This window comes from Bufo bufo, chromosome 6 (genome assembly GCF_905171765.1).
Source record: "Bufo bufo chromosome 6, aBufBuf1.1, whole genome shotgun sequence".
NCBI classification, from domain to species: Eukaryota; Metazoa; Chordata; class Amphibia; order Anura; family Bufonidae; genus Bufo; species Bufo bufo.
The window spans coordinates 346012791-346084879 of NC_053394.1; the positions used below are offsets into that span (position 1 = coordinate 346012791).

A 72089-nucleotide genomic window follows, 5' to 3' on the forward strand; every position below is an offset into this window, starting at 1 on the left:
AAAAGTTCCTTTAGGGGGTTCTTTGATCAAAAAACAGGATAAAAAGAAACTGAAACGTGTACAGATGAGGAGCAAGAGGTGATGCAGACATAAAAGAACCAAGAACAGAGGGACAATGAGCTAAACTCTGACAATTTAGTAGCATGATACCACTGGAAGGATTTTATGACATAGAAAGGTCCCAGTGGTGGTTACGCTATATGCCTATGACCGCGACTTAGCACTGATGCTGATTCCTTCAAATGCTTAAAAGACTAGATGAAATGAAGTGCTCAAATTCAGCACATTCCTCTTCTCAGGTTGGGAGCTTTGCAAACAATGACCACATTTCTGGAGCTTATAGCAATGCCAGTAGTTGTCAGACACAATGTGCTATACTATTCAAGTTTATGTGTTAGCTTCCCATAATTTAGATACTCAGACGGATTTGGGCAGGGACACTTACAGTAGGAGGAGGCAGTCTGGGTTAGAAGTTCAGCAATGTTAAAGAGTTGATTCATCCCAGGGTAATACATCTGTCGGTGCAGTACATAAGAAGCAGAGACCAGGCAGCAGAAGCTGCTCGCTATGGCTTACCGTAAGTATCTTTACCTTTACTTATAGAAATAATTTGTGGATAGAAATGTCATTTTACATTCTTTCTATCAAGCCATTGGAGAATATTCATACACATTTCTGTCAAACTGGTAAGATGACTTTTTGTCAAAGTAATTGGAGAGATTTACAATATATTTTAATATTAGGAGGTTTATTCTAGATTCATGTGAATGGGATATGCACATTGCTTACTATAGATACATTTTATTTGCACAGATTACAGAATTTCAACATTTTTGAATTTGCGATTTTTTATTTTATGTATTTTTTTGTGTGCACTGAGCAGTCTACCTACAATTAGAACATTACTTAAAGGGGAAATACACTTCTTCTTGTATATAGTTTTTAACATACGTATTAGCTATTTTGTTTGGTCCTGTCCCTGGGTTTGCATATACAGTATGCTGTGTAATATATCCAGCTTTTGGGAGAATGAGGTTCTTAAAACTCACCTGTTTCTAAAGAAGAGACTAGATTGGCTTCTTCTGCTCCATGGGGGAAACAGGACCCTCGTTCTCCCTGAAGGTGGGTGTCCTCTAATTGTGTGTCATGGACATACTCCTTTAAGGAGCTTCTTTCAATAAAGCAGGGAAGGCCAATCTGCGGGTCTCCAGATTTTGTAAAACTACAATTCCCACCATGCCCTGCTGTAGTCTGGCGTAGCGTGGGAGAGCAGGGGAGCCGTTGGCCCGGACGCCAAATTGTAGGGGGCGCCAGGCAGCAGGCAGTATAATGAGGATGATGAAAGCCTATGGCTCCCATCCCCTCCATTCTGCCTCATAAGCTTCCGGCCAGGCCTGAAGCCTATGAACCAGTAGAATAGCGCAGGAGATCGTGATTACATCATCGTGATTAGTGATGGACGAACATCAGCCGGGGCGGTTCGCGAACGCAATCGCGCGAACGCAATCAAATGTTCACGAACTGCAAGTTCGCGGCGGGTCCCATTCATTTTAATGGCAGGCGAACCTGAAAAACCTTCAGCTCATATTTGCAGCCAAGAAATAATTACTAGAAGTGCACAAATAGTCCCACAACACGAACAGTGACATTCCAGATGTATTATTCGAATTTGCGATCTCCATAAATTTTTGTTTTCAATGCGAAATATCGGCAATATAATTTTCGTGTAATAGAAAATGCCTAATCTTCTCTGCAATTGCGGACAAGAATAGGACATGATCTATTTTTTTGCGGAAACGGAAGCACAGATGCGGAAGTGCGGATCCGCGGATGCGGACAGCACATTCCGGCCCCATTGAAAATGAATGGGTCTGCACCAGTTCCGCAAAATTGTGGAACGGATGCGGACCCATTTTGCGGACATGTGAATGGAAAAAATTATTAAAGTTAAGGTGGGTGTCCTTTAATTGTGTGTCATGGACACATATGCTTATGAAGCAGAATGGAGGGGATAGGCTTTCATCACCCTCATTGTGGTAGGCAATAACAAGCGCTCGGCGGCACCAAATCAGAAACCATATGTCCTACCACAATCCGGGGGGTTCCAGTGCACATCCATGAATCCAGGAGGGAAAGCAAAAAACATCCACCCCTGGGCTAGATGATGATGTGGTATTGAAGGACAGGGTGGGCAAAGAACTGTCCCTGATATTGCCCTACAGGGGGGTGCTATTCTGGCCCTGATAGCCTAACCACAGACCACCCGCCCTGATAAGAGTGACCCCGCCCGGAACCTTACCCTATATAAAAATGGCCCTAGTAAGCCCCTAGCCCCTGGGCCCCTGACTTCCAGGTGATCACTATATAGATCTATGTGTTTTTGACTCATTATAAAAGTATATTATAAGTATATCGCACCCCTCTGTGTATCACACCTATCGATAGCACACCTATACTGCTGCTTAAAAGCACTTTTGTGGCCCTATTAGCTAGCGTTTAGTGTCCCTAACAGCCTGTCCCTGCTCCACACAGCAACCTCTCTCTACACTGGCAAAAGACTGAATGTAAAATGGCGGCCAGATCGGGTTTATTTATAAGGTAGGGGGTATGTCCATGTGCTGAAACGTCTCAATTGGCTGTCCTGTACCACCTGATGGATGTGGCATGGGTCAAAGTTCTTCACAATGTAAAAGAATATGGCGGGTCGCGAATTTCTCCATATGTTCTCATGTTCGGCGAATCGCGAACAGGCGAAGTTCACGGCAAAACGACCGCCGGGCGAACCGCAAGGCCATCTCTAATCGTGACCTCCTGCGCCGGGTCTCACGAGATGACATGATGACGTGTCACAGGAGGGCACGGTGATGTGTTCCTGACCGCCTGTGTCGGGACGCCCGAGCAAAGGCTACAAGAGGCGATGAAGAGAGGTGAGTATTTTTTTTTTTTTTATGTAAGTAATAGGGGCCATACTGGGGGAACTATGGAGGTGGGGGAAAGAATTGAGCCATTACATATTATACAGAGGGGCCAATATATATTATAATCAGGGGCCATTATATATTATATATATTATACAGAGGGGCCATTATGTATTATAAAGAGGGCCATTATATATTATAATTATACAAGGGGACCATTATATATTATACAGAGGGGCCATTATATATAATAATTATACAGGGGGCCATTATATATTATACAGAGGGGCCATTATATATTATAATTATACAAGGGGACCATTATATATTATACAGAGGGGCCATTATATATAATAATTATACAGGGGGCCATTATATATTATACAGAGGGGCCATTATATATTATAATTATACAGAGGGCCGCAGGTTGGCCATCCCTGCAATAAAGGATAAAACAAGATGTTGCCCTTATTCTCTTACGGTTCTCCAAAATCCATTTTGAATTCTTGTGATCTGTGCCAGCATTTGCTTTTCCAAAATTAAAAGGGTTCTTACGAGATTTAAATACTGATGACCTATCCGATCAGTTGTTTGAGAAGGCACTGGTGCTCCTGTGACCGTCATGGTCTTCTCCGTGCTCACCAAGTACAATGCCATACATTTAATAGCAGCTGTTCAGCATTCACTTCTATGGGGCTGAGCTGCACCTAGGCAATGTGACCGATAAACATGATACCACATGGCCTAGGGAAAGCTGCGGGAAGGCCTCTGCGCTACTGCGAGTGCTGCTGTCTTCTCAAACAGCTGATCAGCAGGGGTTCCGGATGTCTGACTCCCACAATCACATACTGATGACCTATCTAGAGGATAGATCATCAGTATTTAAGTCTCAGAAAACCTATTTAAGCAATAAAAGGAACTTATATAGTTTTATCTTGGTATTGACAGCTGTAATGATGACAGAATCAACAGTAGCTTCCTACAAGTTTAAATAAGTGTCAAATATGTAGGCATGTGGTGCTGAGTAGTCTGTAGGATAATGAATGTTTAATCTATAGCATGTTGGGCAATGAGAACAAATACAGTGATCCCTCAAGATACAATGGCCTCAGCATACAATATTTTCAACATACAATGGTCTTTCCTGACCCATCGTAAGTTGAAACTAAACTCAACATACAATGTCTCAGACTCAGATCCAACCAATCAAGGCCACTTCTCTGGTAAAATATGTGTATTAGTTGCTAGTTAGCAGCTATTCCTGACTTTTTTATTCTGTCTTAGTTATCTGCTTATTTTTCTTAAATCTTCATTTTCTCTTGAATGACATATTGGGGCTTTGGAACTGATTACTCAACTTACAATGGTTTCAACATAAAATGGTTTTCCCGGAACCAATTAATATTGTAACTTGAGGGACCACTGTACTATCAATTAGCACAACTTATTCAAAGATCTAAAATAGTAAATTAAATGACAACCCATACAGTTTTGTTCTGCTGGCTTATTTTAATTTTTTTTGCTATTTTGTAAAACTAAAAAAAACATGAACAGATACTAATAAATATAACCACTCAGGGGATGGATGATAGGAAAGGATATCAGGTCCCCATTTCCATCTCATGCAGATGAGGAGACTCAAGGAATGCAATATTACTTCCATTTCACTGGTAGTGTTGAGCGCGAATATTTGAATCACAAATTTTAATCGCAAATATGGCCACTTCGATAATTTGCGAATATTTAGAATATAGCTCTATATATTCGTATTCGCCAATAGTTTTGAATATCCTAATCGCGAAATTATCGCAAATATATTACATTGACGATTTTCTCAATCAAGTAAACAATGACTGGAGATCACGAATTCTCGAATTTGCTAATTTATGGCGAATATTTGGCCAAAAATTCGCAAAATAGCGCAAATTCGAATATTGCCTATGCCGCTCATCACTATTCACTGGCAGCTTTCAATACTTGGCTGCATATGGTGATATCATTAACCATAGCCTAGGTGTCCAGGGCAGTCTCCAAGCGACATTGTGCTTACTTAGCATAAGCCATAGGACCCCAGCAATATTTGTACATTATTAGCACAGTCTCAGAGTAGCATGACAGATGAGAATATGGAAAAAGGAGGAAATTTTGGTTGCCACCTGACCAGTAAACCATTGGCATATCTGGATGCCAGTACCTGTATTAATGTCTCACTGCGGGCAAGTGTACATTGCTGCATTGGCAGCATCAGCAGGATGTGTCGATGTCATGTTGCATCAGTCACCGCATTAATGGGACTAGGGAGCAACAGGAGGACAGCATTAGCTTGTTTAGTGGACATGGCAGCTCGTGTAGAAGAGGACCTAGCACTGCAGAGTAAGTCGGTGCCCTTGATGCCCTTAGTTATATGCTCAGAACAATTGCAGAAGCAATTTCTGTTAATTGCTGGGTTAGAAAATTGACCACACTATTATTGTTCTTGAATTCTAGCATGAATAAGCAATATGTGAAGCAAACTCAACCACATGACATAAATTACATACAGGTTAGAAATATGATTAATCAATACTCATCAGTGGGAATACATATTCTAAAATCCATTCAGCAGGACTAAAAACCTGTGTAGATATTAGTCAATCACCTGATTTTGCAACATATTTGAGTGCCGCCTTCCATTATCCATTTTTAGTAGGCATCCTGCTGAAGCTCTAATGTGGTATTATATGCCAGCCATTCCAGTGAATGACTGACCATGTACTAGGTGGTAGGGGTGAGTTTATGAGATTAGAAGCTTATTTTTCTTAGAGACTTTCTGCTCTGCCAAAATCCCTTTAAAGGGTAGGTACCAAGACTGAACATCCCACTGCTTAAATGCCATCAATTAAGAGAATAGGATCCCATGACCTAAGTTTGAGTGGAGAGGTAGTGGAGCATGTGTGCTTTTGCTCCAGTCATAGTCTATATGAGCACAGTCAGCTATCTCTGATGGTTTATCTTTATTTTCTTATTTTTATTTTCTGGCCTAAAAGAAGACTGAAATCTACAGGAGCTCTAAGCTGCCATAGATTTCAGTCTAGGCGCATGGACTGCTGGAGCATCTTCCGGCACCACAGGGGAACAATGCCAGTCTGTGATAAATAACCCCCAAAGTTTCCAAGAAATTAGAAATATCTTGCATTAAAGATTCAGAAACCAAATCTAAAATATGTAAGTGATGATAGGTTTTGCTGGCATCAAGCCACAAATCTCAGCCAACTAGTTTCTTCAAATGTACCTCCCATTACATATACAAAATAATATTTTGAAAGATTTACCTAGTGTGATGATGCCTTTATAATATCCTTCTTCAGAACATGTTCTTCCCAAGTCTATGCTGCAGACTATTAATGAACTGTAAAACTCTCCAAGCTTTCTCAATTTCATATTTATATTACAATTAGTGTTGAGCACGAATATTCGAGAAGCAAATTTTTAGCGCGAATATCGGCACTTCGAGAATTCGCAAATATTTAGAATATAGTGCTATATATTTATAATGATGAATATTCATTTGTTTTTTGTTTTTTATTAACACAGTTCACATCAGGTGATCATCCCTCCTTTCTTCTAGCTTGTGGTCCAATGAGAAGGCTTTGTCACTGCTTAGCAACATCCCTAGCAACCAATAGAAAAGTTGCCTACCTCCCCAGCAGCTATTGTCTAAAGTTTATGGCAGTTATGCTGTGCTCTGTGCTTTGTTGTATATACATTAGACAGTTAACTTATATATATAATTCAGATAGTTAGGGGAGAGATAGTCAGTGCAGGTTAGAATAATCTATAGTGTAACTGATATTGCCGAAAATTCGCAAGCGCAAACATATTGGAGCACTCTATCTGCATATAAAGCTATTCTAATGTTCTGCCTTGCCAACCATTTTCTCCAGTCTCAGGAAACCTATACCAGCTTGAAAAATGTAGCATAAGTGACCCACGCCGGTATTTTGCGCGCATTACGCTAATATTACATTGGCGATTTTTTCGCAATCAAGAATATAATCTCGATTTCTCGAATTCAGGAATATATAACGAATATTCTACAAAATATTCGCGAAATATCGCGAATTTGAATATTGCTCTTGCCGCTCATCACTAATTACAATCAGTAGAAGCTGCAGAGCACACGCTATGGACTCTGTCTATTCACAAGTAGGAGCATGGGAAGTCTATGCTGTTATATCTACAGATGGATAGAAATATATCAAGAGGATGACACACTAAGTGAGCCCTTTATTATTTGCATTTTATATGCATATTTTTGTGTAAACCAGTGGTTAAATAGTGATTGAATTAAGCACCATTTTCTTCTAGTCAATTAACATTCTTCCCTCCTTTAGATTCTGCAGGTATATACTTACCAAATTCCTTTGCCACACACCTGCCTATGTACAATTATCTCCATCAGAAGCTTAGCTGATACACCTTATTTTTCACAGCACCAGAAATCTCTAGGATCGATGCCAACAAACTCAAAAATGATCAAGAGCACAGGACCCAGGGTATACGGGGCAAGGAGCTTTTTCTTCGCAGAGGACAACTCTTTAGCATCACATTGCACTTTTACAAGAGAGGAAGCGAGGAAAAGTTTGACAGCTTGAGGCTTACAGCCCAAACAGGTAAGTAGAGAGACAGCAGCAAACCACATCCCAAGATTTAGTATGAAGTCCTCTAAAAGGGGTTATCCCATTAAATAATTTATCATCAATCAATGGAATCAATGGGGGTCAGACTGCTGGGTCACCTTAAGTTGCAATCCCAAGAAAGGGGGTTCCTATCTGAATAAAGCGGTAGTGCATATGTCTGTCCACCGTTTCAGTCAATTCTATTGGAGTGATGTAGACAGTTCTCCATTAGTCCCATAGAAGAGTGGTGGACCGACCATTGTAGTTGGGCCTACAGTGATCTGACCTATCCATGCAGGAATAGACTAGGACATAGATGTAAGCCTCACTGACTGGCAGCAAGTACTGATCTTGAAAATGGAAATAAATATACATAAAGTATATAAAAAATTGCAAAACTTTATGCTTCATTTACATAAAATTTGAAAATCACTACTACTACATATAACGAACTGAAGATGTTACAGGGTAAAAAAACTGACATTATAGTTGTTGCATTACATATTTTTTAATCACTCTTTCTTCTTGGCTCTACTGCCAGGTCCATACCCATCTCAACAAGCGGGGACCCTGATACAATTCCCAGTGACAAGGCTGCGGGACAATACATGGAGTGCTGAGGTGGAGGGTGACTCGATCAATCCATTAACACTGACCATTTGCACCTCTGTAAAAGCTTCTATTGGGCGATACAGTATGAACTTAGAGGGCATCTACAGAGGAAATACCAAATCTTACTACTTAGGAGATTTCATTCTACTCTTCAATCCGTGGTGCTCAGGTAAAGTTCTAATAATCACTTTCATTGAAATACTACTCCAATCATATCCAAAATCTTGCGCTCATTAATTCCTTAATATATCTTTATAGGGGTCAGAGCTCAAATTTTTGATGCAGAGCTCAAAATCCATAGGACATAGAGTTAAATGATAAATTGCAGCTCTCTCTGTAACCACCACTAGAGGGAGCTTTCTGTATACCATTTATACATTGAACTCAATAATATAAAAAATTTCTCCAATTGCGGTTCATGGCCACCGCTGCCTCTTGCATCTAGATGTTGGTTTCCTGTGTGAATTAGGCCTATTCCTCATTGTACCTCATCTCAGTTCAGGCAAACTAATTGATGGTCCAATTGGACCTAAATACGTCTTTGGATCATGTACTGTTTTTCCCAAAATTAAAAAGTTACTTTTATTTATTTATTTTTAAAACACAGTTTTCATAACTTATCACTATCTATACATAGACACTACATAGACTGATTAAAACTATCAGTGGTGCGGGCAGCTCTATTTTATTATCTGTCACTTATAGTTCACAACTATATTTGCTTGTAACACTTATCTGTTGTCGCCTGCACAGCTATATATTCACTCCTCTGGTGAGATTCCCTCACTGCCACTATATGGAGGATCAGTGGTCCAGACTGCTCTTTATTGTTAATCAGTATTGTCACTGTTTTTGTGCAGCTGCTATTGGTTACCACTATTACTTCTCCCCTATATTTGCATTTTTGCTACATTCTCTTATCACCTATATCGCTATATAGCTGTACATTTACTCCTGTTTAGGGAGCTCCCTCACTACCACTGCCTAAGAATTAACACTCATACACCCTGCATCCCTACATGTTTCTCTGGCTAACCAACATATTCAGGGGATAGTGCAGGTTTTATATAGCTGTGCAGGCGACAACAGATAAGTGTTACAAGCAAATACAGGCCATAACTAAATGTGGCAAGAAACAATAGTTGTGAACTATAAGTGACAGATAATAAAATAGAGCTGCCCGCACCACTGATAGTTTTAATCAGTCTATGTAGTGTCTATGTATAGATAGTGATAAGTTATGAAAACTGTGTTTTAAAAATAAAGAAATAAAAGTAACGTTTTAATTTTGGAAAAAACAGTACATGATCCAAAGACGTATTTAGGTCCAATTGGACCATCAATTAGTTCGCTAAAATAATAAACGTTGACATGTACTGTGAGGTCATTTGAGATATAGTTGATCATCTCAGTTCCAGCGCTTAAGGGGTTGACTTTCTCTTTTTTTGTGTTCTGCAGCAAGGCTCTCTCCTATTTCCAATGAGCCTGGACTATACATTCTGGGGTGTATCATTTAGTCCTAGCCTGAGCAACCTTGCTCTAAGGTCTCTCTAGCCTGGTAGAGCTTGTAGAGAACTATAATCCATTTGTTTGCCAGTGTACCGACTTCTGCATGATTCCCGGAGCCTGACCTTTTTCCACCTGTCCTGACCCATGCCTGTTCACTGTTCTGATTATGTGTTGCCTGACTTGACCTTTGGAATTTTTTTCATGGATTCACATGAACCCTGCCAGTCCTGACCTCTGACTATGAATACTGCCTGATCCCTTGGTGCTTTGCAACGGTGTCTCTGACCCCGTGAGTCAGCTGCCAACTACACTGTGACTATTCCAGAAGGTAGTGCCTTGGTGGCTCACTTGCAGTGGAGACCGGATCCCTGTATAGGATTTAAAGGGTGCACATCAGGGGCCCACCAGGACAATGCCCTCAGGAATAACTTAAAGTCAGACCGGTTGGTTGTCACAGTGGATCCACAACCGTTGTCCATAAAAATTATGCAGTAAGTTCCTAAGCTCCTTATAGTGGCAGCTGCAGAGAGCCAAAATGTAAGCATTTATAGGCTACATACACCCTTTAAGCCATTGTTTTTTTTATTATTTAGATATATTTAGGGCCAACACCTTTTCTATAATAATTTTTTTACTTTGGCTTATGCATCTTCAGTGTTTCATAGTACATAACAAACTACAGAACTATGATACATTTAACAGAGAGCTTGTCTTATGGCTTTGTCTGCAGTCCTCATCTCTCCTCTTCTCATTGAAATTTTAATCCTGTTTAATGAACAAATTAAAGTTGAGTAGTACCCGTGGCATCAGAGGTTAGTCAGATGAAGTGAAAGTGTAGGACTCGATTGGTTGCTAAGGCAGCTTGGGGCCTTGTGCAGGCTTGCAGTCCTGCTTTAGCAAACTGCCTGTTAAGCCGTGCCGGAGACAGGGTTTAATATGAAATACAGAGCATTCCCATAGACTGCAATAGTACACTAGTAAGGTCTAGTGTACTGTTAAATAAGTAAAAAGATTTTTTAAATATATTCAAATCACTTTACCAATTTTACGTGTAAAATAAACAATAAAAAATAAACATATGGTAATTGGTTTCATTGTATCTGAAAATGTCCAAACTATTAAACTATAATGGTATTTAAATGATTGAAAGAAGAATGAATAGCGGCACTCACCGTCAGCTTTGACAAAGCGCAGGTTAGCATGAAACGGCTGTTGCCTGATTTATCTGGGCGGTGCCCCGCATCTACCGTGATTTTACTGACAATAAAGCTGCTAAAAGAAAGTTGATGGTGATTGCCGCTATTCATTCTTATTTCAATTATTTGATTATACGTCTCTTTAGCAGAACACCACCGAACTATTGCATGAAAACAGTGCAGGTGTGAATCCTGTTGGACATTGACCACACTAGGCAGTGCCAACTGCGTTTTTCTTTAGATGGATATAATGGTATTTATCCTGTGTTGCAAACACTATGGCAGATGAAAAAATCTAAATCGGAATGGACAGTCTGGTCACTTTGCTCCTTAAACAATTGGAATAAAACTGTTGGATGTACCAATAAGAGCTACAACTTGCCTTGCAAAAAACAAGCCCTCACAGAGCTCTCTATGGTGATGCAAATAAAAACTTTTTTTTCCAAAGGTTTTTATTTTTTAATGAATGCCGTAAAAAGAAGCCCCAAAAAACCATGGAGGAATTGTGTTTCATCAATTTCATTCCACAAAGATTTTTTCCCATTTTTCATTACAGGATGTGGTAAATGAAATGATGCTATTAAAAACACAACTGGTAACCACAAAGAGTAAAAACTTTATGGCTCTTTGAAGGAAGGGAGAAAAAACTAAAATAAAAAAAATGAAGTGGTTCAATAACAAAAAATTCTGTACAGTACTGTCTAGTTCCCGGACAAATGCAATGAACAGACTCCAGCTTCTGACCCACTTCAGAGTTTGGCAACCAGTCTTACAAAACACTACTGGCTCCCTTTTCCAATTACCTCTGACTAAATATTTAACATAGAAACTATGAGAAAATAGTAATACTAACCCCTTAAGAACAAGGCCAATTTTCATTTTGTGTTTTTGTTTTTTCCTTCTTGTCTTTTAAAACTTTTTTTTTTTACTTTTCTGCATACAGAACTTGCAAGAAAAGTTGGATTTTTAATGGGACCATTTAATTTTTCCATATTTATATTGAAAGGTGTCTTTACAGTGTTCACTATGATATGAGGAGCTTACTGTGATACCAAATGTATACAGTTTTATTATATTTTACTACTTAAAAAAAAAAGTATTTTCTTAGCATCGCCGTTTTGACACCCATAACCTTTTTATATTTTCGTCTACAGAGCTGTGTGAGGGCTTGTTTCTTGTGTGGTGAGCTATAGTTTTTCTTGATACCATTTTGGGGTACAAACAACTTTTTTATCACTCTTTATTCAAATTTTTTGGGGCACGAAATAACAAAAAAACTGCAAATTGTCAATTTGTATTTTTTTTATTTTTGACTAGTCAGCTTAGGAACTACTTAAGGTTTACTATTGCGGTCTATGGGATATTTATTAGCTTCCTATTAATCCCTTCCGCAGGCAGAGCTTTAACTGGCAATTTGCCTTTGTCTGTCTGGGAGGCTTTACAATGCCTTAGCTGACATAGCAACTGATTGGAACTTCACAATTTTGTTGCAGAGGGTCCGAACGGTGGACAGCTGGATCCCCCTTCCTCTGATTAACTTTTTAGATGCAGTGGCTGATATTGACTGTGGCATCTGAGGAGTTAAACGACCAGGATTGGAGTTATCTTCGATCCTGGTCATTGCAGCAGGCGTATGAAATTGTCTCAGCTCGTGAGCCTAATCCGTGTTTTTCTTATATGCAAATTATGTACAGTACATTTACATAATTCTGTGTTAAATGGGTTGTCTAGCAGAGATACCTTTTTGACAAAGCTTTGACTTGAGCTCAGAGAGGGTAAAAAAATAATAATAATTAATACCCACTAATCCCACACTGTGCCTTTTTGGCACTCCCTCAGTCCCCGATGGTCTCTGGCTCCATCTTGACATACAAGAAATGCCCACTTAATCATGTCACCACTGTGGCCAGTGATTGGCTGAGCAGGCATTTCTTGACATTTCCTTTGTGTCAAGATACGAGCAGGAAATATAGACCATTAGACACCTGGCATTAAAAAAGAAGCATCAGGAGATCGGTAAGGTGAGGTACTGTTTGTTTTATGTTTTTAAGCCACTCAGTCATTTGCCAAAGTTTTCTTCTTCAACAGTTCCTTTGATTTTAGCTAATCTGTTTTTTGTAGACTTTTTCAGCCATTATTCCGATTACTTGCAGCATGTATTGCTCTTTATGGAGACAGCTATATTGGGAAATGGTTACATAGCAGTTTTATTAGGAACATTAAGAATCAGCTGGCATTACTAATGAAACCACATAATAAACACATGTGGAAATCAAATCCATTTCACTTTTTAATAAACTTTTATATACTGGTATAATCTCTCTCGTTGTGGGTTTCAAAATCATCAGAAATCTTGGATGTGACCCAAGGTAAAGCCTCATACAAAGGGAGTGGTGGAAGAGAGGTATGGACTCTCTCCAATTACATTATGTCTCTTGTCATTATTTCAAAATAACCAAACTGACATTATAAAAGAATGCCTCATTTATCTCACTGTAGTTTTATTAAATAGAAGTAAAGGTGTTGTCCTACAATGGCAACTTATTAGTGTTGTACTGGGTTATGTTCACAATTCCTATTGATTTTGAATGCAGCAGGAATATACATATGCCTTATTTGTTTGTATAATGTTGCTATGCTGCCTTATCTATGCCTCCACGAGTACAAAAGGGCTGTCATTATATTTTCCATCTCTTATGATAATGAGATGACTCATCTTGCCCCTACATCTTGTCTACACAGCAAAGCTGAGAAGTGCACTTCAAAAAGCAGTGTGCTACAGTGGTTAGTATGGAACCTGTAATATTTCAGGCTTTCTTTTATGCAGAAAGTCATGTGAAAACACCACCACATATAATAAAAACCTGACTGAAATAATACCTTATTTTCTTATGATATATTTCCTTTACATAGGAACCACGACTTCAAATTAATTGAGAAACACCTCCATGAGCCAGCGGCCAATATCCTGCTAATAGTTAGAGTGCTATAAGTCTAATAATAAAGAAAAATAACAAATCTTCTCTATTACAATTTTACCCCTTTCATTTATGTAACCAGTATTCTGCTTGTTACATGACTTCAGTATTTTCCCCTTTAACTTTGACTTCCAAGACTGGCAACTGCAGGCAGCATACAAATTAAGAGGTTAGGGTTAGGAGAAACCAGAGTTCAGGGACAGGGTCTAGCTCTTAGCCTGAGGGTAGACAAACAATAAGTTGGGAGAAAAGATCTTCAAAATGTGACTTGCAAGCAGCCCGACAGGGAATTAATCTACTGTTGACTGCCTTGTTTGCAAAAAGCAACATAGACCTTAGGTTCTAAAACCCTTCTATGCTTTTTAACCCTAAATTTCAAAAGGTTTAATTCTACACCTTTAGGGACATTTTTTGTTTACTCAAATGCCTATATTTTTGACTGAAAAGCATTTTTGAAAAATAATTTTATAAAAATTTTCCACTGTTTATTATGCAACTGGATGCTAACAATTCTTTAACTTTTTGACTCCCAAAAGAGTTGGCAGAGTATCTCAGGGTTCCTGATAATACCCAGGGGGTGCCACATAAACTCCAATATTTGCTATTAAGTTTTAGTAGATATCTCTATTGTAATAACAGAGTGTCGCACTTACTTCACCAGGGAGGAGGGCATAGGATAAAGCTCAAGACACCTATGCCCTCACCTCCCCCGCCGAGATCGCTTTGCAAGATGTAACAGTGGCTTCCTGGTCCCCAAAGAGATTACACCGGGGCTCCAAAGTAAAGATGAAGTCTTTTATTGTTCAGCTCAACGCGTTTAGGGAAAAAATCCCTTTCTCAAGAGCATTTATACATTAGTCCACAAGAGGGTACTGACTTCTTTCTTTTTGGTTTGGGGAGCTACCTAATATTCCCATAATATCTTCACATCTCTGTTTCTTCTTTCCAACAATACTTTTATTCTCCTACACCATTGTTGTGGTTATCCCTTGGCGCCTCATTTTCCATTTTCCCTCTACCTTTCCTTAAATACCCGTGCCGTTTACTCCTTCTTTTTTTCTTCGCATATCACTATTGGGAACTCAGGGCTCATATCTCCCTTTCTTATCATTCTGAAGATCATTTTTACACAATCATATTGCAAAGGGAGATATTATCCTTTGGATTACCTGGATGGAGGATCTCATCTCCCGACCTTGACAGCATTTTTCTATAAAACATTTAGCACACCACCCCTTTACCACCCCAGCTTTAATTAGATTTTGGAAAAGAAAAAGGACCTTTGAAAAATATTTTCTCAGAAAGGGATGGACCTTGTGTTCTTCTCTCCCAACAAGTCCACCAAATGCATGCATGTCAAGTAAAATGGGTATAAAGTGTGGACTCAATTGTATAAAACACCTGATAAGACTTTCTTGTATAGACAGATGTCTATGATACTTGCTGGAGGTGCTCAAGGGAGAAAGGTACCTTTTTCCATATTTGGTGCAATTGTGATGTGATTAATAAAGGGTGGAATGAGATTCTCCAGATAAGCAACTTCATTTCTAATAGTTCTGTTCCTCACAGTAAATTGCCCTATTCATCTGTTTTTCGGAAAAGTCTACCAGAGGTACCTGGTACAGTACCTTTTTTACCAACTGATCATTGCTGCTCGATTCCTTATTCCAAAACTCTGGCTATCCTACTGAACTCCCCTGTTTTGCACACTGGATAGCAAAAGTTCACCATTTTAAAGAAATTTTGCTCTAGGAATCTCATACCAGATTTTTAACCCTTTGGCAGACTTGGAAAGATTTTTGGAAATTTTAGGATTCTTTACACTCCTACTATACTGTATTGTCACCTCCCTTAACTTCAACTACTTTTCATATTTATGATCATGTTTGCTTATTTGGCCTCCTTAAATTTCAAGATCTACTTGTGCAATACTGATGTTTTGCACAGTTTGGACTCTGCCTCTTTTATGTACTGAATAGAAGTACATATATAACTGCCTGCAGACTGCTGTTCAAAGTACAATCCGCCTGAGAACTTGTCTGTAGGCTCGATCTTCAGTCCTTCTCTTTTCTCTTTGGAACAATCCTGGATTTATGACCATGTTGATTAGCACCTTGCAAGATTGGTTAGATGTAAACCTATGATTAGTTTTATGAGACATTGTTACAGTGACCTAATAATGTTTAATACATAATATTTTTTTTTCTAGAGGATGATGTATTTCTAGAAGATGAAGATTTGAGGCAAGAATATGTGATGACTGAACATGGCTTATTGTATCAGGGAAGCAAAGCCTTTATTGTCACCACTCCATGGAACTTTGGTCAGGTACTGTGCTGCCATCATTACATGTGGTGTAACACTGATAACTATTGTGAAGCAGAGACCAACTGAGAGTGGTCTGGATTCCTTACCAACCACTAAAGTCTTGATACATTTGAGCTGGGTTAAATTATTGCATGGAATAATGCACTGCTCAGTTGCCTGGTCTCTACACCTTGCTTTGAATCCAGCCATAAAAGGTGGTGGATTCATAGCCATTAGTTGAAATGGTAGGTATTGTTGGCCAAGTGCTGTGCCGCTTGTTGTCACGGCACTTCTGAAGCCCGTTGTGGCTGCAGAGGAGCATGTGACCAAGTCCTTGCAGCGCTTCATGTAAGCACTGCGCAGGCTCAAACATGGACACAGTGGAGGCAGTGCGAAGGGCCGGTAAGGTAAGTATGAATCTTCTGATTATGGAGGCAGGCTGCAGGCATTAGACAAATATAAATTATTCCCAGAGAAACCCTTTAAAGAGGACCTTTCATTATAAACTAAGTATCAGAATATGTAGGGCATAGTGTAGGGATCTTACTGCACTTACTATTTTTCTGGGCGCTGCTCCGTTCGCCCGCTGTGGCCCTCGTTGTATTCTCCCGCCTGGTATGCTAATTTTAGCATTGGAGCAATTTGGAGGAGACTGAGTCTTTCTCCATGGGCGTCTCCTTCTCCCTGGCTGTAGCGCTGTCCACTCACAGTGGGGAGCGTCACAGCCAGGGAGAAGGTGAGTTTTTTTTTCTCCCTGGCTGTGACGCTCTCCACTGCGATTGGACAGCGCTACAGCCAGGGAGAAGGAGACGCCCATGGACAAAGACTCAGTCTCCTCCTCATTGCTCCAATGCTAAAATTAGCATACCAGGCGGGAGAATACAACGAGGGCCACAGCGGGCGAACAGAGCAGCGCCCAGAAAAATAGTAAGTGCAGTTAGATCCCTGCATTATGCCCTACGTATCTTGATACTTAAATTATAATGTCTGGACCCATGAAAGGTCCTCTTTAAGGACTGTTGCACACAAATTTGCTCTGGTGGGGTTTGTTCGTAAAAAATAGTCATAGAAACAGATAGCATTTTTTTTTATCACATCAGTTTTTTGGTGGCTTTTTTTTTGTGCAAAATTTGTGCATGCAAATTTTTATTTGGGAGTTTTTCCCCCATAGAAAATTGAGTTTTGGGCTATAGAGCTGCGGACATGCACGGCTAGATCGCCGCTAGCATGTCCGCAATATATCTGTCCTATAGGGCTGTGTGCTTTTAATTTCTTTAAAAAAGGATTTTATAGATATGTAAATTAGTCTTGTATGTGTCCAAGGGGCTGTACTAACCTTCCTGGAGCCCAGCCGTGCCCAGCCACGCCCGCCTGTGAAGGAGCCCAGCACCGCCTATGTCCTCCGAATCTCCTTCTTTCATTAACTATAGATTGCCGCAGTGCCGGTATAGTGTTCTTTCCCTGTGCTGGCATCAGCCTAAGGGAAAGAACTGCGCATGCGCGAGGTCGCGCATCGCGAGATTACGGCAATCTATAGTTAATGAAAGGAGGAGATTCGGAGGACATAGGCGGTGCTGGGCTCCTTCACAGGCAGGCGTGGCTGGGCTCCAGGGAGGTTAGTACAGCCCCTTGGGCACCTTACAAGACTAATTTACATATCTATAAAATCCTTTTTTAAAGAAATTAAAAGCACACAGCCCTATAGGACAAATATATTGCGGACATGCTAGCGGCGATCTAGCCGTGCATGTCCGCAGCTCTATAGCCCAAAACTTGGTGACAGAATCCCTTTAAACCTGAAAGTAAACCAAAACATCTTGTTCTCATTGTCTAACCTGATGTCCATAGACAACATGAATGCGGAGTGTGTCACATAATAGCTTGTGTCATGTGTTCACACCCATATGTTCATATGTATTTATTTTTTACTGTAAATAAGGAAATAAATCTGCAACTAATGTTCAGAAACTATTAGAGAATCACCATTTATTCTGCCCTTAAACAACAAATGGCATACAGTCGTGTGCAAGAGGCCTAACAGTGATCCCTACAGAACGCTTATTATAGTGACAAGCACAGCATCTTTCATAGCATTGGCAGCCACAGGAACTCAATGATATAAATACCTACATTACCCCATTAAAAAGTCCCCCACAACAGCCTAACCCCCTGTAATACCCACCACTCTACCTCAGAAACTTAAATTGTAGAAGGTGCAATGCCATATATTTCTTGTGGCGGGTCCGTCATAGATTCGGCATTGTTGCGTCAGATTTGGCTTCATCCATTATGTAGTGGTGATAAACCCTATGGGAGCTGTAATCATGGAGATGCAGTCTGCAGGCAGTAGGTTATAGAGCAGGAGGAACTGAGCAGATCCATATATTGTTTTGTGGGAAAAGATTCTATAAAACGTGTAATTTATTCATTTAAATCTCTGATATTTCTATACTTAGGAGTCCAGTGGGAGGTCCTAACAGTGTTTGACAGTTAACTCTGTATGCAGCTATCTATGTCGTAGAGTAGGACCGCCCACTGGACTCCTAAGCACAGAATAATCTGAGATTTACATGAGTAAATGACAAGTTTTACAGAATTTTTCCCACAGTGATATACATCAGTTTGCTCAGCTCCTGCTCTATAACATGCTGCGTTGGTGACAGGTTCCCTTCAGGTAACAATCAAATTTTTTTTAAACTTGACAGAACAGAGCCCGAGGACTTTTATTTGACAGAATTTTATTTCTGTTTTAGCAATAGGATTGCCTCATACACCTGCAACCCAACAGCTCCATACATCATAGTCATGTAATATGCCTAGAATCTATAAAAATAATGTATCATTGGATTTCACAGAACGTGTTTTCGAGCCGCCTTTTGAAGTTTCGAGCTGTCACTTTATGATACAGCACCTCTCCCTAAAAACAGGGATTAGATTGACATAATAGTGCTCATTCATCGCCCCGCAGGCCAGTTATTAACAAACAATTCATCTGGCAGGAAATACAGTACAGGACGCATCACAGCAACAAGTGCAGCAAAACTCCCTGTGTGATGACAGCTAGGGGTCACAAAACTATTTAAAGGTGGGGCATGCAGAAAAAAAAATCTGCAGTCAGTTGTATATGATTAGGGAAACATGAAACAGTGACACTTTTGTCCATAGGTCGTGTCTAGAACTGCATTTCATGCTTAAAAAGGACCTGCCAGCTCTTGAGACATGTTTGTTTTAGAAGATACCTGCATTCCCCATAAGGCTGGGTTCACATCACTGTTTCATTTTGAGTTTTTCTGATCTGTCAGAAGAACAGAACCCCCCCCCCCCTTTCCCCAAAACAAAACAAAATGGATCCTGTATTTTAAGTAATGTTGAGTGAATCGAGCTTCGGATGTTTCATCCGAAGTCGCTTTGTTCAAAACTTCGAAATAATACTGTATGGAGAGTTGTCTCCCTACAGTATTAGAGTGCATGGTCTCCGATGAACTGAAGTAAGTTTTTCGCAAAGTCACCCGTGACTTCGTTGAATAACTTTGGTAATTGATTTTTAGAGTGGAAAACCTCTTTAAAACTTGAAATTGAACCCGGCTTCAGTTCCGAGGTGTTAGTATTACATTTAGAAGCTGGCGCCTTTTCATAACTCTGGCAGATCCACTGTCAGTGAAGGGCATTATCAAGATCAACGTCTAATATGCCGGTCTTAATAAATGAACCCCTATGACTCTAAGAGATGTACAGTATGTACTAAAAAAGTAAAAAATGCTGAACCTAAGGTCCATGTGCCAGACTTTGTATTTTGTAGTAAAAGCATTAATAGGCATGCATTTTTCCTACAATTTTTAGTTTGAAGATGGAATAGGTGAAATCTGCCTGAAAATCTTAGACATGAACCCCAATTATCTGAAGAATCCATCTTTAGATTGCTCCAAGAGAGGAGACCCTGTGTACGTCAGTAGAGTCATCTCTGCTATGGTAAGCCAGGCCAGTGCGTCAAATGACAGATTGCTAGACTTCATGATTCATGGGAATGTTTCATCTTCTGTTATTAATCACTGAATTATGCAGATCAATTCTAATGATGATCAAGGAGTGATTGAATCTTCCTGGGATGAGCTCTTCAGCAATGGTGCCAACCCAAGCACGTGGAATGGAAGCGTTACTATTCTCAGACTTTGGCATAACAGTGGGTGCAGGCCAGTTCGATATGGACAATGCTGGGTTCTAGCTGGTGTGATGTGTACAGGTAAAGTAGTAATAAAACTCTAGGCTGATATAAGGGGATGCAATGTTATGACACATGTTTAGTGCATCCGAGGTCCACTCAGGAGACTAAGTGGGGTTCTCATTACCTTGTTTGCGATCTTCAGAAATTTATTTTCAAAAGATACTGCACCTTACATATCTACTACAGCTTTACATGCATATTTTAAGATCACATTTAAAGTTGGCCATCCACCTTAGCACTTTGTAATCTCTGCTAATAATTTCTGTTGTTCTGCTCAGCCTTAGGAGCAGAACAACAAAAATTGAGTCAGTGTCGGATCCGACAAATGCCAACAGCACCAGAGAGACCCCATTGATTATTATGGAATCCATTAGGTTTCTGTCATTTTACTGGACAAAATAATGCAGCATTTTATTGAATCTGTGACAGAGGTGCCTAATGGAGATGTGAAGACACCCTAAGGTTGCACGCATACACTGGGGAGTATGCAGGTGTTTTTAATGGGATAAGGGGAATATGCCATCGCCGACTCCAGCATTGGGTTATCTTCCATTTTCCAACATACTGATCCTTCCTTCCCCCAGTCTCTCATCAGGGCAGAGTCAGCACACCTCCATAAGCACAATTTAGACTGAGTTAAATTTGAAGTTTGACTACTTCTTCAGCCTTCAGGTCCAATTTCTTTGCTCCTTTGTTCACAGTGATGAGATTCCTAGGAATTCCTGCTCGTGTAGTGACAAACTATGAATCTGCACATGATACAAACTTCAGCCTGACTGTAGATGAGTATTATGATGAAACTGGGAAAAAGTTGGAACCACCTCAAGGAGACAGTGTCTGGTGAGTGGAGAATGCAACAGGGTTTGTTGTCATGTTTATGTAATGTTCTGAGTTACTGTATTGTACACTCAATAGTTCTGTGTGGATAGGTCAGAGTTAACTATCCTGACTCAGCCCATTTAGGAGGTTAGGAGGTGGACTTAGGTCTGCCCCAAGTTTAGTGTGTGAGTATGTGTGCTAGCTGAGGAAAAGAGAGGAGCTATGTGTGCTCAGTACTCAGAAAACTAGGCCTAAATCCCAGAGAACAAAAATATCTGAGACATTTACAGCAAGAAAGCCATTGCTACATTAAAGTACTCCAGAGAGAGAAAAGGAAGAACTAGAAGGTCCGGAATCTACATGGCCGTGCACTGGAGTCAGTCCGATAGAGACTTTGCTGCTGTCAAGGAGAACATCGCCAATACACCCTTCCATATTTTCACACAGTCCTTGCCAGCTGTATCTTATACCTATATCCCTCAGACTGGAAATTACAGACAAGTTTTCAAGAACCTTATTGCCAACCTTAGATGCTGCAGAGAGAGACTTTGGAAAGGTAGAGAGAAGGAGTACTACAACCCCATGATTAATCCATACGTTGCTATTGGGGAAGAATTGCACTGTGAATTGTTTGGAACTGCTTTAATATTTCTGGATGTACTACAACTCCCATTCTGCACTTTAGTAAAGAGACTTATTTATTTTCTACCACCGGCCTAGTTGCTAACTCCAGCACCATTCGCCAGCTGCAGCACCTACATCTCCTGCCTTGTATCCTTACAAAACCCTTAACACCCAGGGCAGCCCAACTGCCATCAGGCAGGAGCTCTAACATCAGGGTGTGCTCTAAGGAATGAAAAGGTTTGTTCTTCTGTTATTGCCTGGGCCTAAGGAGCATAGGTGTGAGGATTGCCACTATGACTTTAAAGGGAACCTGTCATCAACTTTATGGTGACCTCACTGAGGTTAATGGTCAGTCACTCATGAGCTAATAGTAAGTGGCTGCCGAGCATCATAAACATTGCAGCACAGGCCTTGAAAAGAGCCAAATCTACCTGAGAAGAGTCCTGGTTATTCATAAGCTCCTGCTCTCTCACCCATCTGCTAATGATTGGCAGTTCTCTCCTAGAGAGAAAGGGAGACAACTAGGTAGAAGACTGTCAGTCACCAGCAGGTGGGCAGGGAGAACAGGACTTCATGAACAACCATGACTCTTCTCAGGTGGCCGGGACTCTCTTCCAGGCCCAGTCTGCAATGATTGTGATGTTGGTTCTCGGCAACCACTTACTTTTAACTTATAAATGACAGACCGCTGAAATCATCTCACCTGTCTCTACTTTATACTGCCTTTAGTATGGGTAGCATAAAGGTCATGACAGGTTCCTTTTAATGAAGAACTGTCGTTGGCAGAGCCACTACCACTCCCATCATCTGCTCCTCCTGGGCTTGTGGCAGACACGGCTTGCTTTGTGTACCTTCACACACTAACACATGTAACATGGAAATCATAAACCAATAAAATAGAAGCTATTAACTATTAATTAAAATGATGCCTTCAAATTAGAGATGAGCACATTTCTGATTGGCTAATTTCTTTTATTTTTATGTTAGATTCTGAATCGATTCTACATGAATCAGATATGCACCAATTGGCCAGAAAATTGGCATGTGACACTCTGAGGCCTCCTAGGAATTTAGGACTTTAGAATTTGTATATCTTTTCATTATCTGTATTTTAAAATATTGTTACAGATTTTTGCAATTTCTCTGAGTGACACTGACACAGCTATGGGTAAACGTATATTTCACACTGTTAACAAAAAGTGAGTTTAAAAAAACACACTGCCCCATTGTTATGCTTTTTCATATTACAAAGCTTTCAAAAATTATCCCTTATCGGGGCAGATGCTGTATAGACACACAGGGCATTATGGGGAAAAACTGTGGCCAGTTGGGGGACCAAGCATCCAAAAATGATGCCTTACGGGCAACAGATCCCTGCAGAGGTGCAGCTAGGCTTTCAAGCACCCAGTGCGTGATGGACCATGTGATGGATCATGTGATGGACCATGTGATGAGCGCAGTGACGTCATCAAAGGTCTTTTACCCAGGGCCTGAAGAAAGAAGAAAGAAGAGTAGATCCGCTACGCGACCAAGTGGATGAGGTGAGTTAAATTTGTTTATTATTTTAAAACCCTCAATGGACATTTTACTATGCATTCTGTATCAAGAATGCTATTATTTTCCCTTATAACCATGTTATAAAGGAAAATAATAAAGATCGGATCCCCATCCCGATCGTCTCCTTAGCAACATGAGTTAAAATCGCACCACATCCGCACTTGCTTGCGGATGCTTGCGATTTTCACGCAGCCCCATTCACTTTTATGGGGCCTGCGTTGCGTGAAGAACACACGATATAGAGCATGCTGCGATTTTCACGTAACACACAAGTGATGCGTGAAAATCACCGCTCATGTGCACAGCCCCATAGAAATTAATGGGTTCGGATTCAGTGTGGGTGCAATGCGTTCACCTCACGCATCGCACCTGCGTGGAAAACTCGCCCGTGTGAAAGAGGCCTAACACCAACCAATGATCAAGATCAAACATTCCTTGTTGGTTGAAAATCGGCCTGTGTAAAAGTTCCTTCAGGTCAATACCTTGCTGCTGGTGCCAGACAACTGCTGGAGGTCATGGCTTTTTTCCATGGTGTACTTAAAAAAAATTTCAGCTTCTCGTCTGCTCTTTTAATGTAGATCTTAGCTGTAACGCATGATGGTCTTGAATTATATGGCTTCTTTCTCTAATTTCCCATAATAAAGTTGTAACCTTTTTAGTTTTCCATTCATGTAGCCTTTTTTTGCGGGAGAAGTTATCTAATGGAATTTAATATTGCATACAATTTAGTGGGAAGCTGGAAAAAACCTAATGGGGTAAAATTTTGGGGAAGAAAAACACAATTTTGACATAGTTTTATGGGTTTTGTTTTTATGGCTTTTTCTGTAAGATAAAACTAACTTAATTATGTTTCAATACTGAAAAAAAATCAACTTTCTTTTAAAATAAAAATAAAACAGGTTTTTAAAATTAAAGTATAACTGTCATATTTTTTTTTTTTTTTTTATTGGATTGTGGTGATTAATATCTCCTTGGTGGCCCTATTTCAACTTTTCACTGTGTATTCAATTACCCCTTAATTCCACAGTTTTGTTCCCTGTACTGCCTACTTTTACCTGTGCTTAAAATAGGGTTGCTAGGCATGGTCCGTCTATCTGTTGAAGGACGGAGGACGCAGAAGCAGGCTGCATGCAAGGTCACATTACTGACAGCCAGGGACTGTAAGTAAATGATTAAAGCCTGGTCCTCCCCAGCAGCTGATAACAGTGCCTGGGCTGTGTGCACTTCTCCCTGTCCCTGCGCTTGGCAGACGCTCCCTCACTCAGCAGAGCTGGAGAATGAAGAGTGGAAGCAGCGCAGACCAGGGAAGGGAGATCTGCCGTCTGCTCAGTGTATAAATGAAAGCAACATGTGGTAAAAGGACCCCTTTGTGCTGCAGGAGATTAACCCTTTAGGGGGAGGGCTCTGGTTACTGACACTTTTGGGGGGCTATTGTTACTGGCTAGTGAGGGCAGGCAGGATTAGCTTCAGGGTGAGGGCAGTGGCGGCCATCTTAACTGAATAGTTAAATTGCAGTTTTATGCAGACTGGTTGCTAAGGGCTGAATCTTATTAAACATGGGGTCAGTCAGTCAAATAGTAACTGATTCTGGAATATCATGTCATTAGTAACTACATATATGAAAATTGAAATTAGGGTCTAAGTGTGACAGTTATCCTTTAAGTCACTGCAGATGACTACAATACATTGCATTAAATTGCCTGTGTAATTAATTGCAGGTTTGCTATGTTGCTATGGAGCTCTGCCACCTGCAGGGCTCAAAAGGAACTACAGCTCTAAAAGCCTTAGTTTCTTCAGAGAGACCAGAGCTTTCATTGACAACCACTGGCTCTCCAAATTTGAAATTAACCTTCTTAATGATAGAAGTAAACTTGGGTCTTCTCTACCATGTAGAAAGGGAAGGTTTTGATTTTATTGTCACCCAGAAAGGATGATCTGAGGCTTGCCATTTGCCAGTCTCATGTGTTTAATACTTCTTATGGGGACCAGGTGATAGAAATGAGTTTTATTACTTATGTTTATAGCTACAAAGAGCATACTCTCACATAACAGTGTCTTATATGTCCATGTAGGAATTTTCATGTCTGGAATGAATGTTGGATGGCAAGGAAAGACCTACGCCCAGGTTATGATGGCTGGCAGGTTCTGGATCCCACCCCACAAGAGATCAGTGGAGGTATATGTAGACACTAAGACCAAACAGTCTGAAATTTCATTGACTATGGGCATGCTGCATGGTTATCCTGTTTTGTCTTCTTTCAGGGACGTATTGCTGTGGTCCAGCCCCTGTTAAAGCGGTCAAAGAAGGAGAGGTAGATGTAGATTATGATGTTGCATTTGTGTTCACGGAGGTGAATGGTGATGTTATTCCCTGGGTTCTACGAGATGGTGGAGTAGAGAAAGGGGAGGTGGATACCCTTACCATTGGCAAATCCATAAGTACGAAAAGCGTTGGTAGTAGTCTCAGAGATGATATAACGGATCAGTACAAGTATATAGAAGGTAATTATAACTCTTAATGATAGTAAATATAACATTTCAATTAGTCCTGTGTGGATGGTGTTGACTTCTCTCATTTTGTTTTGAAGGAACTACTCAGGAGAGAGCGATATTTGAAAAAGCTATGGCTAAATTGAAATCTAAGAAGCCATTTATGGAAAGAGATTCGATTGTGGCGCTGGACTTTAACGCATCCTTAAAGTTAGCACAATCCCCACTGATTGGACAGACAATCATTCTTCTGTATTACATTCGTAACAGAGGCTTTGAACCGAAAAAGTTCTCCATAATTGTCAGTGCCCAAGAGATGATGTATAATGGAAAGGCTTTGGAGCAGTTCTGGACTGACAGTTTTGAGGTTGATGTCAGTCCAGGGAAAGGTAAGGGAACTGATATGTGAATGATCATAAAAGTGCATCCTCAGAGAAAGGGTTTAGGTAATTATACTTTCTGTCTCAGTTTTAATAGCATAGTACAAGTCTAACAACAAGTTAGTAAAAAGGTATTTTTGCATTAGTGTTGTGTTTTAACATCCAATTCGAAAAAAATATGTATTTGCCAAAATTTGTTAAAATGGTAGATGCAAAATATTTCCTTTTTTCCCCCATTACTTTTAGGGGTAACAGTAGTACAGATGCATTTTAGGGTTCACATCATGTCTACAATGTCTGGACCCTTCATGGTATATAGTTGTTGATAAGCTCAGTAAGAACTATGGGGAGTCTATATATTGGGGCCAAAAACAAAGTCTAAAATGCATCTGTATTATGGTCGTATATATCGTACAGAGCTGTATGGGCCCATACTGTACTTCTATGTGTATAACTAAGGATTCTCAGATTCCACATGCTTAGAAAAAATGTGGCATTCTCCATCACTTTTGGAAGAAGCTATCTCTGCAGTAAGGTAATATACAGAGGTACCATATGGCGACTAGTGATGAGCATCAGGGGCAATATTCGAATTTGCGATATTTCGCAAATATTTTGTAGAATATTCGTCATATATTTGTGAATTCGAGAATTCAGATTTTTTTTTTTGTTACATTTTCCAAGCTGCTAGAAGTTTACTGAGACTGGAGAAAATGGTTGGCATGGCAGAACATAAAAAATTGCTTTATATGCAGATAGAGTGCTCCAATATATTCACGATTGCGCAAATCTGCAATTAATGATGCGTATATTTTGGCGCAATACGTGAAACTTCACATTTTAGCAGGTCTGACTACATATTACTGATTGGTACACTATGTATTGTTGTGACATCACAGCACTATGGGGGAGATTTATCAAAGCTGGTGTAACGTAGAACTGGCTTAGTTGCCCCTAGCAACCAATCAGAGTCCACCTTTCATTTTTCGCAGCTCTTTTGGAAAATTAAAGCTGGAATCTGATTGGTTGCTATAGGCAACCATGCCAGTTTTCCTTTACCCCAGTTTTGATCAATCTCCCCCTATGTCTGTAGCATGTATGTATGGACAGCAGAACCTTTCACACTACCTAACACCCTGCGCTGGAACCTACCAGCTACATTATATCAGGATATAACCTACACTGACTATCTCCCACTAACTATCTGTATTATATACAGTCGTGGCCAAAAGTTTTGAGAATGACATAAATATTGGAATTTGGAAAAGTTGCTACTTAAGTTTTTATAATAGCAATTTGCATATACTCCAGAATGTTATGAAGAGTGATCAGATGAATTGCATAGTCCTTCTTTGCCATGAAAATTAACTTAATCCCCAAAAAAACTTTCCACTGCATTTCATTGCTGTCATTAAAGGACCTGCTGAGATCATTTCAGTAATCGTCTTGTTAACTCAGGTGAGAATGTTGACGAGCACAAGGCTGGAGATCATTATGTCAGGCTGATTGGGTTAAAATGGCAGACTTGACATGTTAAAAGGAGGGTGATGCTTGAAATCATTGTTCTTCCATTGTTAACCATGGTGACCTGCAAAGAAACGCGTGCAGCCATCATTGCGTTGCATAAAAATGGCTTCACAGGCAAGGATATTGTGGCTACTAAGATTGCACCTCAATCAACAATTTATAGGATCATCAAGAACTTCAAGGAAAGAGGTTCAATTCTTGTTAAGAAGGCTTCAGGGCGTCCAAGAAAGTCCAGCAAGCGCCAGGATCGTCTCCTAAAGAGGATTCAGCTGCGGGATCAGAGTGCCACCAGTGCAGAGCTTGCTCAGGAATAGCAGCAGAGTGACGCACAGTGAGGCGAAGACTTTTGGAAGATGGCCTGGTGTCAAAAAGGGCAGCAAAGAAGCCACTTCTCTGCAAAAAAAACATCAGGGACAGATTGATCTTCTGAAGAAAGTATGGTGAATGGACTGCTGAGGACTGGGGAAAAGTCATATTCTCCCATGAAGCCTCTTTCCGATTGTTTGGGGCATCTGGAAAAAGGCTTGTCCGGAGAAGAAAAGGTGAGTGCTACCATCAGTCCTGTGTCATGCCAACAGTAAAGCATCCTGAGACCATTCATGTATGGGGTTGCTTCTCATCCAAGGGAGTGGGCTCACTCACAATTTTGCCCAAAAACACAGCCATGAATAAAGAATGGTACCAAAACACCATCCAACAGCAACTTCTTCCAACAATCCAACAACAGTTTGATGAAGAACAATGCATTTCCCAGCACGATGGAGCACCGTGCCATAAGGCAAAAGTGATAACTAAGTGGCTCGGGGACCAAAACGTTGACATTTTGGGTCCATGGCCTGGAAACTCCCCAGATCTTAATCCCATTGAGAACTTGTGGTCAATCCTCAAGAGGCGGGTGGACAAACAAAAACCCACTAATTCTGACAAACTCCAAGAAGTGATTATGAAAGAATGGGTTGCTATCAGTCAGGAATTGGCCCAGAAGTTGATTGAGAGCATGCCCAGTCGAATTGCAGAGGTCCTGAAAAAGAAGGGCCAACACTGCAAATACTGACTCTTTGCATAAATGTCATGTAATTGTCGATAAAAGCCTTTGAAACGTATAAAGTGCGTGTAATTATATCTCACTAAATCACAGAATTAACTGAAACAAAGATCTAAAAGCAGTTTAGCAGCAAATTTTGTGAAAACAAATATTTGTGCCATTCTCAAAACTTTTGGCCACGACTGTATATATAAGCTAACTAACTAACTATCTAATGTAATGACACAGTAAAGCACAGGGCACAGCAATGACACTGCTGTCTCTCTCAGAACTTTAAAAAACTGGCTTCTGGGGAGGTTCTTATATAGTAAGGGGTAGGCAGCTTTCCTATTGGTTGCTAGGGATGTTGCTAAGCTCAGACAAAGACATTGCAGCCTTCTCATTGGCCCACAATGAATATTCGAAAATACAAATATATATCACTATATTCTAAATATTCGCGAATTCTTGAAGTGCCGATATTCGCGATTCGAATATTCGCGTCCAACACTAATGGTGACACACTTTGTGTGCAGCTCTATAGGTTAAATGCTTATGGCTCTGCCTTGTACATCCTTAGTCCTAGGCAGTGGCATACCATTCAATGGAGGCAGACCATGCGACTGCTATGGTCCCAGGGAATTGGGGCCCAGTGTTAAACTCAGCGTTCCTTCTCTTGGTGTGAAAACGCTGCATTTTCATGCAGCCACCACCAGGGGGAGCTCAGTGAAAGCATGTTATTACAGCTTCTAATTCATTCAATTGTAACAGTATAAATGCCTATGCACCCCCCTAGTGGTGGCTGTCGCCAACTACTTTTGTAATAGAAAGAAAGAAGGAGATTTATCAATTTATTTTTGCCAGATGTTTGGTGTGAAAACATTGAAAAACATGGAGTTCAAAATGAGCACCATATTTGAAAAATACCTGTTCTACTTTTTCTGACATCTAAGGGCTCATTCAGACGGCCATATGCTGTCCGCAAAAAAACGGGATCTGCAAAAAATGGATAGCATTCAGTATTTTTGCAGACCCATAGACTTCAATGGGGCCATGTCCTGATTTTCACGGACAAGTATAGGACATGTTTCATTTGTTTTGCGGAACCGTGGATAGAAAAGGGCCCCATAGATAGAAGTGAAACGGATCCGCATTTTTGCAGATAGCATACGTCCGTCTGAATGAGCCCTAAGTCTGATAAAGGCCAGGTGTGATTTTTTTTTATACATTTTTTTTTCTGCATATTGAAAAAAAATGTAAATTCATCAGAATTCTGGGGCATTGTAGAATATGCCTTGTGTATACGGTGTCTGGTCTAGTTCCTGTTCAATTTATGGGTTTGCCACCTTGGTTCCCTTTTCTCCTCTAATATGGTTAATTTAATGCTGCCTACATTTCCCATTATACTCCTGGCATTGCCGAGGCTGAGGTGGAGTCACACTGCAATTGCTCTGCTCAGAGTCCTAAGGGCAACACAAATTAGATGTGACATAGAACTGCTGTCCCAGACCTTACACTGCAGAGTGTTATTGTATCCTATGTGATGCAGCTTCAGGCCGTGTCTTCTGACTCCTCCTTCTGATTGGTTTCTCCCTGTCAGCTCTTACAAGCAAGAGGCATTGGGGCAGCAGTGTGAAGCTGCATTTTTTTTAAAACTCTGCAGGTAATTTTTGTAGGGATTTCCCTGTTATACCATTGCACTCCTGTGTACACAGGGGAGGAAGGTCTGCACTGGCAGTCAGACTGGGGAACATATCACACCTGCCCATAGTGAAAGAGTTCAAAATGTACGGATGAAGTTGAGTTGGGGAGAAACAAATGACACTTATATGGGCAAAAAAATTGCTGAAGGGCTTATTTAATACAATGAAATATTGTGCTTTTTTTTTTAATTATAAAAAAATATATATGCATAAATGTTCATGATAGTTATCCCAATGTTTCTATAAAAAAAGAAACTGCCCTATTAAAGTTTATGGATTCCAAAGTTTCATCCTTGTTAAGGTTTTAACATTTTTTTAAATGATGAATTATGCCATTGCCTTGAAGAAGGTTTGTTTTCAGTCAGATAGTGTCCCCCACCTCAAAAAAATTATACCTTTTACATATGATCCATGGACTAGATGATATCTATTAAGGAAGAGTTTAGTGTGAATGGTAACATCAGCAGACATACTGTAATTAGCAGATGGCGCTCTTGGACCTTGAACCTACTGTCAGCTAAAACATTAAGGAGAAACATACACAGCAATTTAGAACAGGGATCAGCAACCTCCGTCACTCCAGCTGCTCAGAAATTACAGCTCCCAGAATACTTCATTCATGTCTTTGGGAGTTAGAAGAACAGCTGAGCATGTTTGCTTGCGTGGAGTTGTAGTTTCACAGCAGCTGGAGTGCCGAAGGTTGCCGATCCCTGTTTTAGAGCATCATATAATGAATACAGTACAATAAAAAATACAGTATGGTGATTAGAGTGACCGACATAACTCTAAAATATTTTATCCCTGTAGATATGGAGACAAGTTTTCAGCTTCATCCTTTCCATTATCAGAGATTTGTGCGTCCTGGTAATAACATCAGAGTCACCGCACTGGCCACAGATCTAAAGACCAAGAAACTGAAGTTAGCATCTAAAAACATCATATTTGAGGTTCCTGCAATAGATATGCAAGTAAGTTTTGAGATACAGTAAATTAACATGCATGGTAAATGGATTATATTTATACATACAATACAGGCATACATAATACACACACAAAACACATAAAATAATACTTGGGGAAATGTAAAAAGTAAATCTATAAAAGAAAGGAAAGAAAAGTAATTGTGTATGCACATGTGGCAGATTTATTGCCGAAATTTCTTCTAATAAAAAGCCAGACCATTGATCTTAATGGGCTTGTTTCTGCAACACGTGTATAGATTTCTGTAAGAAGCATACATATGAATGGGACACTCACAAGGACTTCTGCAACAAATCTGTGTGGTTCTTCTGTACTAAGTAATACTCTCTGGTCTAACATTTTTTTTATATGCGACTCTAGCTTGGTGGTATTGTAGATAGTCGGGCATGCCTAGATAGTTGGGGCACAGGAAAAGTGCACAATAGAGTAGTACATCCTACACAATAGGTATAATATATAGAGAGTAAAGTGGAGGCTGACCTTAGAGAGTTGTTCTATAGATAGGCACAACACTATTGAAGGTTTTCTGATGCAAGGTGTGCTGCCGCAGGTGGTAATTCTTTCAGAGTGAGATGCCCAATCCCACAAGGAGATGCTTAGGTTTGAGTTGAAATGCCTGCTTCGGCGCACAGTAAACCGGCATAGAAAGTTTCAAAATTGTTCTTTATTTCAATAAAATGCACATGGAGGATAAGAACAACGCTTTTTGGGGAATCTTATGTCCCCTTCATCAGGTTAAAAATTTGTTTCTGTCCGATTCTAAATTGTCCCAAAAATTCGGCTTGGATACAAATTAATTCTATTCGAAATGAAAATGCATTAAATGCCCGGAATCAATCTCTCTCTCTTTTTTCAAATTTCTAACTAATCGATTGGCTCATTTTTACAATTGACCTATTACAATAATTAAAATGGGCCACTCCAGATGTATAGTTACTAGTGTTCATCAAGCATGCTCAGTCGAACACAACATCGTGATGCTCGGCCGAATATTGCTTGTGCTGGATGCTCGAGTCAGTGTAGTTAAATCTAATTTAGCCTCTATTTCTACTACACTATAGAGCTGCTTGGCCATTTGCTTAAAAAAAAAGAGAGACTTTTGCTATATAGGAATACTTACTAGTAGTAAGTATTCCTACACAGCAGAAGTCTCATATTTTATTATTTTTGAGCAAATGGCCATGCAGCTCTATAGTGTAGTGGTTAAGGTTCTTGGCTGTAATGTAGAAGGCTGTGAGTTCAAATCACACCAGAAACATTTCAGAAATAGAGGCTGAATTAAATGTATATAATTTAGTATTAATATATATATATATCCAACATAGAAAAACAGCAGCACTATATAGTGAATCCTGGTGCAAATACCTCAGACCACGGGCAAAGCAGTCATCAATAGTTGTAGTTCTTCAAAAAAGAGGCAGCACTCCAGTGTAAAAAAGTGAAAAGATCCGCTCTATTTTCCCTCTGCAACGTTTCAACTGCTCATTGCCCATTCTCTGCTCATTGCCCATGCTTGATAATGACTGCAATGAGCAGTTTAAACTTTGCAGAGGGAAAATAAAGCGGGTCTTTTCACTTTTTTACACTGGAGTGCTGCCTCTTTTTTGGAGTGCTGCCTCTTTTTATATATATATATATATATATATATATATAATCATACTTCTGATATATATGAATGCATAATATGTGGGAAACTACTACTGATGTTTTAGCCATAATATATTTACATATATTATAATATATTATATATTCTAAATATATAATAATATTTGTAAATATATTATGGCTAAAAACTTAAATATATGTTTAAATTAAGCTTCTATTTCTGACAGGATTCAAACTCACAACCTTCTACATTACAGCCAAGAATGTTAACCACTACACTATAGAGCTGCATGGCCAACTACTTAAAAAATATATATATATGAGACTTATGCTGTATAGGACTACTTACTATTACTACTAAGTATTCCTATACAGCAGAAGTCAAATTTTTATATTTTTATTTTTCTTAAAGTAACTGCCCATGAAGCTCTATAGTGTAGTGGTTAAGATTCTTGGCTGTAATGTAGAAGGTTGTGAGTTCAAATCCCACCAGAAACTTTTCAGAAATAAAGGCTAAAATTAATTTAAATACAATGGGTGTCCCGAAGCACTAATTCCATATATGGACATAGCTATATATGAAGTCAGAGCAGGGACTCCTAAGCCGAACTAGAGTCCCAACACCCTCCCCTCTTCAGAGCAGGGGGTGCCTGGTTTAATGCTCAGGTTCTCTCAGGAAGTGTTCTACACAAGCACTTTGGTGCTCGATCAACACTAATAGTTACACCATCTCACCCCTACATCCATAGAAAGCTCAATTGTGTGCAGAAAATCCTCAGTGTAAAGGCTCATTCACACGACGTATGAATGGCTCCACATCCGTTCTGGAATTTTGCAGAACAGGTGCGGACCCATTCACTTAAATGGGGCCACAAAAGATCCGAACAGCACACCGAGTGCTGTCCGTATCTGTAAAAATAAAGAGCATGTACTATTTTTGTCTGCAATCATGGACACGAATAGGCATTTTCTATATAGTGCCGTCCCTGTGCGTTCCGCAAAATGCAGAACGCACATGGCCGATATCCATGTTTTGCGGACTGCAAAACACGGCACAATCATGTGAATGCATCCTAATATGATAGTAGCAAAGTCTGTGTGCCATAAATACGAATCTACACCAGTTATGAGCTGGTGTGGATTTGAATTATCATTTATACCAGTTTCTGGCATAAATGATAACAAATGTATTGGGTCATTGAAGCCACAGCCCCTTTCACTATATTAGGCGTATGTCAAGCTCAGATGGTTAGTTGCCCGTCTCATTTACCATTTTCTACACCTGTTTCAGATGTAGAAAAAGGTCTAAATGTAAGACAGCAAGGAAGTGGTCTTACATTTAGACTCTGTGGCGGTGGGTCCGGCAAAGGTATGAAGAGGCCGGCATCTAAAATGCCAGTCTTCATAAATGTGCCCCTATGTTTAAAAATTGGAGTGCACTATAATTTGCAATTATTTTATGCCACTATTGTAGCAAAAAATATTTGATAAATGTGCCTCATTTATTACAATTCTGTCTTCTTTTGTATGTATTTAAGGGAGTTCTGCAACTTTCGGGATGGGGGGCTGTTTGCAAACATACTCACCTGCTTTCTGGAGCTGACTCCCGACTCCATCGCTTCACAGCCTAGGCTGCTCCGTTATTCCTGTTTGACACTGCTGTAGCCAATCTCTGGCCGCAGCAGTGACCTGCTCACCCTGCGCCATGACAAAAAATGCTCACATGACGCAAGGGAAGAAGGTCACAGCGATGGGCTGCAACCATGCAGCGGCATCAAACATTAGGTTTACATCCACACAGCCAAGCGGAACAGCCAAGGCCGTGGAGAGAAGTAGCCGGGAGCCAGCGCCGGGAAGCAGGTAAGTATGCTTCCCTTCACAGGTGTGCCCAGAAGAGGGAGTCTGGCAAATAAGATTTGACGGGTTGCTATGTGGTCTTATAATAACAATGAGCTGCCAGAGTACTAGGACAGGAAGTGTTGGACACAGATGCTGAACATTCCCCACATTCCTTCTCCGGCTGGCCTACTTAGATGACAAGTATGTAGTCTCATTTTTTACCCACAATAAGGAACATCTTTATTACATAAAATGAAAAATTGATGAGAAAATGTCCTCATTTAGACAGGATGGTCAGAATATTACTAATGGAGAGGCAACCGTAATAATACATAGATTTAATAATAGCAGTAATTAAAATGCTCTCTAGTCTATGAAGTTAAAATAAACCCGCCATAATTTCCTGTGGTGCCAGGCTGCAATTTTCCTGCTGGTGACTAGGTTGAATTCACAAGCTGGAAACTCATAATGAAGTTTGCTTAATTATGTTTCTAAATGTTACTCTGACATGACTAACACTTTAACATTGTGTTGTTTGTGTTTAATATATGCCCACAATGTTGAAATTAAATGCAACTTTCTGATTTACAGTACCCATTAATAAAATGGGGGGTGGGGGGTCACATTCAGGACCCTCACCTGTTAGCCAGTTTGGAGACCAATTACAATAATATCTCTCACCCAGGAGGACCTAACACTTCCATGCATTACATAGACATTACATTGAGTGCAATGGGAACAGTGCAGTACTTAATTTGGACCCACTGGCACCCCTCTCCTCCTGCCTGGAGTGGTGCTGTCAGTAGCCTATCTTTCAATCTTAGCCGATCAGTAATAAGGGGACTTTATTTAAAGGGAACCTGTCTCCTCCAAAAACCATCCCAAGCCGCCAGCAGTACCTGAGAGTAGCCCGCAGCGTGTTTCTAATGATCATTTTCGTTTAGCAGTCAGATGTTGTAAAAGCTCTGAAAACGTTCTTTTATCCCCTGCCAGCGCGCTTCTCTAGTCAGGCTTATAGTCAAGGGGGCAGAGACCTCCTTGCTTCAAGTCAAGATAACCACGCCCCCTTTCCCTGCCCCTTCGCTGTGACTGACAGCTGACAGTTCGGCTGGCTTTGCCAAACTCTCTGCATAAGCGCTGTCAGTCACAGCGAAGGGGCAGGGAAAGGGGGCGTGGTTACCGTGACTTGAAGCATGGAGGCCGCTGCCCCCTTGACTTCAAGCCTGACTAGAGAAGCGCGCCGGCAGGGGATAAAAGAACGTTTTCAGAGCTTTTACAACATCTGACTGCTAAACGAAAATGATCATTAGAAACACGCTGCGGGCTACTCTCAGGTACTGCTGGCGGCTTGGGATGGTTTTTGGAGGTGACAGGTTCCCTTTAAGAAGCAGTCATTGTTGTTGGTCCCCCTGGGGTCTGCATTAGAGTAATTCACTAAATTATCCGCAACAGGATACATTGTTGCGGCGTCTAGGGGATTAGTTAGTTTGTCTCCTCTTGGCACAAAACCACAGACAGGGCATACAACGGATTGTTGACTAAATAGCCCCTGTTCTGTTACAATTGTTTCTTTTTGGTACGGTGCTGTGGAGAAACTGTAACCCTGTGAATTAGGAGCAATTCTCTTACGCTCCCTTATAGATTGCAGGGTATATTTACTTCTTTCTATCTTGGGATTTGGTCGATCTAACATACATCATTTACACACACTGGTCATATTTTGGGTCATATGCAAACATCCATAGCTTGTACCCCTGTTGTTGGGTTGATGGACCTTCATGCCTTTTTTCCAGTATCCTTGGAGTCACATATCCCCTCTGCCTGTTTAGGTTACCTCACGAGGGTGAAAACATATACAGTATATATTTTTTTTAATTTGTTTCGTAATAAAGTTTTGTTTTTTTCTTTTAACCGTCTTAGACGGGCAGTGAGACTTGACACCTGTGTATGCTGGTTGCTTGGGGCTGCGTGTTGGCTGCGGTGTTGTGTGTGAATTATGGCCTGTGTTTGTGTCTCCCCACGTCCATTTCTCTGTGGTCCCTGTCACTGTTGCCAAGCAGGCTGGCTGCATGTACTTTGTGTACTGGTGGTGGGTGTCTCTATGTATGCTGGTTCTGTGATGCGTGCTGGCTGCTGCCTTGAATGTGAACAGGGTCTGAGTATGGATGCAGTGTGCGGTTCTGTCACTCTGCCTGTAACCTCGTACTGGCTACAGTTTCTTATGCATGCTGGGTGTGCTGGCTGCAGCATTCTGTGACAGTGAGAACTGACACTTGTATTGTTTGTTCTATGGTTCTTGTTACTCCTGGTTCTGGTGGGATTAACGGTTCTTGTTCTATTCCTGGGCGTGGCTTATTAGGCACCCTCTTTATTGCAGCTATTTCTACTTGCGAGCTATGGTGCCTGTGGTCAGTCTCTCTTGTGACTTGTAGGGTGTTGCCCCTTGCTGCTGACCTAGGGGGCTTTGCCATCTGCCCTTCTGTGTGGTGGCACCTGGTAAAACATTGTTGATGTTGTATCCTGTTTGTTCCATGTTTTGCCTGTCAGTGTAACTGCTTCTGATCCTGTCTGTTTCATGTACAGCCTGCTTCTTATCCTGTCTGTTCCATGTGTAGCCTGGCTGTGCTCCACTGCTTCTGATCCTGTCTGTTTCATGTACAGCCTGCTTCTGATCCTGTTTGTTTCATGTATAGCCTGGCTGTGCTCCACTGCTTCTGATCCTGTCTGTTTCATGTACAGCCTGCTTCTGATCCTGTTTGTTTCATGTACAGCCTGCTTCTGATCCTGTCGGTTTCATGTATAGCCTGGCTGTGCTCCACTGCTTCTGATCCTGTCTGTTTAATGTATAGCCTGGCTGTGCTTCTGTTCCTGTGTTTGTCGTTCCTTCGTGAGAGGGCTCCTGGGTTCTCCGGAGGAAGGACATCTAGTCTATGTGCAGCTCTGCCTGTGACCGCCATGCTTCCGTTCCGCATGGCGTACAGGCATCTGCCTGTGTGCTGGTTCCCGTTTGTCTTGCCTGATCCATGTCCTGAGTTTGTTTGGGTTTCATTCCTTCTTCAGTTGTCTGTTCCGCTGGTGCTTGCACCAGCATGGTTCTTTGTAGGTAGCGGCCAAGTGTACCGGAACCATCCTGGAGATGCGACCAGGGAGCTCTTAGCCAAGTTCATCCCCACCACCAAGGTCTCTGTAAAGAACAGGGCTAACTGGTTCTTTGCTCTCTGTGGTTTGCCTCTAGTCTGCTGGTGGACTTGGTTCAGTGGTAGTGCTACCACTATTACCTAACCTGCTTATCCTTTACTGTCATGTTCTTTTATTACATGTGTAATAAAGTATTCTGTTGGTTCCTGGTCTGTAATCTGCCTGTGTCCTGTTTGCAAGATGTTCCGGTGGTCTGCCAGGTCCTCCGGAACGTGACAGTCTCCTTGACAAAAAGCCAAAGCCATTGGGTGAAATTTATGAAATTACAATAGAAAGGTGGAGTAGTTGCCCATGTTATCAGATTCTGAAGTCTAGTGAAAGATAATAGAAGCAATGTTCAGGGTTAATAAGTCTCTGTCATGGAGCCCCAAAATGAAATGACTACCATACAGCTTAGAACACCTTGGCAATAATGCACCTAAAAAAATCACAAGCATCTCTAAAAATCCTATATATGCACAGTCAAGTCGACCAAAACCAAGGGTCAAAATGACTCACTAAATATATACATAGTAGGTAACGTCAAGAAATCTAACAACTGAACCAGTAGACAAGTCATATACAATAAGCATTCATCATATAAGTTCATTGTAGACTACTAGAGTTAAGAGTTCACCATACCCTAGGGAGCACTTTGCTCCAATTATGTGAGATAGGAGCCAAATGTGCCCATATGGGCATAGCTGGCAGTGTACTCCACTATGCTAACCAGAGGAATGTGTTTTTGATAGACCCTTATTGTAAGTGTGGTATGATGTTTTTAGCTTAATTTAGAGTTTAAGCATGTTTCTAATTTCATGGAAGAAGGGATGCAAATGAGCTCTTAACAATGTTTGACCCTTGGTGTTGGCTTACTTAATATCCGAGTCATGTCTCAAGGCCTATTTAAAGGGTCTAACACTGACTTATAGGATAGCTGCCTTACATCTGGGGGCATCAGAGGCAGAGCTTGCTAAGAGCTTATTTGCATCCCTTTTTCCCAGAATTTCAGAGGAGCATGTATGACCTATACGTCTGCTCACACTGATTGAGGTGCTCTCCTTGAGGAGAGATAGTACCCCCAAATTCTAATTTCAGGATCACTTTTAATCACTTTTTGCCCATTTCAAGACCACTCTGAAGTGAGTAAACCTGAGACACAGATAGCAAATTATGGTAAAGTACTGAAATAGGTATTACTTATATGCAAAAAAAATTTTTTTTTTTTTTTTTTTTTATCATTTTAGATTTATGGTATTCCACGGCTCAACCAACCTCTTAGTGTCATCATATCCTTCAAAAACCCTCTCAATGAGATCCTGAATGGCTGTGTGATGACTGCAGAAGGTACAGGTCTCTTCCCTGGTGGCCCCGTCAGAGTGCAGTAAGTGTTGAAATGGTGTCCCAAAAATGGACTGATTATCAAAACCCCTAAAACAGGAGGGGTCCTTAACCTTTTGTAGGTTTCCAGCCATTTTCAAATATGACAGGCAGTATTGAGCATGATTATTAGGCCTCATTCACTGTGATAACTTCTGTGACAAGAGGGCCAGTGGTTTATCTGTGAAGATGTCTGTGAAGAATTATGTGTTTGGTTTGTGTGTCCGTTTTATGCCCACCATCTGTCTTCCATTTACCATTGACACTGCTAGACTAGCATCCCCTAGCAAAGATTACATTTTTTCAGGCTAATTGGTATTTATTTGGTTAGTCCAGAATCTCTAAAATGATATTTTTTTGGAATATTCAGGATGAATTCCAAATTGATAGAATAGATTTGCTCAGCTCTAGCCTGTGAGATCCGTTTCAAGGCTCTCACAAGCGGCCCAAAACGGATCAGTTCAGCCCCAATGCATTCTGAATGGATAAGGATCCGTTCAGAATGCATCAGTTTGCCTCCGTTCAGCCTCCATTCCGCTCTGGATGCGGACACCAAAACGCTGCTTGCGTCCTGACTTACAATGTAAGTCAATGGGGACGGATCCGTTTTTACTGACACAATATGGTGCAATTGAAAACGGATCCGCCTCCCATTGACTTGTTTTTTTTTTGTTCATGGTAATGCAAACGGATCCGTTCTGAACAGATACAAGCGTTTGCATTATAGGGGAGGATCCGTCTGTGCAGATACCAGACGGATCCGCACCTAAACGCAGGTGTGAAAGTAGCCTTATTTATCGTACATACAGGGCCGGTGCAAGGATTTTTGTCAACACAAGCGAATCTACATTTTGCCCCCCCCCCCATCATTTCACATTTCTGCCCCTCATGATTCATGTCCATTTCTTGCCCACCCCCATCATTTCAAATTTCTGCCCCTCATTATTCATGTCCTTTTCTTGCCCCCCATCATTCACATTTCTGCCCCTCATGATTCATGTCCATTTCTTGCCCCCCTCCCATGTGCTAATATCATAGTGCCATCCTCTCCCCCTGCCCCCTAATGTGCCAGCATCAAGTGCCTCTCTCCTCCCTCCTCCATGTGCCAGTATCATGGCGCCATTAGCCCCCCCTCCCCCCCGGCAGTAAAGTAACAGTCCGGTATTAAAAAAAAAAAAACCTTTTATACTTACCTCCATGTCAGCGATGCGATGCAGGCCTCTTCCTCTTCCTGTGTTCCCACCAGCCTCTAGTGTTGAAGATTTGGTGCTCATGTTCTTATTTAGCCTGTCTTTCAGAAAAGTTTCTCCTGGGATTCTAACTCACGACCTTCCACATCAGAGGCAAGGCATTTACCCACACAGCTATGAGAGCTCTATAGCCAGTTACTTTAAAAAATAAAAATAAATATAAGACTTCTACCGTAGATAACTTTGATACCTAGTGTACATCCATACACATGACAGCTGCCCCAGTACACTGTGTATGGATGTAGCAGAGCTGGGTGTGTTGGGGCAGCTGTCATGTGTATGGATGTACACTAGGTATCAAAGTTACCTACAGTAGAAGTCTTTTTTTTTTTAACTAAATGGCTATACAGCTCTCATAGGTGTGTGGGTAAATGCCTTGCCTCTGATGTGAAAGGTCGTGAGTTCGAATCCCAGGAGAAGCTTTTCTGAAAGACATGCTAAATGATATTTTAAATACACCAGGCTCGGACTGAGACAGTGAGGGCCGGGCTGCGGGGCAAGTGTAAGTTAGCAAGTTAATTGTTTGCCGCCCTCAAGCAGCCGCTTGGGCTGCCTTATGATAGAGCCGGCCCTGTGAACATATGTGCTTGTGTTTTATAGATCAATTTTGGCCTATTTTTTTCTGCTAAATTTTTTGTGGTAGACTCAAACTGTTCAGTCAGTGCTTTTTCATAATATGATTTTCACTTGGTGGTAGCCTGAAACTGTTCAATCATTGCTTTTTCATAATAAGATTTTTCTTTATTGCTGTGCTTGCATCTCCACATAATACTAGTCTCCTTTCCAAAAGAAAAGTAAAACTAACTCATACCAGGAATCCAGCTCTTTCTAAGTAACTACCCTTCAACAGAGGTGAGCAAAGGAACTTTAGAGGCTGCCAAGTATGCATGAGGTGTATTGCAAGCCTGTCAACATTCCTCTGGTCAATGTAGGTGCTCTCTTTAATAAGAAAGAGAGATCCCTACATCAATGCATATCTGTTTCCAAGAGACACAGAGTAGCAAACTAGGCTCTCTTCTTCCCTCTCTCTGAATTCATTCCTAACCCAATTTTTTTTTAAATTCTGCAAACCTGAAATAAATCGAAACTTAAAAGGTTTGCTCATCTCTAACTTCTATCTATGTTGTATATTTCAGTTATTGTACTTGATGTGAAGTGGCTTATGCAGGCTGTACTACTCACAAGTGAAAAGCAAGAATTCAGGAACACATTAGGGATTCTACAAACATGTTTTGCCTCTTCATGGTGTGGAATGGGTTAGTAGACCTGTTAGTAGACCTGCCAGAGGGGGAGATTGGAGACAATTGCTTCTAAACCAAAAAGTATTTAGGATCCTCATGTTAAATACCTCTATCCCATTGGGTTTGAATTCTAGATCAAATTGAATATTAACTGTCTTTTTTGTATGTAGTTTTATTTTAGACAATATAGAATTTAAAGGTGTGCAAATGAAGGCTAGCCACTTTTCCCAGGTGGAATAACGTGTGTTTTAATGACCTGGGAGGTGTAGCTGAATTTTTCTTTCACTGAAATACAGTTAACATGCAGTTCATGAGTAGGATTAATGCTGTCAAAGACGCGTTGACTGTAATGGTTTCTCTTGTGAGTTCATGCTTTTGCTGTAAGTTTTATGTTATTTGAATGCTGCTTAGAACAGATTTTAAAATTTGAAATATAAGCTGCAAGTTTTATGAAAAATTTAGTGCTGGATCTCATTTATGTGTGCAGGAGGATGCACACTCCGCCAAATGCACCAGAATTCTGGCTTAATTTTTGCCAATAAAATGAATGATTTGCAACACAATTATTGTGTGTTATTAATTATGTTTTATTATGTGTTTTAGATGCTTTTTGTACCTTGTTTCAAGGGGTTGTGGTTCAGCTAGAAGAGGTGTAGCTTAGCAGTACCTATTCTCCAAAAGTGGGGAAAAATATTGGCAGCCCAAAGTTTGTTTAAAGTTAGACAGCATAAATTGGTTACAGTTTTGGAGCATCATTAGATACTATTGTCTAACTTTATACCACAAATGGGTTGGGTAATTTTGCATAAAAATGTTAGCACAGTTTTGAGGCATGCTGACACGTGTTACTCCCCACCCCTATCACACCTTTTTTTTTTGCTGGACCACACCCCTTATACAGAAAGAGTTCTGATCCATTTTTATAAGTAAATCTGACCCATTATAGTCTGTTCTGGATGAAAATCTCGGCGTTCCAGAATGCAAAGACAGAGAATAATAATACATTCATTCTGTATATCTTCCCTATTCAGAATGGATCAGATATTTCCTGGCAGAGTTGGCTTTGTAAGGATCTTCTGTGTACCGTTTAAAGGAGGAAGACTGCAGCTGGAGGTGAACTTTTCCTGCAACAAGATAAAATACATCAAGGGAAGTGCAGTTATTGATGTCCCATGGAAATAACTAAGAAATGTCCCAAGATGTATATTACATCTGCTTCCCAAGAAAGCCTGGAACACCAATCTCAATTTCGGAGCACACATTCACTACATAATTCTCACCATATATGTATTGTCTTCCTTATATTTATACACTTTTTGTAAATAAACAAATGTGAAATATATTAATGGGATTATTTTTAGTTGCCAACAGGAATAAATTTAGTTTCAAGCATAAACTAACACTTTTTACCTTTTATGTTTATTATATTCAGTCCACAAAGCTCCTCCCCTAGGCTGTCCACATTTGTGCAGACCCTGCCTCTTCTGTAAGCTGCTTCCTAATTTTTAAAAGTGGTTTCAAGGACATATTAAACTCTTGTCACCAAGATCAACCCTATTAAACATAGCATGGTGCCTGGCAGGGTTATTCTTGTAGTATTCAATGCTGCCTTCCATTCTGCAATTGGATTCTCCATTGCAGACAAATCCTAACTTTTATTAACATGCTGATGAGGTGCTCAGGGCACCAAGGGGCAGGCCTAGTCCCTAAGAGCACCGCTTCACCTATTCCTTTCCTTCTTTTCCCCTGACACCAGTCCCCCTCCAGCACTGATTGACAAAGATGGGCATCCTCGCTGTTTTGATGGCCATGAATTCTTGTGCATGTGCCTGCAAGATTACAATTAACTGCTCCCCCCACACCCAACTGTGTATGTGCCGATTGTAATCTTGATGATGCATGTGCAAAATGTCAATATAATAAATACCAACCCATTTGTGACATAATAGAACATTGTACCAGGCCACCACCTCAACTCCCTGATGCACTTTTCACAGTCAGCTTTCTCAATGGGTTGGTATTTATTGCATTTATTTATTGAATTCATCTACTCATTGTGTTAAAGACGTGAATCGCAACCAAAATGGGCTGTGCAATGCAACTCTGTGGACATTTTAACATGGATCAATAAAGTATTAAAAATTTTGACACTGGCTCTGGACTTATTTGAAGTGCCTGTACCTACCTGAGTATTGGCTGAACTGGTCTAGTTTCATTTTTACATATTAGGATGCATTCACCTTGTTTGAGATTTGCCATGGGCCAGTTTATAGGAATAATAGAAGAATTGTTCCTGTTATGTTTTTCTATTGAACTGTAAATTGACAAATTTGCTAAATGGGTAAATTGATTCCATCACCCTGAATAGTTTCTAGTAGGATCACTGCTTTAATTGTTTACCAAGTGCTCAAAAGCTGCAACATAACTGGTTGTCATGAGCAAAAGCTCACATTCTTGTCCATATTAGTTTCCATGGAGACGAAATGACGTGATTTGATATTGCTCCTTTTGACAATATTTATTAAAGGAGTTGTCCCAAGAAAAATATTTTGCGGTTTTCAAACCAGCACATGTATCTGAAATGTAATACTTTTGTAATTACATGTAATAAAAAATTTAGTATAGCCAGAGTTATTCAATAAAATGTATCTGTGTAGCGTCTTATTTCTTTGTCCACTTTGCTGAGGTGAACACACATGCTCGGTTCCATCATTCAAATGCCTCCCAAGCTGTGATAGGGAGAGAGCTGCAACAGAATGGACACTCCCCCTCAGCTGCCAATGACTCTTGAGTGGAACAAAATATGGACATGGAAGCAGCGCTAATAAAGTAGTGGAGAAAAAAAGGTTCTTTTAATCCATGTTGTGGCAGTGCAAACATATGCTTTTGAATCCCTTCTGTTAGCTGTTGAATGAATGTGCGTCACTATTAGGCTTAGTTCACACTTCACTTATTTGGTCAGTTTTTCTCATAAGTTATTGTCAGCCCAAAGCAGTTGTAGGTCAAAACCACAGAACAGGTGCTGATCTATTCATGATACCTAATCTGAGAGTAGGCTTGGCTCCTGAATTTGGCTCACAAAAAGTGATGGAAATAACTGACTAAATAAGAGAAGTGTGAACTCAGCCTTACAGGTCAATGTTAGCATCAGATCAAATTTATTGCAGTGGCCCAAGATTCAAGATTACCATGACAATGGGGAGAGTTTCAACAGTAAGGCTGTGTTCACATCACTATAGAACCAAAAAAGATAGCCTCAATGTACAGCTGTAAGTCAGGGCAAGGAATAAGAACCATGTAAACCTATAGTGTTAATAAGCAAAGAACAAAAGAATGCCCAAAATATTCCAAAAATATATTTTATTTAATTGTAATAAGCATATCATGATTTATAAAATATTCAAGATAACAAAAAAATATAACGAATCAGGAGGAAACCGGATGCCGCAATCCACTGGCCAGTGCCGCTGCTACCCACCAGAAGATGGAAAACATGTCAAGTATGCCAGTGATATATATCTGGGTGATTCACCACATAGTAGCCCAGATAATGTTACTATTCTAAAGTATAATGCATATGGTCATCACCCTGGTACATAACCACTAGGTAGAGCTCAACTCAGTGTGCAGTTGAAGAAAAATAATAGAACAAACGCTAGAGTCTAGCAATGGAGGGAAAGGTTGAACCCTCACAAAAATGAAAAAAAAATACACAAAACCTTATAATAAAGGATGTAGAGGAGCTCATCTGTGGACTTCAGATATTGTGACACTTCATGCTGTTGTCACCCTCACCAGTCTGTTCTGGGGCCACTATTGTGACTCTTCATACCGTTGCCACCCTCCCCACTCTGTCCCAGGGCCTTGATTGTGACTCTTCATGTTGTTGCCACCCTCCCACTCTGTTACGGGGCCACTATTGTGACACTTCATGCTGTTGTCACCCTCACCAGTCTGTTACAGGGACACTAGTGTCCCTGTTTGGCCATGTTGACATCACTGTTTATTTTTACGCTCTTCTGATCTGTCAGAAGAACCGAAACACCCCCCCCCCCCCCAAAAAAAATAAAAAATAAAAACAGGTCCTGTTGTTTGAGCGTCCAAAAGGCCTCTATCACACGGTCAGTCTTTTGCATCAATATTTGATCAGTATTGGTAAGGCAAAAACAGGAGTGGGTCCAAAATAGATGAATAGATGAATATTTACATCTGTTCTATGTTTTGAACCCACTCCTACTTGAGGCTTCCAAATTATGATCAAATCCTGATGCCAAATACTGACCGTGTGATAGAGGCCTTATGGACGCTCAAACGACAGAACCTGTTTGTTTGTTTTTTGTTTGTTTTTGGGGGGGGGGGGGGGGGTGTTTCAGTTCTTCTGACAGATCAGAAGAGCGTAAAAATAAACAGTGATGTCAACATGGCCAAACCAGGGACACTAGTGTCCCTGTAACAGACTGGTGAGGGTGACAACAGCATGAAGTGTCACAATAGTGGCCCCGTAACAGAGTGGGAGGGTGGCAACAAAATGAAGAGTCACAATAAAGGCCCTGGAACAGAGTGGGGAGGGTGGCAACGGTATGAAGAGTCACAATACTGGCCCCAGAACAGAGTGGGGAGGGGGTAAGCAACAGCAGTGGCAATAACAGCACAAGATGGTGGCAGATCACAGTAGGAGCAGATGACAGTCGAGGCAGCATCAGAAATAGTGGCAGAAACATGTTGGCAGAAGTAACGGGACATTTGTCACAATGTTCCGGTGTGGCAGCACACTACAGTCAGATCATTACTGCCAGAATGATCTAGTCTGTGGCATGAGGCACCGGTGTCTGGAAATCCTGGTTGATCCATGCCTGATTTAACTTTTTAAAGGTGTAGTATCTCAACATTTTGTTTTAAAAAGCGATTTCTCTTTGGGTTAACAATGCTTCTCTCCTCACTAAACACCCATTTTAATGCCACACTACTTGCCAGACAGGAAAGCTTGCCCAGGGCAAACTTGGCCAGTTGCAGCCACAATTCAAGTTTGGCTTTTTTTTTTTTTTAGGACACGGTAGTACAGGCCCCAAAAATTAGGCATTCACCTGACAGAAAAGGCCTTTTATGCCGCTGTATATATATAAGACAAGGACCATTCTTTGTTCTGGGTGGTGGCGAATATGTGTGGGCTAGCATGAGGAAATTCAATAACACGTGGTTGTAACAGGTGTTGAATTCCTCTGAGATCCATGCCTAATTCATTTTTAGAAATGTGAGGCAGTCCACACTGTCATGAGCTAGGCGAGTGCGCTTATCAGTCCCGATCCCCCCTGCTGCTCTGAACGTCCTTTCGGACAGGATGATCTCATAACCGAAATGACTAACACATCTTCAAACCGCCCTCTTCTTGCAGGCACAGAAGGATTGGTACCCACACCTGTTTTGCTGTGGGTGGAAACTCCTCTGCCAGTACCCGCAACAACAGAATGCAGCATCTCTCGCAGCAAGGCCTGGAAATGCTGCATTCTGCCAGCCCTCTGTGATGCTGGTAACATGTCCGCCATTTTATGTTTGTACCAGGGGTCTAAGTATGTTGCCACCCAGTACTAGTCCTTGCCCTTTATGCTTTTATTACAGGGGTCCCTTTTCAAATGCTAGAGCATGAAGGCCCCCATTTGCACTAAATTAGAAGCGGTGGAGTGCCCTAGCTCCTGCTCATCGCCCAGGAGAATGTCATCCTCGGTCTCCTCCCCCCAGCCACGGACAACACCAGGGATCCACAAAAAGTTTAAAGTCCCCCTCAAAGCCTACTCTTCTTGCTCCTCCTCCCCCCAGCCATGGACAACACCAGGGATCCCCGAAAAATTTAAAGTCCCCCTCGAAGCCTGCTCTTCTTACTCCTCCTCCTCCTCCCCCCAGCCACCATCCTCCTCTTGCTTGACGGCCGTCACAAGGTTCACCCAGTGGGCAGTAAAAGTTATGTACCTTCCCTGCCTGTGTTTGCTAGACCACGTGTCTGTGGTCAGATGTGTCTTGGCACCGACACTGTTTGCCAGAAATATATTCACCTGCCGCTGAACGTGGCCATATAGCTCTGGGATGCCCTTCTGGGAGAAATATTTCCTTCCGGGGACCTTCAATTGCTGTGTGCCAATGGCCACAAATTTTCTAAAGGCCTCCGAGTCCACCAGTTTATATGGAAGTAGTTGGTGGTGTCAGAACTTTTGAATATAAAAGAATCCATCACATATATATAGTGTTTGATATTTAGCTATTTTGTCCAGGTTTCAAAAGAGGACAGAAGGTGAATTCAGACTGTTTGCAAAGGTGTGTATATCTTTAGAGAAAAGGGACTTAAAAGGGATTATACAAATCCTGTTTATAACAATAGGACTAATAAAATGATATTGACATGCTCCACATGAAAAGAATACACAGACTGAAGCAAAGAAATGTCCAAAGGCCATTGTTTTCCAATAAATGCATGGAGAAGAAATTTTATGTATTACAATGTTAGATGTCGCGTCCTAAATGAGTAAATTTTAGAAATAAGATAGAAATGTAATAATATAAAAATCATGATTAGGTTTATATATGATTTAGTATAAAGTAAGGTTAATATGGGTTATAGATTTTGTAGTTTTTGTATAGAAAATACAGTTGAAGACATAGTTATTAAGGTCCCCTTTGGAAGTGTGGAAGAAGGTTTAACATATTAAACAGACTGGTTGTGAGAAACAATGGGTGAATAACACTTATGGTGGTTCCCAAACAGACATGGATAAACCATAAATAGAGTAGGACTTTGGATTGTGTTACTAGACTGGAAGTTATATATAATTGCTTGGTGAGAGTCAACATTCTATTGTTTCCCTGTTAGACATTTCAAATCCAGTTTTGAAAATAGGTTAATAAGTAAATTCCCAAAATTTATACGTGGACCTTTGGTGCCATCTAGTGGTAGAGTAAATTAAGTTTGTACAAAAAAAGAGCAAGGATTTAACAAGGTGAAAAAAATCTAATTTTATTCAATATAAATCACATAATCATTACAGGTGAGACTCAAAAGGGACAGAACATGGAGACTGGGCCACAAAAGGGCTCTGCAATGTGGAGAATCACAATGGGGGATAGTGTGACCATATACAGCAGGTAACAGACAATTAACAGAAGCTGTGACTATTGGAGTAGTTGCGGGTGCAATTGCTGTCCCCTAGTGTTGAACAACTACCTAGCTCTTATTCACAGTGTCCAAGCAATGGATGCTGTAGGGTATAATTGGACGGTGCAATACTACTCATAAAAATGGCATATAACAATAACTGTAAGCCACTAGTCCCACCCTAATCCAGATACCATGTTACCTACCCATGTTGCTACTGAAAAATGGTGACACGGTTCCCCCACTGCTTCAAATTTATACGTGGACCTTTGGTGCCATCTAGTGGTAGACTAAATTAAGACCTGAATTGTGAAATCACTAGGGGAGGTCCTATTAGTGATAAGTGATGTCACTAAGTAAATGATCAAACCAAACTGAGCCCTTTCCAAAATGGGATAAAAAGGTTGGGTGAACTGACAGAAGGGATCAAGAGTAGGGATAAGCGAACCCGAACTGTATAGTTCGGGTTTGTACCGAATTTTGGGGTGTTCGTGACACGGACCCAAACCCGAACATTTACATAAAAGTTTGGGTTCGGTGTTCGGCGCTTTCTTGACGCTTTTTGAAAGGCTGCAAAGCAGCCAATCAACAAGCGTCATACTACTTGCCCCAAGAGGCCATCACAGCCATGCCTACTATTGGCATGGCTGTGATTGGCCAGTGCAGCATGTGACCCAGCCTCTATTTAAGCTGGAGTCACGTAGCGCCGCACGTCACTCTGTTCTGATCAGTGTAGGGAGAGGAGGCAGCTGCTGTTAGGGCGAGATTAGGCAGGGATTTACTCAGCAAGAACACTTAATGAAGTGATCGATCTACAGCTGTGAATCATTCAACTTTTGCTAGTTAATTGCTCACTGTTTTTAGGCTGCCCAGAGCGTTTTTCTGTCACTTTTTTCTGGGGTGATCGGCGGCCATTTTGTGTCTTGTGGTGCGCCATCACAAGCTGCCACCAAGTCCATTTAACCATCAATAGTGTGTTGTTGTTTTTTTGCTATATCCTACATCAGGGGCTTGGCTCTGCTTGCTATTTTATAGAGGGGTGAAATACAATTGCCAAAATAGCAATACCCTAAATCTGGTGTTTCAGCTGTGGCTAGCCAATTGTAATACTGTCTGCTGTCTGGCAAAGGATATATTTTTGTTCTGGGTTGAAATTCAATTCCCAAAAGAGCAATTCCCTAAATCAGTGGTTTCTGCTGTTGCAGGCCAAGTTTAAATCTGTCCGTAAAAGGGTATATTACATTGAAGGTGCAAATTCAAGTGCTGATAGGGTCATCCTCAATAACTTCACACGCTACCGTGCATCTCCAAGTCTAATTCTGTCTGTAAAAGGATACCTGTCATCCAGGGCCTAAATACTATTCCTACAATTTATATTCAGCTAAATCTGTGGTTACTGCTGTGCCTGTATTAGTGTAAAACGGTACTTAAATAGATAGCCAGATAGTGTTAGGTGCCTGTAAAAAAAGGCCTGAATTTGAATTCAATACATTGGGCCAAATAATTTTTTTCTTATTGTGGTGAACGGTAACAATGAGGAAAACATCTAGTAAGGGAAGCGGACGCGGACATGGTCGTAGTGGTGTTAGTGGACCCTCTGGTGCTGGGAGAGGACGTGGCCGTTCTGCCACAGCCACACGTCCTAGTGAACCAACTACCTCAGGTCCCAGTAGCCGCCAGAATTTACAGCGATATTTGGTGGGGCCCAATGCCGTTCTAAGGATGGTAAGGTCTGATCAGGTACAGGCATTAGTCAATTGGGTGGCCGACAGTGGATCCAGCACATTCACATTATCTCCCAACCAGTCTTCTGCAGAAAGCGCACAGATGGCGCCTGAAAAACAAGCCCATCAGTCTGTCACATCACCCCCATGCATATCAGGGAAACTGTCTGAGCCTCAAATTATCCAGCAGTCTCTTATGCTGTTTGAAGACTCTGCTGGCAGGGTTTCCCAAGGGCATCCACCTAGCCCTTCCCCAGGGGTGGAAGACATAGAATGCACTGACGCACAACCACTTATGTTTCCTGATGATGAGGAAATGGGAATACCACCTCAGCACGTCTCTGATGCTGCGTCTTTCTGCAGTGTGCAGACTGAACAGGAGGTCAGGGAGGAAGACTGGGTGTAAGACGATGCAGGGGACGATGACGTCATAGACCCCACATGGAATGAAGGTCGTGCCACTGACTTTCAGAGTTCAGAGGAAGAGGCAGTGGTAAGACCGATCCAACAGCGTAGCAAAAGAGGGAGGAGGGGGCAAAAGCAGAACACCCGCCTCCAAGAGAGTTCGCCTGCTACTGGCCACCGCCACCTGGGACCGAGCACCCCAAAGGCAGCTTCAAGGAGTTCCCTGGCGTGGCAGTTCTTCAAACAATTTGCTGACGACATGACCCGAGTGGTTTGCACACTGTGCCAACAGAGCCTGAAGCGAGGCATTAACGTTCTGAACCTTAGCACAACCTGCATGATCAGGCATCTGCATGCAAAGCATGGACTGCAGTGGAGTAAACACCTTAAAAACAAGGAACTCTCTCAGGCTAACCCTACTACCTCTTCTGCTGCTGCCGCCTCTGCCTCTTCCTCCGCCTCGGGAGGAACGTTGGCACCTGCCGCACAGCAAACAGATGATGTACCACCAACACTACCACCTCCGTCACGAAGCATCTCCACCATGTCACACGGCAGCGTTCAGCTCTCCATCTCACAAACATTTGAGAGAAAGCGTAAATTCCCACCTAGCCACCCTCGATCCCTGGCCCTGAATGCCAGCATTTCTAAACTACTGGCCTATGAAATGCTGTCATTCAGGCTGGTGACACAGACAGCTTCAAACAGCTCATGTCGCTTGCTGTCCCACAGTAAGTTATTCCCAGCCGCCACTACTTCTCCAAGAGAGCCGTGCCTTCCCTGCACAACCAAGTATCCGATAAAATCAAGTGTGCACTGCGCAATGCCATCTGTGGCAAGGTCCACCTAACCACACATACGTGGACCAGTAAGCACGGCCAGGGACGCTATATTTCCCTAACTGCACACTGGGTAAATGTAGTGGCGGCTGGGCCACAGGCGGAGAGCTCTTTGGCGCACGTCCTTCCGCCGCCAAGGATCGCAGGGCAACATTCTTTGCCTCCTGTAGCCTCCTCCTCCTACTCGGCTTCCTCCTCCTCTTCTTCCACCTTCTCATCCAGTCAGCCACACACCTTCATCACCAACTTCAGCACAGCCCGGGGTAAACGTCAGCAGGCCATTCTGAAACTCATATGTTTGGGGGACAGGCCCCACACCGCGCAGGAGTTGTGGCGGGGTATTGAACAACAGACCGACGAGTGGTTGCTACCGGTGAGCCTCAAGCCCGGCCTGGTGGTGTGCGATAATGGGCGAAATCTCGTCGCAGCTCTGGGACTAGCCGGTTTGACGCACATCCGTTGCCTGGCGCATGTGCTTAATTTGGTGGTGCAGAAGTTCATTCACAACTAACCCACATGTCAGAGCTGCGGCATAAAGTGCGGGCCGTCTGTGCGCGCTTCCGCCGTTCACATCCTGCCGCTGCTCGCCTGTCTGCGCTACAGCGTAACTTCGGCCTTCCCGCTCACCGCCTCATATGCGACGTGCCCACCAGGTGGAACTCCACCTTGCACATGCTGGACAGACTGTGCGAGCAGCAGCAGGCCATAGTGGAGTTTCAGCTGCAGCACGCACGGGTCAGTCGCACTACGGAACAGCACCACTTCACCACCAATGACTGGGCCTCCATGCGAGACCTGTGTGCCCTGTTGCGCTGTTTCGAGTACTCCACCAACATGGCCAGTGGCGATGACGCCGTTATCAGCGTTACAATACCACTTCTATGTCTCCTTAAGAAAACACTTAGGGCGATGTTGGAAGAGGGGGTGGCCCAGGAGGAGGAGGAGGAGGAGGAAGAGGGGTCATTTTTAGCACTTTTAGGCCAGTCTCTTAGATGTGACTCAGAGGGAGGTTTTTTTCAACAGCAGAGGCCAGGTACAAAAGTGGCCAGCCAGGGCCCACTACTGGAGGACGAGGACGACGAGGATAAGGAGAAGGTGGAGGAGGATAAGGATGAAGCATGTTCACAGCGGGGTGGCACCCAACGCAGCTCGGGCCCATCACTGGTGCTTGTCTGGGGGAAAACGGAGGACGATGACGATACGCCTCCCACAGAGGACAGCTTGTCCTTACCTCTGGAAAGCCTGGCACACATGAGCGACTACATGATGCAGTGCCTGCGCAATGACAGCAGAGTTGCCCACATTTTAACGTGTGTGGACTACTGGGTTGCCACCCTGCTGGATCCCCGGTACAAAGACAATGTGCCCACCTTACTTCCTGCACTGGAGCGTGATAGGAAGATGTGCGAGTACAAGCGCACGTTGGTAGACACGCTACTGAGAGCATTCGCAAATGTCACAGGGGAACAAGTGGAAGCCCAAGGCGAAGGCAGAGGAGGAGCAAGAGGTCGCCAACGCAGCTGTGTCACGGCCAGCTCCTCTGAGGGCAGGGTTAGCATGGCAGAGATGTGGAAAAGTTTTGTCACCACGCCACAGCTAACTGCACCACCACCTGATACGGAACGTGTTAGCAGGAGGCAAGATTTCACTAACATGGTGGAACAGTACGTGTGCACACCCCTCCACGTACTGACTGATGGTTCGGCCCCATTCAACTTCTGGGTCTCCAAATTGTCCACGTGGCCAGAGCTAGCCTTTTATGCCTTGGAGATGCTGGCCTGCCCAGCGGCCAGCGTTTTGTCTGAACGTGTATTCAGCACGGCAGGGGGCGTCATTACAGACAAACGCAGCTGCCTGTCTACAGCCAATGTGGACAAGCTGACGTTCATAAAAATGAACCAAGCATGGATCCCACAGGATCTGTCCATCACTTGTGCAGATTAGACATTTATAACTACCTCCCCTTAACCATATATTCTTGTACTCCAGGGCACTTCCTCATTCAATCCTCTTTTTTTTATTTTACCATTATATTGCGGGGAAACCCAAAGTTGAATGAACCTCTCCTCTGTCTGGGTGCCGGGGCCTAAAAATATCTGACAGTGGCCTTTTCCAGTGTTGGGTGACATGAAGCCTGATTCTCTGCTATGACATGAAGCCTGAATCTCTGCTATGGGACCTCTCTCCTCTGTCTGGGTGCCGGGGCCTAAAAATATCTGACAATGGCCTGTTCCAGTGGTGGGTGACATGAAGCCTGATTCTCTGCTATGACATGAAGCCTGATTCTCTGCTATGGGACCTCTCTCCTCTGTCTGGGTGCCAGGGCCTATAAATTTCTGACAGTGGCCTGTTCCAGTGGTGGGTGACATGAAGCCTGATTCTCTGCTATGGGACCTCTCTCCTCTGTCTGGGTGCCGTGCCCTAAAAATATCTGAAAGTGGCCTGTTCCAGTGTTGGGTGACATGAAGCCTGATTCTCTGCTATGACATGAAGCCTGATTCTCTGCTATGGGACCTCTCTCCTCTGTCTGGGTGCCGGGGCCTAAAAATATCTGACAGTGGCCTGTTCCAGTGGTGGGTGACATGAAGCCTGATTCTCTGCTATGGGACCTCTCTCCTCTGTCTGGGTGCCGGGGCCCTAAAAATATCTTACAGTGGCCTGTTCCAGTGTTGGGTGACATGAAGCCTGATTGTCTGCTATGACATAAAGCCTGATTCTCTGCTATGGGACCTCTCTCCTCTGTCTGGGTGCCGGGGCCTAAAAATATCTGACACTGGCATTTTCCAGTGTTGGGAGACATGAAGCCTGATTCTCTGCTATGACATGAAGCCTGAATCTCTGCTATGGGACCTCTCTCTTCTGTCTGGGTGCCGGGGCCTAAAAATATCTGACAATGGCCTGTTCCAGTGGTGGGTGACATGAAGCCTGATTCTCTGCTATGACATGAAGCCTGAATCTCTGCTATAGGGCCTCTCTCCTCTGTCTGGGTGTCGGGGCCTAAAAATATCTGACAGTGGCCTGTTCCAGTGGTGGGTGACATGAAGCCTGATTCTCTGCTATGACATGAAGCCTGAATCTCTGCTATGGGGCCTCTCTCCTCTGTCTGGATGCCGGGGCCTAAAAATATCTGACAGTGGCCTGTTTCAGTGGTGGGTGACATGAAGCCTGATTCTCTGCTATGGGACCTCTCTCCTCTGTCTGGGTGCCGGGGCCTAAAAATATCTGACAGTGGCCTGTTCCAGTGGTGGGTGACATGAAGCCTGATTCTCTGATATGGGACCTCTCTCCTCTGTCTAGGTGCCGGGGCCTAAAAATATCTGACTGTGGCCTGTTCCAGTGTTGGGTGACATGAAGCCTGATTCTCTACTATGACATGAAGCCTGATTCTCTGCTATGGGACCTGTCTCCTCTGTCTGGGTGTCGGGGCCTAAAAATATCTGACAGTGGCCTGTTTAAGTGGTGGGTGACATGAAGCCTGATTCTCTGCTATGGGACCTCTCTCCTCTGTCTGGGTGCCGGGGCCTAAAAATAGCTGACAGTGGCCTGTTCCAGTGGTGGGTGACATGAAGCCTGATTCTCTGATATGGGACCTCTCTCCTCTGTCTAGGTGCCGGGGCCTAAAAATATCTGACTGTGGCCTGTTCCAGTGTTGGGTGACATGAAGCCTGATTCTCTACTATGACATGAAGCCTGATTCTCTGCTATGGGACCTGTCTCCTCTGTCTGGGTGCCGGGGCCTAAAAATATCTGACAGTGGCCTTTTCCAGTGTTGGGTGACATGAAGCCTGAATCTCTGCTATGGGACCTCTCTCTTCTGTCTGGGTGCCGGGGCCTAAAAATATCTGACAATGGCCTGTTCCAGTGGTGGGTGACATGAAGCCTGATTCTCTGCTATGACATGAAGCCTGAATTTCAGTGAAGGGGCTTCTCTCCTCTGTCTGGGTGCTGGGGCCTAAAAATATCTGACAATGGCCTGTTCCAGTGGTGGGTGACATGAAGCCTGATTCTCTGCTATGACATGAAGCCTGAATCTCTGCTATGGGGCCTCTCTCCTCTGTCTGGGTGCCGGGGCCTAAAAATATCTGACAGTGGCCTGTTCCAGTGGTGGGTGACATGAAGCCTGATTCTCTGCTATGGGACCTCTCTCCAATTGATATTGGTTAATTTTTTTTATTTTTTTATTTTTTATTTTTATTCATTTCCCTATCCACATTTGTTTGCACTGTATTTACCTACATTTTGCTGCCTTTTGCAGCCCTCTAGCCCTTTCCTGGGCTATTTTACAGCTTTTTTAGTGCCGAAAAGTTCGGGTCCCCATTGACTTCAATGGGGTTCGGGGCGAAGTTCGGGTCGAGTTCGGATCCCGAACCCGAACATTTTCGGGAAGTTCGGCCGAACTTCTCGAACCCGAACATCCAGGTGTTCGCTCAACTCTAATCAAGAGCATTATCTGAACACACCTCTGGAGGGGAACATCTTGAACGACACATCTGGAGACATCTTGATCCCTCTGATCCAACCGCTTGACCACCTATCCAGCCATTGGAGGCAGCCATCTTAAAACCATTGAAACTGATTTCTGCTAGCCGATATTCTGGTATAGTATAACCATACCTTTATTTTGTAGGAGGATTAATTAATTAATAATATAGCTATATATATTCAATTAATCATACTTTGTGTATAGTATCTGTTTTGGAATAAGGTTGGTGGTGTACCTACAGTATCATCCCAAAAGCATTAAACCAATCCAGGGAGATTATATATATATATATATATATATATATATATATAGGAACGAAGAAAGGACAGCACTCCAAGTAAAAATATACTGGTCTTTAATCACCCATGCAGATGGCAACGTTTCAGCTCCAAACAAGAGCCTTTTTCAAGCAATGAACACAGTGTATGCTGGGGTATATATAGTCCAACCCCCATTACATCATAATACAATCAATCAACAATAAAATATACAATTTAAAGTGCAAAAGTGCATATACAATCTCCATATGTAAATACAATTGTGTAATACCCATAAGTAAAAGATGATATAATAATACATCAGAAATATAATATATGGTGTACATATTATGACCTACAACGAGGTAATTGGTGATAAGAGACAGGTGTACACAATAGTGCAAGTAATAAAAATGATGATGCCGCAAAGAAAGAAAGAGAGTGTTGACATACCCAGCGCCGTCCACCGCATCAAACATGTCGCATATCAATCGAACCGACGTTCGGAAACAGATAGTGCGCAGACGCCAACCGTGTCCAGTCACGGCATGACGTCACCAACAATAGTTGCGGAGACACGCGCACGGACATGCGCACTACTGCCAAGAAGCTCGGTCGGCCATATTGTAAAAGGTCATTGTGTCCCACCACTGTGTATGTGCATGTCCATGCACATAAGGACAGGACAGCGCAACACGGGAATACAAGCCGTGCTATACAACAAGTATATAAAGAGGGGGCAAGGAAGGGCACTGTATCTCAAAGGACACAGGTCCCACCATCCATTCCATGGGCGAACAGTGGAGACCGCAACACGAGTGTCACGATCCTCACCCAGATCACCCACAGATCCCCCCAAAACAAACATGTTTCAATGTACCGCAGTGTGGACTGACACAAAATGTAAATCGAGGCGATGAAAAACTAGCCGAACCAAAATAACTAGTCACAATGAGGGCACTCATATAGACAAGTGAGGACATGTGGATACAGTGTATGTGCACCGGGTACGTCACACATCTTGATTCCGCAGCATCATTCAAATCTGTGTATATAAAAAATCTGTGAATATAAAAAAAAGAAAGAAAAGAATTAGAAACATGGCTTAGTAGTGTTCAAGATACACTATGTAGCACAAGAGAAAAGGCGCATATCACATATATAACAAAAGAGGGCAAGCAACTTATTTAAACATAAATCCCCGGATTGTAATCCACATTAAGCCCATTTGGTCTCAAACTGTTGAGAGTGTAAATCCAGAGAAGCTCTCTCTTTTTAAGAATCCGTACCCTGTTCCCCCCACGTCTGGGCATGGGCACATGATCAATTGCCCAACATTTCAGATCTTTTTCAGAATGTTTAAATTCTGTGAAATGTTTGGCAACAGGGAGGTCCTTTCTCTTTTTACGTATGGACAAACGGTGATTGTTGAGCCGCGTCTTAAGATCGGTTGAAGTTTCACCCACATATAATAACTTACATGGACAAATCAAAACATAAACCACGTAACAGGAATTACATGTAAGGTGAAAACGAATAGGGTGTAGAACTCCAGTGGTAGGATGAATAAAAACACTGCCTTTACCCATATATTTGCAGTCGGTGCAGCACAGGCAGGGAAAGCTACCCTTGCCTAATGTGGTTAGTGCAGTCTGTACCGACCTAGATCTAGGGCCAATATCTGCTCTAACCAGTTGATCCCGTAGGCTTCTAGACCTACAATATGAGAATAGGGGGGGAGATCTGAATTCCTGAATCTCACTATGACAACCTCCCAAAATACCCCAATGCCGTTTGATGATACAGTTAATCTCTGCACGTGAATTTGGAAATAAAAGGAATCCGAGTCAAGGATCCTTCAGATGACTTCCTTTTTAGAAGATTACTTCTATCCAAATCACGGACCTTGTTGATGTGAGAATCCAATAATTTGGTAGGGTACCCCCTTTTTTTGAATTTGTCAGCCATGTTGTTTAAAGAGGAGTCTAGATTCTTGGGCTCAGAAACAATTCGTTTGACCCTGAGAAATTGTGAAAAGGGTAAGTACTTGAGTGTGTTGCGTGGATGACCACTGTTATAACAGAGGAGGGTATTTTTATCAGTAGGTTTGGTGTAGAGCTGGGTGTGTATCCCGCTCTCACCAAATGTAACAGTGGTATCAAGAAACTGCAATTCAGTATCAGTATTTTTTTATATTCACAGATTTTTTATATACACAGATTTGAATGATGCTGCGGAATCAAGATGTGTGACGTACCCGGTGCACATACACTGTATCCACATGTCCTCACTTGTCTATATGAGTGCCCTCATTGTGACTAGTTATTTTGGTTCGGCTAGTTTTTCATCGCCTCGATTTACATTTTGTGTCAGTCCACACTGCGGTACATTGAAACATGTTTGTTTTGGGGGGATCTGTGGGTGATCTGGGTGAGGATCGTGACACTCGTGTTGCGGTCTCCACTGTTCGCCCATGGAATGGATGGTGGGACCTGTGTCCTTTGAGATACAGTGCCCTTCCTTGCCCCCTCTTTATATACTTGTTGTATAGCACGGCTTGTATTCCCGTGTTGCGCTGTCCTGTCCTTATGTGCATGGACATGCACATACACAGTGGTGGGACACAATGACCTTTTACAATATGGCCGACCGAGCTTCTTGGCAGTAGTGCGCATGTCCGTGCGCGTGTCTCCGCAACTATTGTTGGTGACGTCATGCCGTGACTGGACACGGTTGGCGTCTGCGCACTATCTGTTTCCGAACGCCGGTTCGATTGATATGCGACATGTTTGATGCGGTGGACGGCGCTGGGTATGTCAACACTCTCTTTCTTTCTTTGCGGCATCATCATTTTTATTACTTGCACTATTGTGTACACCTGTCTCTTATCACCAATTACCTCGTTGTAGGTCATAATATGTACACCATATATTATATTTCTGATGTATTATTATATCATCTTTTACTTATGGGTATTACACAATTGTATTTACATATGGAGATTGTATATGCACTTTTGCACTTTAAATTGTATATTTTATTGTTGATTGATTGTATTATGATGTAATGGGGGTTGGACTATATATACCCCAGCATACACTGTGTTCATTGCTTGAAAAAGGCTCTTGTTTGGAGCTGAAACGTTGCCATCTGCATGGGTGATTAAAGACCAGTATATTTTTACTTGGAGTGCTGTCCTTTCTTCGTTCCTGTACATCTAGGGTAAGCAGCAATATCCCTGGACATAGCACCCATATTGCTTGTTTCCAGTGCCGCCGCTACTTTCCCTTTTTTGATATATTGCTTCAGTGGCTGAGCACGGCATTTTTACCTTTGGACATTATTATTTTGTACTATGGCTGAGACCGACTTTCCATGTGGTTCTATGTACTCCCAGGAGGAGACGGATCGCATATTGCATGACATTGGGGGAGATGCAGCTTTCTTGAACACCCCTTCCATTCCTGAACTTAAAAGAAGATATGAGTTTTTGTCTAAAAAGACGGCATCACTTCGCCTGCACATGACCACACTTGGGGAATACTTCAAGGTTCAAAGGATCCCACGTGGCATGAGGTCCAATTTGAGACCTAATTTGTTTGCTCATAATGCTTTGTTTTGCAAAAAATTTGAAGCTTTATCGATTAGATATTCCCTTGATTTCATTCTTTTGAATATTCAGTACCTCCAGCATGAATTAATCACTATTGCTTCCGACACGGCGGAGATTGACCTTATATTACGGTCAGCTATGTCCGCTGAGGAGTATTCGCTGTTTAGCGATAATGTTGGTGTTCATGTAACACGAACCAAATTGGAGCTGGAGGAAGGAAAAAGGTCAAAGTGGAATCGTGACTCCGATGATTATAAAAAAGATGCTGTTTACACCTGGCAGTCTGATAGCGGCAATTTTAATTATAAAGATCCCAGGAAGAAGAAAAGAAATACACCTGCCACCTCCACTTTATCTTCCCCTTTTTTAGGGAACAGTATGGATCCAGAAAGGAGAGACGTGGGCGGACCAGAAGAGGGGGTCGTCGACATCGCAGAACCGGTCAAGCCCAAAATCAACAAAACCAGAGCACAGACCACAAAGTCACTGGTGAACAAGAGGAGGTGACGGTGATTAACCTGTCATCCAGGACGCTCACCTCTGCTCAAGTGAGTGTCCTGAATAAAGGACTTTCGTTTTGTCCTATGTCTGTGCCTAACTGGTTTGAACTGGACACTGACCTTCATGCTTTTTTTCGTAGGATTAAACTCAAAATGTGGTTTAACTCTAAGACACGGATCGCGGTGCCTCAGGTTAGCGAGTTCTCCCTGGGCCGCCTCGATCTGTCTCTGAAAAGTAACTTCACTCCATGCATTAACGAGGCCTCGATTGATGCATTTATTACTGCAGTTAAGTCTGATGTTTCTGCCTATAGATTGAGATGTGACAATGTTGCCTTTAAACATCCTAACCTATCCAAATTTGAAATAGAAGCGCTAGACCAATTAAGGAAAGATTCTTCCATAACAGTCAAGCCTGCGGACAAGGGTGGCGCAGTGGTCATCATGGACACCGGTAAATATGTGGCTGAGATTCAGCGTCAGCTGGATGACACCAATGTCTACTCTGTTCTTCAATGTGATCCCAAATTTGAGATTGCTAGACTTATCCAGAGATGTTTGGCAGATGCCATGTTGGCAGGCACTATTGATGAGGACTTGTGCACTTTTCTCACTGTAGACCATCCGGTGACCCCGGTTTTATATATACTTCCAAAAGTGCACAAGTCCCTTATCGATCCTCCCGGACGACCTATCGTCTCCGGTTCGGACTCCATCTTTAGTTGCATTGCTATTTTTCTGGATAAGGTTCTACATGAATTTGCAATAGGGGCTGAGTCGTATGTACAAGATACGACCGACTTCCTGTGCAAGTTGAATGAGATTGATTTTGCCGGTGTCCATGAGGTCCATTTAGCGTCCTTTGACGTCACTTCACTATATACCTCTATCAATCATGATTTAGGTATTGACGCCATTTCCCGTATGCTTGACTCTTCACCTTATACAATGGCTGCTAGGCAGCTCATCATTGATTTATTGCAGATAGTTTTGAGGCATAACTATTTCCTGTTCCAGGATACCTTTTTTCAACAAAAAAGAGGCGTGGCAATGGGGTCTAACGTGGCACCTACCTACGCCAATATCTTTATGAGATGCTTTGAGGAAGATGTCGTCTATGTGTCACACCACCGCAGCCAATTGCTGCGGTGGTGGAGATACATCGACGACATCTTCCTCATATGGACTGGTAGTGTCACCCAGTTACTTGAGTTTCATCGGTTTTTAAACGGTGTTGACAGGGATCTGCAATTTACGTTGGTCCACTCTGATACTGAATTGCAGTTTCTTGATACCACTGTTACATTTGGTGAGAGCGGGATACACACCCAGCTCTACACCAAACCTACTGATAAAAATACCCTCCTCTGTTATAACAGTGGTCATCCACGCAACACACTCAAGTACTTACCCTTTTCACAATTTCTCAGGGTCAAACGAATTGTTTCTGAGCCCAAGAATCTAGACTCCTCTTTAAACAACATGGCTGACAAATTCAAAAAAAGGGGGTACCCTACCAAATTATTGGATTCTCACATCAACAAGGTCCGTGATTTGGATAGAAGTAATCTTCTAAAAAGGAAGTCATCTGAAGGATCCTTGACTCGGATTCCTTTTATTTCCAAATTCACGTGCAGAGATTAACTGTATCATCAAACGGCATTGGGGTATTTTGGGAGGTTGTCATAGTGAGATTCAGGAATTCAGATCTCCCCCCCTATTCTCATATTGTAGGTCTAGAAGCCTACGGGATCAACTGGTTAGAGCAGATATTGGCCCTAGATCTAGGTCGGTACAGACTGCACTAACCACATTAGGCAAGGGTAGCTTTCCCTGCCTGTGCTGCACCGACTGCAAATATATGGGTAAAGGCAGTGTTTTTATTCATCCTACCACTGGAGTTCTACACCCTATTCGTTTTCACCTTACATGTAATTCCTGTTACGTGGTTTATGTTTTGATTTGTCCATGTAAGTTATTATATGTGGGTGAAACTTCAACCGATCTTAAGACGCGGCTCAACAATCACCGTTTGTCCATACGTAAAAAGAGAAAGGACCTCCCTGTTGCCAAACATTTCACAGAATTTAAACATTCTGAAAAAGATCTGAAATGTTGGGCAATTGATCATGTGATAGATGAAGTAAAAGAATGCTCCAGCACCGAAGGGCGTTTTGTACAAAATCCCGTTCTTTATTGAATTCTTCACCGAAAATACAGGTACGGACAGCGACAGTGGCACAGGGACCCACTGTTTCCCACGACCTACGCGTTTCGAACAATATCGTTCTTACTCATGGTCTAAGGTGTCTGGCGCTCACCCGGCTGAAATAAGGCCCAACCTTGAGTCATCCGCCCATAAGGAGGAGTCTCAGGAAACCAGGGCGGATCAAAAATCAGCTAGGTGGACGCAAGACACCTGTGAAAGCAAGTTCGCCCGTGACATAAAACATTTCCATACCTGAAGTGCTACAACATATAAAACTATATATAATATAATACAATGATAAAACTTAGCAGACTGTATAATTCTACTCCAAGACAAAGAAAAAGCCACATAGTACCTGCAGACATATATACATATATAATTCATAGTTTAACAGTCCAATTAAGTATAAATAAGTATAAATGCACCGAGGTTGTTCATTATGAAAAGACAGGTGATATGTATCATGGGGAAAGCGTATCAGACAAAAAGGAACTGCATGTGTATATATGTATGTGTGTATAAACACACAAATACAATATGCATGGAGTGGAGTTAATAAATTTCCATGGTCCTATGTCAGCGGGATCCAGACCCACTATGTTCCCCACATGAGGCTAAATAGATAAGATAAATAAGATATTAGACCATTCACTCCCAGCGAATTAACGCAAGGTGTGAATAAAGACATCGGTATTCATAGGCAGAACTTATTCCTACATATTGAAATGGTGGCAATGTGTCTGGGCGTCACCGGCAAACGCGCCACCTCACCCAAAATTTATCCTCTATCCTTCACATCTATCTATGAAAAAACGCTCTGTCTGAACTGTGACAAATTCTCCAATAGACAATCTGGTCTATGAAGAGAGAACTGAACATGTTGTTTCATTATATTATAACTTGATGTAATCCAAGTGATAGTGAAGAGGTCCACAAAATATAACCGAGACAGAAATCTTTAGATATTATATATGCTTGTTTGGAAACAAACCCGCAGTATGTTTTATTATTGCTATCTATGAGTATATGTCTTGGTACAGTCATGCTATCCTCCTAATACACCACACTTGGGATAAACATTTGATATTAGTAGTTCTTGTATGTTTTTGATATATATATATATTTTTTAATATTATTTGTTACTGCTGCTGCCCCTGACTATCTCCATTTTCCCACGCGCATTTCCACATGTCATATGCATGTTTTCAATATTCTTACCATCTGTCTAGACATAGTTCTAGGGAGATCTTTTTAATTTTTCTATATTAAAAAGATCTCCCTAGAACTATGTCTAGACAGATGGTAAGAATATTGAAAACATGCATATGACATGTGGAAATGCGCGTGGGAAAATGGAGATAGTCAGGGGCAGCAGCAGTAACAAATAATATTAAAAAATATATATATATATCAAAAACATACAAGAACTACTAATATCAAATGTTTATCCCAAGTGTGGTGTATTAGGAGGATAGCATGACTGTACCAAGACATATACTCATAGATAGCAATAATAAAACATACTGCGGGTTTGTTTCCAAACAAGCATATATAATATCTAAAGATTTCTGTCTCGGTTATATTTTGTGGACCTCTTCACTATCACTTGGATTACATCAAGTTATAATATAATGAAACAACATGTTCAGTTCTCTCTTCATAGACCAGATTGTCTATTGGAGAATTTGTCACAGTTCAGACAGAGCGTTTTTTCATAGATAGATGTGAAGGATAGAGGATAAATTTTGGGTGAGGTGGCGCGTTTGCCGGTGACGCCCAGACACATTGCCACCATTTCAATATGTAGGAATAAGTTCTGCCTATGAATACCGATGTCTTTATTCACACCTTGCGTTAATTCGCTGGGAGTGAATGGTCTAATATCTTATTTATCTTATCTATTTAGCCTCATGTGGGGAACATAGTGGGTCTGGATCCCGCTGACATAGGACCATGGAAATTTATTAACTCCACTCCATGCATATTGTATTTGTGTGTTTATACACACATACATATATACACATGCAGTTCCTTTTTGTCTGATACGCTTTCCCCATGATACATATCACCTGTCTTTTCATAATGAACAACCTCGGTGCATTTATACTTATTTATACTTAATTGGACTGTTAAACTATGAATTATATATGTATATATGTCTGCAGGTACTATGTGGCTTTTTCTTTGTCTTGGAGTAGAATTATACAGTCTGCTAAGTTTTATCATTGTATTATATTATATATAGTTTTATATGTTGTAGCACTTCAGGTATGGAAATGTTTTATGTCACGGGCGAACTTGCTTTCACAGGTGTCTTGCGTCCACCTAGCTGATTTTTGATCCGCCCTGGTTTCCTGAGACTCCTCCTTATGGGCGGATGACTCAAGGTTGGGCCTTATTTCAGCCGGGTGAGCGCCAGACACCTTAGACCATGAGTAAGAACGATATTGTTCGAAACGCGTGGGTCGTGGGAAACATTGGGTCCCTGTGCCACTGTCGCTGTCCGTACCTGTATTTTCGGTGAAGAATTCAATAAAGAACGGGATTTTGTACAAAACGCCCTTCGGTGCTGGAGCATTCTTTTACTTCATCTATCTATTGCTGGACTGGCTTGAGTCCGCCCCGTGCACCGTCAATAGGATCGGAAGGTGAGCTGGCTGTAACTCCTTTTTTCAATTGATCATGTGCCCATGCCCAGACGTGGGGGGAACAGGGTACGGATTCTTAAAAAGAGAGAGCTTCTCTGGATTTACACTCTCAACAGTTTGAGACCAAATGGGCTTAATGTGGATTACAATCCGGGGATTTATGTTTAAATAAGTTGCTTGCCCTCTTTTGTTATATATGTGATATGCGCCTTTTCTCTTGTGCTACATAGTGTATCTTGAACACTACTAAGCCATGTTTCTAATTCTTTTCTTTCTTTTTTTTTTATATTCACAGATTTTTTATATACACAGATTTGAATGATGCTGCGGAATCAAGATGTGTGACGTACCCGGTGCACATACACTGTATCCACATGTCCTCACTTGTCTATATGAGTGCCCTCATTGTGACTAGTTATTTTGGTTCGGCTAGTTTTTCATCGCCTCGATTTACATTTTGTGTCAGTCCACACTGCGGTACATTGAAACATGTTTGTTTTGGGGGGATCTGTGGGTGATCTGGGTGAGGATCGTGACACTCGTGTTGCGGTCTCCACTGTTCGCCCATGGAATGGATGGTGGGACCTGTGTCCTTTGAGATACAGTGCCCTTCCTTGCCCCCTCTTTATATACTTGTTGTATAGCACGGCTTGTATTCCCGTGTTGCGCTGTCCTGTCCTTATGTGCATGGACATGCACATACACAGTGGTGGGACACAATGACCTTTTACAATATGGCCGACCGAGCTTCTTGGCAGTAGTGCGCATGTCCGTGCGCGTGTCTCCGCAACTATTGTTGGTGACGTCATGCCGTGACTGGACACGGTTGGCGTCTGCGCACTATCTGTTTCCGAACGCCGGTTCGATTGATATGCGACATGTTTGATGCGGTGGACGGCGCTGGGTATGTCAACACTCTCTTTCTTTCTTTGCGGCATCATCATTTTTATTACTTGCACTATTGTGTACACCTGTCTCTTATCACCAATTACCTCGTTGTAGGTCATAATATGTACACCATATATTATATTTCTGATGTATTATTATATAATCTTTTACTTATGGGTATTACACAATTGTATTTACATATGGAGATTGTATATGCACTTTTGCACTTTAAATTGTATATTTTATTGTTGATTGATTGTATTATGATGTAATGGGGGTTGGACTATATATACCCCAGCATACACTGTGTTCATTGCTTGAAAAAGGCTCTTGTTTGGAGCTGAAACGTTGCCATCTGCATGGGTGATTAAAGACCAGTATATTTTTACTTGGAGTGCTGTCCTTTCTTCGTTCCTGTACATCTGGGGTAAGCAGCAATATCCCTGGACATAGCACCCATATTGCTTGTTTCCAGTGCCGCCGCTACTTTCCCTTTTTTATATATATATATATATATATATACTGGTGAGAACACAGTATCATCTCTAAAGAACTGAGTTCAGTTCTAGGACGGTATGGTTGACTATGTATATATTATTATTATTATTATTAATTATTAAAGCGCCATTCATTCCATAGCGCAGTACATATGAAAAGGGGTATACATACATAATACAGACATTTGCACTAAGCATAAACAAGACGAATTACAAACTGGTACAGAAGTATAGTGGGCCCTGCCTGTGAGGGCTTACAATCTACATGGTTTGGGAGAAGGACACAGTAGGTGAGGCTGAAGTTGGTCATGGCAGTATAGAGGCAGTAAGGTCACTGGTTGTAGGCTTGTCGGAAGAGGTGGGTTTTCAGGTTTCTTTGAAGGATTCCACTGTAGATGAGAGTCTGATATGTTGGGGTAGCGAGTTCCAGAGTGTGGAGGATGCATGGGAGAAATCTTGGAGGCGGTTGTGGGAAGAGGTGATAAGAGGAGAGGAGAGAAGGAGTGCTTGTGAGGATCGGAGAGTGCGTGTGGGGATGTTTCGGGAAAGTAGCTCAGAGATGTAGGGAGGGGACAGGTTGTGGACGGCCTTGTATGTATTTGTTAGTATTTTGAAGTGAATTCGCTGGGCAATGGGGAGCCAGTAAAGGGATTGGCAGAGGGGAGAGGCAGAGGAGTAACAGGGCCAGAGGTGGATTAGTCGGGCAGCAGAGTTGAGGATAGATTGGAGGGGTGCGAGAGTGCTAGATGGAAGGCTACAGAGGAGAATGTTGCAGTAGTCTAGGAGGGAGATGATGAGGGCATGGACAAGCATTTTCGCAGATTCAAAGTTAAGGAAAGCACGGATGCGGGAAATGTTTTGGAGTTGGAGGCGGCAGGTGGTGAAAAGGGATTGGATGTGCGGTCGGAAGGAGAGGGCAGAATCCAAGGTCACTCCAAGGCAGCGGACTTGGTTGACCGGGGAGAGTGTGCAGCCATTGATCGTGATAGATAGGTCATTTGGGGGGGGGTTGAGCAAGATGGGGGAAAGATGAAGAATTATGTTTTATCCATGTTAAGTTTTAGACAGCGAAGGGAGAAGAAGGATAATATAGAAGATAGACATTGTGGGATTCTGGATAGTAGGGTGGTGATGTCTGGACCAGAGAGGTGGATTTGTGTGTCGTCAGCATAAGAGTGATACTGAAAGCCATGGGACTATATGAGATGTCCCAGGCCAAAAGTGAAGATAGAGAAGAGCAGGGGTCCTAGAACAGAGCCTTGCGGGACACCAACAGAGAGGGAATTAGACGAGGAGGTGGTGCAAGAGTGGGAGATGCTAAATGTCCGGTCTGTGAGGTATGATGTGATGCAGGAGAGGGCCAGGTCAGTGATGCCAAGAGAAGAGAGAGTTTTCAACAGAAGGGAGTGGTCGACATTGTCGAACGAAGGCAGAGGACAGGTTAAGGAGAAGGAGGACATTCGTCAGGAGGAGGGGTGGAACGCAAGCCATGCGTTCCAGCCCGCCTCCCAAGGAAACGTAGCAGCGTCCCCACGTGACCCGGCGCACAGCACATCATAGCATAGCGCTGTATCAGCCAATCAAAGTAGGAAGAGGTCGGAGCTGTAAAGGTATCAGAACCGCATCTACCATGCTAGACAGTATTATTCATATTAAGAAGCCCAGTATACGCAGTCCGCATAGGGGATATTGTCAGTATAGGACAACAAATGGAAAGCTGAATACATCTGAGTACATATACATTACATTATAGGGAGAGAGGGGGCAATAACCAATATATCAATAGGTATGGGGCTGAATACATTAAGGCACATCTCAAATAGATATCATTTCAAAGAGACATATATATATGATTACCACATGTCACCATTATACTGCCACGTGATGGAGCATAGCGCATATCACATATCATGTGGTCCATCAAAATCTGCAGCATCACCACCATATAATCATAGTGTATTCTACAAGTCAGTGGAACACATGATCATGGCACATAAAGTATCATACACGGTTATAAGGATGTCAGTAGCATAAATGCCACACAGGGATGCATGTCACATACGCATATCCAACCACATGACAATACAATTAAGATGCGTATCACAGACATATATCATACATTACTAGAGACGTTCCCTAATACAACATACCAGTACATGGAAATATCTCATATTAGGGTCCTCATACATATAGAATAGATGTTAAACATGATTACAATTGGCGTTCCGTCAATTGGGGGATGTGTCCTGTTACAGGAAACTGGACTCCAATCCCATGATGCAATATAAAAGTGAACTGGATGGGATCCTCAGGAATGCATACGAGAGTGGTATTATTAGTGGTAAGATGTGGGAGGGCCTGGTTACAGAGTTCCCGGTGCTTCCCACATTTTATCTACTTCCTAAAATACATAAAAATGCTAAAGTACCACCGGGGAGACCCATAGTATCTGGGATTGGGGGTCTGTGCGAGACTATCTGCCGTTTTGTAGACTTCTATCGACAGAAATGTGTAGAGACCCTGCCTTCTTTTGTACGCGACACTACTGATGTCCTTAAGAGACTTGGTGAGATGCATTTGGATGGTGAGATGCTTCTGGTCATGTGCGACGTTGAGTCCCTGTACACGTCTATCTGTCACGACCACGGGCTACGGGCATAGCGATTCTTTCTGAATACAATCAATCTAGATAGTGACTTGGTCGAATTGGTCATGACACTACTGGAATTTGCATTAAAACATAATGCATTTACATTCAAGGACCGTTATTTCCTACAGCTCCGGGGAACGGCGATGGGGGCGACATGTGCGCCCTCGTATGCCAATTTGTTACTGGGGCTGTGGGAGAGGGAGATTGTTATGAATATGGAGGGTCATGACGCCGTGGTCTTGTGGTCGAGATATATAGACGACGTTTTGTTCATCTGGCAGGGCTCGACGTCACACTTGGAGAGGTTTCTGCAGGATCTCAACTTGAATGACCAGAACATCAAATTAACATGGACCTACAGCGGGGAACGTGTCGAGTTCCTGGATCTAGCTATCACTGAGAAAGATGGCCTTTTGGGCTTTGATATACACAGGAAGCCCACGGCCACCAATGCATTATTATTCTCCTCGTCCTCGCATCACCCACAGGTCTCTCGGGCGATACCCATTGGTCAATTTTGTAGGGCCAGACGGATATGTTCCAGTGAAGCCAGTTTTGAACGAGAGGCAGAAGATCTATCTACGAGATTCCGGGAGAGGGGCTATAGCAGGAAAGTTATCAGGAAAGGTTATATCAGGGCCAAGAACTCCCATAGGGACAACCTATTAAACCCTCCTCCCCGGAAGAAAGAAAGTAATTATGGTTTTCCTAGATTCATTACTAATTTCAATGCCCAATGGAGACAACTACAGGATATTCTCCAAAGACATTGGCAAGTCCTCCGAACAGACGGGGACCTTAAGAAGGTTATTTCTGAGAGACCTCTGTTCACTTGGAAGAGAGCACAAAACCTTAGAGACATTGTGACTAGATGTCATTATGTAGCCCCTAATAAAGGTGGAATCTTTGGGGACAAGGGCCCACAGTGGGGATTCTTTCCATGTAGGGACTGTACTGCATGCAAATATATGACAAGAACAGACAAATTCACCAACACAAGCAGGGAGAAGGAGTACAAAATTGTACATCACATCTCCTGTAAAACAGAGGCAGTGGTCTACCATGCCGAATGCCCCTGCGGTCTGATTTACATTGGGATGACTACAAGGGCACTTAAGACGAGAGTCTTAGAGCACATCCGGGACATCAAGGCGGCTGCGGAGATTGTAGAACCTGATAAACTCAGAAAACTAAAACCAGTGGCCAAACATTTCAGGGAAGCTCATAACTGCAATCCTAGGGGTATCTCTTTCGAAGGGATAGACCGGGTACGATTGGGAATTAGGGAGGGCAATATCAAACGGTGTCTCCTCCAAAAGAAACAAAATGGATAGTTTTGCTCAATACTGTGACTCCTCATGGATTGAATGAGGCCTTGAGTTTCAAATCCTTTATTTAGGTTAGCGCATGTACTGAATTTTTCTGTGATTTTAACTGCTTTTTTATCTATTTAGTTTTCTGTGTGGTCATGTAAAGTGATGTCTGAAGTGCTGCGAGGAGAGGAGTGACTTCTATACACTATGTGAATGAGGAGTTGAATATGAGACATACTATGAGCATGGAAGATGGATCATTACACAAACATCGGGATGGACCTCTACATGTGGGACTTGTATTAAATACACTGAATGACACTTATGCAATTTTGGGGTTAGCGTTATGGTTAAGAATTGGATGTTTATGCCATTCTAGTGACTAGAGAGCCAATTTGACTTATTATATGGAGGCCTAGGTGCCTTGTTCATATTAGCTGGATATTAACTTTTCTCACTCAATGGTGGGTGAGCACTATGACTTTGACACTTGATTTGTGTGGTTAGTTTAGTTATTGGAGAGCCAGGGGGATAGACTATTTGTAGGCTATGGTGCCTTAGTCACACTGGCTAGGCAATAAGCTGTATCACTGTATGTTTATAACTATAATGAATTCTATCCTATTACTGAGCACTTTAAGAGTGATAGTGTGCCTGATCATGCTGGGTTGACATATAAAAATCTTTTGTCACCCTTGACAATGCAGGTATATCTGTCACTATTAATTATAGATTATGGTGACTTTGTTATGATAGTATTATAAAGTTTACTCACATCTGTTATTATGTTTAGATAGTGAACAGTGGGACACTATTAGGGATCATGATGACTATGTAATTATATAACATATATTATGTATTGTGTTGATGTTTTTAATTTGTGGTAATCATGTTTGGTATTCAGCACACACGATATTAAGTTTAT

General features: G+C 42.0%; 1 protein-coding gene across 1 annotated transcript; it reads left to right on the forward strand.

Moving 5' to 3' along the window:
* Window positions 1-422: 422 nt before the first annotated feature.
* On the forward strand, window positions 423-43653 carry LOC121004150 (protein-glutamine gamma-glutamyltransferase 5-like). Its single transcript, XM_040436287.1, has 13 exons — window positions 423-577; window positions 7391-7570; window positions 8118-8357; window positions 16081-16199; window positions 20019-20147; window positions 20241-20418; window positions 21102-21240; window positions 25473-25576; window positions 25663-25902; window positions 25989-26279; window positions 31332-31492; window positions 39374-39510; window positions 43029-43653. Exons 1-13 carry the CDS (start codon window positions 568-570, stop codon window positions 43177-43179), a joined length of 2079 nt encoding a protein of 692 aa, XP_040292221.1. The 5' UTR covers window positions 423-567; the 3' UTR covers window positions 43180-43653.
* Window positions 43654-72089: the final 28436 nt, after the last annotated feature.

Bases quoted from the DNA above. Each gene is read 5' to 3' on its own strand.
- LOC121004150 (XM_040436287.1), top strand. The intron at 16,200-20,018 runs GTACTGTGCTGC...TACAATTTTTAG, and splicing joins CTCCATGGAACTTTGGTCAG to TTTGAAGATGGAATAGGTGA. The intron at 25,903-25,988 runs GTAATTATAACT...TTTGTTTTGAAG, and splicing joins TCAGTACAAGTATATAGAAG to GAACTACTCAGGAGAGAGCG.